Raw genomic sequence first — 72,089 nt, 5'->3', positions numbered from 1 at the left:
AAGTCAACAGTTGGAATAATCGGCGGCGTGTATGAGAAGACGTATGAATGTAGAGGAAGCAAAGTCTGTATGCAAAGACAGTGATGTGCTGTTCTATACTCTCTGCTTACTGTGTTTGTTTGCTGTGTTTGCTTGTCCATCAAAATTGTTCCAGTTTATATTTATCAAACTGTCAAAAACAGCATCTTAAAAAATTTAAGTGATTATCGACTCATTAGTCTTATGAGCTATGTGCTCAAAATACTCCTTACAATGATCCATGCTTGAATAAGAGGAAAATGTGAACAGGATTCGGACAATGTGCAGTTTGGAGTTAGAAAGGCTTTTTGGTACACTTGTGGTACTTTTTGGAATAACTGTGCTTTTACAAAAACGTCAAAATAAGCAAAAAACGTTTTTACTTGCCTTATTAATTACGAGATGGCATTCGACGGAGTAATGCTAAATTACTAAAAATGTGTAAGGAGAACCAGCTAAATGATAACAATATTCACTTTTACAAAAAATTATATTGGCAGCAGACAGGTGTAGTAAGATTAAGTCATAATGTAATGCGAGGTATTGTAATAAAACGTGGAGTGAGACAAGATTGCATATTGCTGTCCTTAAAGAATCCTCTCTCTGATGTCAGTAAGCAAATAAAAATTACCGGCGGTATTATCAATAACATCAAATATGCTGACGATATCGTTATCCTGGCTGACTATGCATATATCCTTCAGAAACTTCTTAATAAAATTTATGAAGTTGGCAGAGAAATGGGCTTCAACATCAATGTAGCTAAAACAAAGATAATGGTGTTCAGCCGAAACCCTTACAATAATGCTTTGAGACGATGTGACTAACATTATACATTGGCAATTAAATCACTTCTGATCTAGACCCAGATAGGTAAATTCGATGATACTTTGGCTTTGCTTGAATATCTTATGTGGACTTTTTTCAAATTTCATAAAATTTAAAGTTCTGAGAGATCTCGGGTCCAATTCCCAACATAGTTTATATGAAATATTAATTTAAAATTGTGTTTTTACTCTAAAAATATAGTCCTTAGACTGGAAACTGAAGCGTGAGACTAATCATCTTACCCCCATGTAACAAAAATGATCAAGGTACGCAGAAATTAGTGTGCCAATGCAGTGCTCCCTGTACCGTTCGGTGCGGAAAGGAAATGATGATTTTATAATTAAGTGAAATATCATCTTCTTCTGGAGAGTTGTTTTATACATTTATATCAAGAGGTGGGTGGTGATTATTAACTAGTAATAATGGATCGATATATTTTTTAACATTCAAGATAACAAAATTTGAAACTACTAAATCTAGTAAAACAATTGTTAATATTATAAATGAAGTTATGCTGATGAAAGTTAAAACAGTTAACCATGTCCATTATTTCTCGTGTTCAATCATTTTCATTTTCACTAAGACTAAAACAACTTTTACTATCTTTCCCCTGGAGATTTGGAAAGTTATAGTTACCAATTATGTTAAATTTATTGCTAGAGTATTTTATTAATAATGATTCTATATTTTTACAATGCGTATAACATTTACGCAATTCTGCGAGTGGTGGAAAATAAACACATCTAATTATGATATCCTCTGTTGGAGTACTTACTTGGACAATTTTTTCTTTAGAGATAGAGTTTGTAGTTTAAAGTTGTTTAGATAAATAATTATTATTTATAGCTACCAATACCCCACCACCTTTGGCTTAAGAACTTGTTGATGTTTGATTATATTAATAAATTTTATGAGTTTGGAAACCGAGTTCTTCTAATTTAATATTAGAGTCTAACCATGTTTCTGTGAATAGATGAATGTCATACTTGTCGTTAAGTAAAACCAGTCTCAAATCACTTATCTGAGTTCATAGACCTCGGACATTTGGTTTATTTGACATGTTTTTAGTATCAGTTTATTTGACGATCTTTTACAATTCTTGGAGTAAAGTTTATGAATTTTATTGAAAAATTATCTTCGCTCTTCTCTTTACGGGTGTCAAGTTCATCCTCTAAATCTCGATGTTGCTTCATTTGTAATGGACTTTGATCAGGATAAATTCTAATATTATTTTTAAGTAATGGACGCTTATTTAATAACATTCTTGGTGTGGCAGGATTTGTCGATTCTACTTTTATTGCTCTCAGTTCATCCTCCCTAGGCTTTCCAAGCCGATAATTTTTTTTGAATTTCCAACTATAGGTCATCTAGTTCTGTTAAAATATTTTTTAATAGTAAACTAATCTTCCATGAACCTGTTAGTTTGAGAAGTTGCATTACTCTCTATATAATGTTTCAAATTATCATGTTATTTGATCTAAAATTTATTTCAGTTATTTCTGCAATGGTTTTACAAATACAAGGACTATGAGTTTTTGCGGCGGAAGAAAGCAAAGATTTTCATGCCATCAATTCCTCTTCGAGACTTGCAGCTTTTGCCGCCATCGCTGACGACATTTTTCCTATGGCCCCTTGTTTCTCATTAGTTTTTGGAATAATTCTAGCTTGGTCCTTCGTAAATTTGTTACTAGGGTCCAAAAGTATCTTTGTTATTGCGCCAATAGCTTCCTCAGCTCTAGTTATAAAATCACTAGCATATTGGCCAAACACTGGTTCGGTTACTCGATATTGAATGTACTTGAAATTGCGGCCGGGAGGGGAGGCAATGCAGACAGCTGATGTAGGTAGGGTTAATAACTGGAGTACAATTGACAAACTGGATAAACACAGCAATTCCAAAGAAACTACTAAGAAAAAACACCGTTATTGCACTCACTGTAAAATTCCGTATTGGCGTGCAAAATTTAATTTCATAAGAAAAAAATGTGATTTGAGAATATTTGTGATTTTAAAGTGCGAAAAGCAAATACACGTCCAACTTTGACAGTATGAACAACAAGTTCAATAATAAACATATTTATTTATTTACTTTATTTATTCATATTTTTTGCTTACAAACTATAATTAATAATAAAAATAATGTGACCTCACTGGGGTTTCCCGTGCCGAGGACACTTAACAACATACTTTTTTTAAATTACACCTGAGAATAAGCAAAGAAGACTTACTTAAAAAAACGAAGATAATTAACAAATATTCAGACAGTTTTAAAAATAAAGTATTTTTGTAGATCTATATTATTTATATTACAAAACACACAATGAAAATAACAAAAACCTAAGATAAGCTATTCACTTGTGGAGCAGTTGATTCATTATTGGTATGGGCGAATGAGACAATCCATTTTACTTCTACCTAGCTCTACTATCCCTTTATATTGTATTTGAAGAACCTGAAAGTAAGACAGATCTACCGGTGTACATTATTACGATACTCTTGTGGCATAAGACTTATTATTGATTTGCAATATTAGAAAATGAATACCTCAAATCGGGTGGTATATGTACCATTTTGTTCTAGATGACCAATACGGGGTTAATATAAGTTGTATCAGGTATCCACTAAGACCCAATGCAAAGAGCACTGCGTTTTTGAACTAAATGGAGCGTTTTTTGGTCATCTTTTATAGGAAGGTAAGATAATCAGTCCCGCGCTTCAGACGCCCGTGCAGGAGCAACAACATATTTCATTTTAAACACCTTTCAGATCAATATGTCTCGTCCATTCCGCTAGGAATCAAACCCAGGACCCCAAAAATGGTAGGCAAACACACTTACGACTACACACCTCTATTTTTGTACAAAGAAATAACAAAACAAAAAATTAGTTAAAAACAAAACATGTTTATAACCCATTTTTAAAAACAAATACTAATGTCGCAACATTTAAAAAAACATAATTCCTTGGAATATGAGTTTAAATAGATTTTATAAGAAATAACGAAACAGGCGACTTTTAGAAAATTTATTTAATTGATTTGGCTTAAAAACAGCAATGAAAACACAACATTTTCTCAATATTTAAATGTAAAAAGGCACTTTTGACGTTTGCCCGCTCACGAAGCTCCGCAAATATTGACAGCTAAGTGTAGGAAATAAATGCTGTACGTTGTACGAGTAGGTGACGCAATGCTGACGTTTCTCCGGGGCTGTAATTTATCTATAACTTTTCCATCTTTTTATTTTTGAAAAATCGCACGTAAATCTGTCCAGTCTATTAAGGACACACATACAAACATTTCCTTTTATATATATTTTACATAGCTAATTGTAGATTGTTATTACTATTACTCTTTTTGAATTGCTATAATGTTTGTGGGAGGCATATAATAATTTATTGTTTATTTTGCTATTTTTTTGTTTCACCTCATATTTATGTATTTCTGTAAAACAAAAAATAAATAAATAAAGGAACTGCTTTTTTAAAAACACAGATATTCTAATTGTAGGTTAATTGAATGTGCGGGGTTAATACGAAACAATTTTTACTCGTAAACATGAAACCCCGTTTCTATTCACCCCATTGGACGAATTATTTAAAGTTAAAAATCGAATGAAAACAAAACTGTCATAACACTATTGTTATCTGTCAAAAGTCTCTTGTACGTTGCCGCTGGTATAGATACAATAGGAAGTACAATAGTTTCAAGCCAAACAACTTTTTTTTCAGTTTTTATGTATCGTACTATCACCGTAATGATTTCTTAAAGTTTTGACATTTTTTTAATGCTCTGCGGTGGGTTCCCGGAAACCGGAAATCTATTACAAAGGTCTTGTGACGTCATTAAAAGCAATTTTTTTTTTCATTGATTTTAAAGAAACTTCGCTGTCCAATTAAATGATTTACGGTGTGTTAGAACACATTTTTTAAATCAAATTTCCCGTAGCACTGAACTTCCCCGTTAACATTGTAAATCCGTCATTATTCAGGATGAAGTCGTATATTATAGTCAGATATGGGATTATTCTACCGACCTCCATCTGTTGCTACAGTTAAACAAGTAATATTCACGCAAATACCGTTATTGCATTACTATCTAACTAGTGTAATGCAATTTATGTTATTTAACCAGTGCCACTCGATGATTAATAGACAGCATAAAATCAATAATGTTTTGAGGATGTCCAAATGTTTGTATACATATTGGATTTCCTCTCTAGGGAGTTGTTAAGATTGTATGAACGGGTGCACGTGATTTGATTTGAGGTTAAATGAGAAAGCTGGATTACAATTATTGAAGTTATTTATTGAGTAGATACTAAGTTGGGCCGTTTTAATTTTTTCTGTCTTTTTTGAGAAGCACAATTCTTTAAAAGGTGACAAATTACAAAAAAATGTTAAGTTTTAAATATCACTGCATTCTAAAAAACCTAGTTACCTCCTGATATATATTTAAATTTAATTATGTAGTGGATCTTTAGTTGAAATGAAGTGATTATGACTTATCACAGTTTCGTTGCAGGGTTGAGTGAAGTTTGAATGAAAAATTTACTTACATTGTTTCGTGATTCAATAGATAATATAATGAATACAGTATATACAACTTTGTGATTAAATTAAATACAACACTGGATGAAATTAACCGTGACGTGAAATTTATATGATGTGGGTAATTGTAGGTTTTAGTAAGAGAGAGCAAAAGCGAAACTGAACCAAAACTGATCGAAGACACGCAGATTCTATCAAGCTTTAATCGCGCCGTCAAGCTTTCAGCCTGTTTCTGGTGTCTGTTCGCGATGTTGCCAGTGGTAGAAATGTAGCACAAAAGTGTGCCCATAGTTTTTTGTTAGTTTTGAGATATATTTAATTTTGGGTTTCAGCTCTAACTTTCAGTATGCATAAATGCACATGCGTTATGAGTTTTGGCAATACTGAGCATGTGAAGGGTGGGAGGGTTGAATTGGATGAAATAGAGAAACTTCTGAGTGATTGCGCTCGCACACCATCCTGGCTAATTATTGACAATCTACGAGCTTCCAGTGTAGCTCCGGCTAATTGCTAAGCGGCCTCCGCGGTGTAGTGGTCAAGATGCTTAGCTCACGCACGGAAGGTTTCGAGTTCGATTCCCGGTGAGAACACAAAAATGTAAAAAATGTGATTTTTCTCAAGCCTGGTTGTTCTGTAATGTAATTCACCACTGTAATTGGGCCTCCTGGCATGTTGTGGTGCAAAAAAATGAAATTAAATGAAATGAAATAATACGTTGGGAAGTTGTGTTGGGCTTGTAAGTTTTAATTTTCACCATGGATTGTACTCCTACTCGTACCATTGTTTGGTGATTCAAGTGATGTTAAATATAACATGTTACTGACATACAAAGGTGTCATTAAGTGTTATGAGTGGAACCAACACCAGATAAAATATTCCAACGAAACTAAGGAAGAACCTTTGTACAAGGAAAAATAGAACATTGTCGTTCCAAAAATTAAAGAAATATGATTGAATGCTTCCATTTTTTCTGTTCAACGTAAACAAGTAAAAGTTATGTTCAAAAAATATGATTGAACCCTACAATTCTAGAAAACAAATTAAAAGAGTTTCGCCGTACCGGTAAATTATTGTTAGATATTTCAGCCTGTAAGTGTAAGGACATCACTAAGTGCATTTGTTCTAAAGCTAAAAAAATACTTTTCAGAGAACAAGCAATCTTAATTGACCAAATACTATTAGGAAATTGGTTATTGAAACTAAAGATACTGTTACAATGAAAAAAATCACCATGATTTTAAATAGGAAAATGCTAAGAAAAAAACAACGGCACCACCTTATGAAAAAAACACAGGTAAACTGAATGTCTCCAATTTGACTGAATCTAATCAATCAGACACCGGCGATAGTGACAATCTATTCCAACTTCAGTCACAATCCTCAACGTCGGTGGCTTCTGTCCATAAGCCCACTACTCCAAACAGTGCAGTAGACTACGCCTTATTATCAAGAACATGTGATAGATACGGAATTTCTGACAGAACTGGGGCAGCTATTGCTTCGGCAGTTCTTCACGCTGCCACTTAGAAAATTATTGATAAGGATAAACTCCGCAGAAAACGCAAGGTATCACGTGCGTTGGTCACAAAAGACAAAACTCAACAAATAGATGCCTTGTACTTTGATGGCCGAAAAGATAAAACCTTAAAATCATCCATGAAAGGTGAGAAAATATATTAACAAACCATTCTTGCAGGGCACTTTTTGATAAAGGAACCAGACTCTATGTTTTTGGGTTACATTGCACCAACTGTCGGTACATCAAAATGTATAGAAAAGTCTTTATTTAATTGTATTTTATAAACATAAAAAGAATATCGAAAAATATTTAACTTGCTGTTTTATTATAATTGTTTATTTGGGATGAGATTTTAACTTCAAAAAGGGCAATATATCACTTTTAGTAAAATATTAATTGGCTATTTGTTCCAGAAACCCGATAAATACTAACTAGACAACGCCTTAAAATAATTTTCAATATTCTCTTAAATCACTCGTTTTATCGACGATATTTTGAGTGTCTCTGCATTATAACTCCCTAGGAGGTAAAATCAAATATTTGCCCATAAACATTTGGATAACCTCAAAATATTGTGATAAATTGTACTGTTTCTACCTCACAAAACGTAAGTTCACGATAAAGAACAACTCGTAACATCTGAATTCCAAACTGAAAAACAAAACCATTTTACTCACAGAGGAATTTTGATATTGAAAGGAGGGTGAGTGCCGGGAACAGGGTGAACGGTGCACTAAAATCTACTTTGGCAAACAAATGTTTATCGCAGGAAGCTAAACTAGCAGTTCACAACGGAGTTCTAGTTCGAACTCTAATGTATGGGAGCGAAGTATGGAATTGGAAAAATAATGATGAAAGTAGGTTGAATGCTGTCGAAATGCGATCCCTCAGGCGAATGTGTGGTAAAACGATGTATAGTAGGTGCACAAATGTCGAGATCCGTGAAGTGTGTAAGGCTGAGACATGCATTATTGACAGAATCAATAAAGGGGTGCTGCGTTGGTTTGGACATGTAGAGCGAATGGACAGCAAAAGAACGGCTAAAAGGATCTACGATGCAAATGTTTATGGATGCAGAAAACGAGGAAGACCGAGAAAGACATGGCACGATCAAGTCCATCAAATACTTGAAGATAGACATGTCAAAAGTAGGAAAAATCGGCGTGCGTGCATGAGAAGATGTATGAATGTAGAGGAAGCGAGGTCTGTATGCCAAGATATAGTATTATGGCGTTCTATCCTCTCTGCCTACCCCTACGGGGAAACGGCGTGATGGTTTGTTGTTGTTGTTGTTGGAATATTGATATTTAATAAAATGAACAAAGGAAATAAAAAGTGCAGTCAGGTATGCAACATATTTAAGAAAGAAGCAAAAAGTTATATTCATTATTCTCTTTTTTGTAGCACTGATTGAAAACACAGTATCCTTTTTCTATGTACTATTATTTATATGTTATATTGAAAATGTTTACTAATTAAAAATAAAATAAACAAAATATTTTAAGACGTCACTCCCCATTATGTAAAGAAGATTATTTTTTTACGTATATGTCTTAAATATGTGCAAAATGTGTATTTAGTTGTAAAATTATATATTTAAAAAAATAATGACAGCTTTGATTGGACCTCCTGGTTTACTGTGGAGCAAAATTAAAATAAATAAATAAAATGATTTCGATACAGGGCAATGACTTGATAAACTGCAGTTAGAGGTCGAACATGGTACAAGTTGGAGTTATCATCCAGCGCTACCGGATTATGTGACGGATATGAACGAACAATCAATGAGATTATTGCCATCAAGCAAACTGTGGCTAGATCTCTTGTCTCAGTTTGGTAAACATGTCCTCCCCTCATCTCCCGTCCAACAGTATATCGAATTTCTGGACCAGTGTTTTTCAACCATTTTGAATATCCGACCCTTCGACAAGTTAAAAAAATCTGGTAACACCCCGAAAACTAATTTAACTAAAGTACTCGTCATTTGTCAGCTCATTTCAACGATATCGTACTTTAAAAATATATTTCGCACAGCGGTCGGCAATCAGTGGCTTGCGCGGCGTCTTTGTGCGGCCCGTAAGATTCTCAGCCTTCACAGTATTTCTTCATAATGTACCAAGCAATTTGCAAATTGATAGATTTGCGAAGTGATACCACACTTGTAATGGCTTTTAAATAAAAAAAAACACTATGGATTTCTTTGGGAGTTTGCTTTCTAAAAAGCACCAGGAGTTAAAAAGGTTTAATTAGCGAATAATGACTATCTTTGGTAGTACACATTTACTCGCATATTTCCGAGAATCAAAAAAACAATTTTGAATGATCGAAAAAATAAGCGAAAAAATGTTCTCAGTTGTCAGATTCATATTAAAACGCAATACTACAGGTCTCGACTTCAAAAACGCAAGATAATATTTTAAAAAAACTTTGCATGTCAAATGCAGCTATTAAAATCTCATTAAATTTATAAACTACTTTTATTTTTCAAACTTAAATACTTGTACGCAAATATTGTTGGCGCTGTGATGACATATAGTCCGAGTGTGATCCGCACTAATCTCAAGTAAAATATTTGGACTTGCAACAAAAGCTTTCAGACCCAATATTAAAATTTAGACAATTTCATTATTAATTATCGAGAAATAAAGTGTAAGGAAGGAGGAAGAGGTAGCTGGCCATCAGCAGCATGATTAAAAAATCTTCTTTATCTTACTGTAAAAATGGATTTTGAATCGCATAAGGTTGACGTCTTTTAGAAAAAATAAAAATGTTTATCTTCAACAATATTTTGAGTTTGTCCAAATTTTTACAAAAAAGGACTGGATGAGCTGGGGAGCTGTTTACATTAGCATATTACAACACAGATGAATAACATTTTAGAGAAGGTAATGTAGAAGTCCAGGCATCTACAAGGCTTATGATCTGTCATTGGTTGGTTTGTTAATAAATCCACCTGGTACACGAAAATAGAAATTTAAAAAAAACTTAAAAATTTCAGGCGTTGCCTGGTATGTACGTGAAATAATTAAATGAGATGAATCTCACCCGCATAAATAAAGGTTTCAGCTCTTTAACTTCACAAACATCAACAGATGAAAGAATTGAAGGAATATAGATGTTCAAATATGGGCATAATGGTGAATGGTACACAGTGTGTACAGTGGCCTCTTAAACCAGCCAATGACAGGCCATAAGCCCTGTAGATGCCAAGACTTCTAAATTACCTTCTCTTAAATATTCTTTATCTCTGTTGTAATATGTTAAGTTTATCATCAATTTTATCTACAAAGTGAAATTAAGTTTTCTGTATTCAAAATAAAATATGAATAAATATTTTTTCTAAGCATGTTCAATTACTAGTTACCGACGAAGATACTTAATATGTTCATACAGACGTACACGTTTTCGTACATCAATATATATTTTTTTTTTAATATAAAATAAATATTTGCGTTGTTATGATTTACCCAAATATTTTATTTTGAGGGGCGTTTTCAACGAGTTGTAAATAACTCACTATTAGAAAAATGGGAATCAAGTAGGGGTAGAATGGGATTCGAACCACAGACCTTTGGTCTGTGAGTCCGAGACACTAGCCATAGGATCAAAATCCGATTTAAAATGGATTTTACATTATACCGTATCAATATGTACCTACCGATGAAGATAGCGTTTGTAATCGCAGCCCAGGTTGGTAAGAAACGCTTTGAAGTTATTAGTGCCGTTCGTCACAATGACACGCTACCTACGTCAATTAACGTTGGTTGTTTGCGTCTCAAACCAAGATTTGCATTGTTAAAAAACAACAGGCATAACCTTCTCACTGAAATAATTGTATTTTTATTGTTGTCTAGGACCCTAAGCCTATGTTTTTAAATTTACCTTGCTTGCGATCGCGACCCCCTTATCGAGGCTGTGGGGCCCATGGGGCCGCGACCCGTAGGTTGAAAAACACTGTTCTAGACTATAAAGTTACATAGCTTTTGAATCCGCACTGTTATCTTCGCCAAGTAAATTGCGACGAGTTGAACGATTCGAACATGGATGCTCGGAATTATTATTACGGATGCATCCGATACTAATGCCGATATATCGGCGATATTTTGGTGCTTCCGATTAATCGTTATCGGCGATATTAATTGTCGACACAGCGTACGTTTCTAATTTCGTCATTAAGAAAACCATTTTAATTTTATGAACTTAATTTTTATTTATTAACTTCTGAAAAATAATTTCATGTAAATTAAAAAAAATTTAGAGTTGGACTTTTCTCGGCTCGATTGTGTGTTTTCAGAATTTTTACCGGTTAGCAGATTAAATTCTTGTCCTACTAAACTAAAAATGTCTCTATAATAATATAATAAGTACACAAAATCGTTGTCGTTCAGGTAAAAGTCACCAACTTTAAAAATGACAATTTTATGTTATCTAGCTGACCCGACAGCTGTTTTCCTGCCCGAACGTTGGCTTGCCTTGGAAAAATACTTTTTATTGATAAGTAGGTACCTAGGTACTTGCTTTTGATAAAATTCAAAAACTGAAAATTGTTTTTATTCAAATACACAATTTAAGTAGGTACTTGTTTATGGTTGAATTCCAAAACATAAAATAAATATTTTAAAAATTGTTAAATTTCATATTATTTTAGTATAACCAATAATCCAGTTAAAAGAAATTAATGGGTAGAAATTATTAAAAAAAATGAATGAAGAATCTGATTGAGATCCACAAAAAACAAATGCTGTTTACATTTAAGTTATTAATTTAAATACTCGGTACACTTTCACTTATTTGTTTGACCAATTACATCTTCAGACTGGTAAATATTATACAATGTGAGGATAATTTATAGAAAACTAAATACTTTATTGAGTGTAGGTACAATTGAAAATACGATGAAAGAGATACAATACGCAATATGTCAATGAAACAGAGCGGGACAAATTATCGAAACATTTGTTGGCGGTGCACTGTAAGAGAGGATTTTATTTTATGAAAAACATTTATTGTTTAACTAAGGGAACTATCAAGGGTGAGTTTGGGATTCTATCTGCTTATTTATTAAAACTCTATCGCTATTATTTTTATCCTATTTATTTCTAAAATTTTTAATGTATCCAACTATGAACCCTTATAAAAATGTATGTCTTTTGATTCGTCAAAATTATGTTATAACTTGTTTAAATGTGATGCATAGTTTGGTATATCGTTATTTAATCTATGTGAAGCTAAATGTTCTCTCAGTCTACATTTAATTGCTCTCCCGCTTTGACCTATTCATGAATCGGGACAAGTACAAGTTTTTTAAATTTTATTTTATTTTTGCACCACAACCGGCCAGGAGGCCTAGTTACAGCGGTGAATTACATCACAAAACACCCAAGATTGAGAAAAATCACATTAATTTTTTGTGTTCTCACCGGGAATCAAACTCAGAACCTTCCGTGAGTGAGTCGAGTGTCTTGAGCACTACATCACGGAGGCCACCAAGTTAATCGTATACTCTGCTTTTTTCAAATTTCTCGACCTGATCTTTACTAATAATTAATGTTTGGCCCAAAGATTATTTATTATTAAACTATTATTTGTAACTATTTTGTAATTATTTTGTAATATTTGTTTTATTTTATTGCTAGTATTTCCAACATAAGAAAATGATGTTTTCTGGTTAAGTGACTTTAACCTAAACGGCTACGAAATTTGCGTGTATCAAATAAAAATGGGAAAGACTCAACGTTACTAGCGTTTGCGAACACCTTTTTTGTATCGCTATAATTTCAATAAAGTGTTTTCTGCTGCACGGCGGGTGCCTTTGTCAGCGTCAAAAATGTAATATAACTGCACTTTCTAAAAATCTACTGCGTCGTACTCGACGTATCGAAAAATGGTTGACAACTATTATCAAACAAAAATTAAAACACTTAACGTAGCTACTAAAGTTTTTTCGCCATTCTTTGTGTCGCTGTAATTTCAATATAATGTTTTCTGTTTCATGCACGGCGCGGTGCGGCGGGTGCCTTTGTCAGCCGTTAAAAATGTAATATAACTGCCCTTAGTAACAATCTACTGCATCATACTCGATCAAAAACCCGAAAGGAAATGAGATATAGTGTTAAATTTTATTACTAGTGTGATCCAAAAGCAGCGTACTGGGGTTCGGCTGTAGGTTTTTAGCATTTTCTATCTCGAGAAATAACTTTTAAAAATATGCTTAAAAATTGGTCATGGAAAGAGATGTACTTGATTTCTTTAGCTAAATTGAACGCAGTTATGCAGAAGCAGCCAATCCACAATTTCAAGAAAATGAAATATTAGAAATAGAGTGAACGCGGTTGAAATGCGATCTCTTAGACGAATGTGTGGGAAATATAGATTATACAAACATCACTCTGTCAGATTTAAAATTTACACTAAAAATGTATTATGTAACTTAGTAGACATTATAATAATAAATATGTACATCTCCCCCCCCCCTCCTTATCCTCTCTTCAAGCATTTTTGTCCTTATCCCGCCCAATTTACAGTAACTTAATGTTCTTAAAATTAATATTTAAAAAATCTTTGATTATTGAGTACTTGAAAATAACATTTTTATAAGTATAAATTATTTGATATGTAATATATATTTTCTTTACTAACTTTGTATACTATGTGGAAATCTGTTATTAGTTCTGAGTTTATACACTATATCTGTTTGTTTACTAAAAATATGTATGTAGAACTGTTGATTTCCCTAATAAAATAAAATAAATAAATCAATGTATGTCAGGGTTACAAATGATGAAATCAAGCGAGAGTGTAAATCTGAGTCAAGTGTAATTGATAAGATTAAGAAAGGGTCTCTGAGATGGTTTGGTCACGTAGAGCGAATGGACGACGAAAAAAATGGTAAAACAAGTACATACGGCGAAAATGAACGGCAAAGTGAGACGAGGACGACAAAGGAAGACGCGGCATGATCAGATAAACCAAAATCTTAAGTCTGGTCATGTCAAAAGCAGACTGAACCGAAGGGCATGTATGACAAGATGTATGAATGTGAAAGAAGCTAGGAATGTATGCCAGGATAGACGTGTGTGGCGGTCCATTCTCTCTGCCTCCCCCTACGGGGAAATGGCGTGATGGTAGTAGTAGCAGTAGTAGTAGTAGTGAAATACTAGTGTTATCAGGTCCAGTAAGTTCAAATTTATGTTCTGCGAAAAACAGCCAGACCGCTTTCATACCAAAAACTGTAATAATTACCTTCTAAAACAATTGTTTCAATCACAAAAACGGCGTTTTTCAATTTGCAGAAAACACTTACAGCATTAGAAAAATCTTACGGTACTTTAAAAATCATTAAAAATGGTCAAATGATTAGATGCTTGTTTGTGATACAAAAAAACTATTGTATTCATTGTTCATCATTTGCCAAAGTGAAAAATATTCCAACTGTCGTGTACATTTGCTGGTTCACTCTTTTCACAAAGGTGCTATAATCTCAGTTTTACTTTTCTATGGCTGGCTGCTTTCTGCATAACTACGCTCAATTGCTAGCAAAATATCTTACTTTTTGGTTTTTTGTATTAAAATATTTAAACTGTGTATTTTTTAAATCGGTGGTGTAATGGTTAGCGCGTTTGCCTACCATGCGAGAGGTCTCGAGTTCGATTCTCGACATGGTCGATATGAAATATTTATTTAAAACGGTGTTTTCACATCAGAATATTTCATAGTCCCTGGATTGGTACCTGAAGCGTTTGAATCTTACCTTTATGTAACAAAAATGATCAAGATACGCTGCGATTGATGTACCAATGAAGTGCCCTATGTACCATTAGGTGCGGGAAGGGAATGATGATGATTTATTTGTATCTGTGTAAGCGTATGATAGTATGTGAATGTTAGTATTACAAATAAATAAATTAATGTATTGGTATATAAATAGCTTTAAATCAATACTATTATTACTCAATGAGATATTTCTTCAGACGTGATTTAAACAGAAATACTGTTGAAACATTTTAGATATTAGATGAGAGATGATTCCACTGTCGAGCCGTATAGACGCTATTCCAGGATGCTGTCATTTTTCCTGAACTGTTCTTTTCACAGCCACATAATGAAAACAAAATATTAGCTAATCAAAACCCAATTTATTAAAAAAATGATAAAAACAAAATTTTATGAGTGAGTCCGGTTTGGTAAGTCAAATGAATTAAATGAGCAGTTTATTTCCACACTGTTCGGAAGTTTGTTAGTATTTTGCTAAATAATAAGATTATTTTGTGGTTGAACGCCATTAGGCTTCCAGCAGTCAATGTGGATGAATTTCCCGATGGGTCGTGCCTTCAACTAAAAGTTGTTAATTTGTTGTATGTTGAAAGCAAATATAATTATTACTAACAGATTGCACTTAAAATTTGTCAGGGAAAATGATGCATATAACTTGATTAAAAACGTTGCAGTATCACAATAATTGGTTTTGTCTACATTGACTGGTGATTTTAAGTAACTTACGTATATTGTGTACATCATTGTTTCTGTATCGAGCTGACTCTTAACATATAAAATACATTATGTTTTCACCTTACCTTTATGTAACAGATGACCGAACTAAGCTGCATTTGCTTTACCAATGCAATGCTCTATGCACTATTGTGTGCGGAGAGCGGAAAGCTGATAATTAATTAGTTACAGGTTGAAACTACAATTGAGTAGTTTATTTTTTAACTACAATGAAAGCGCCCGCCTCTTTCTCGAAACTGGTCATAAAGACTAATTAATAAACTAATTAAGTGAAGTTCTAAATTTAATCTCAATCAAACCGCGAAAACAACAAAACATATGAATTTTAAAAGCTTTCATTGTACCCATCACTGCAGTATTATCAATTTGTGATTAATCTGTAATGATTTTGATAAAATTATAAATAAAGTTATCAATAAGACGTCTTGGTTTAGTTTTACTTTTTTATTATTTTAACCAACGAGCGTTTTTGCCTAAGTAAGCATCTTCAAGACTAGTAAATTGTTTACAACGTTTACAGCTTTTATACAATTTCTAACATATTTTGGAAATAAGGAGATCAAATAAGTATTTTAACAAGGGACAGAAAATATGAATATTTACATCTAGTTTGCTATACAGTTCATTTTTGGGAGTTATTGGAACGACTTATTTGATCTTTTTATCTCCAAAATATGTTAAAAATAGTATAAAAGCTGTAAACGTTGTAAACAATTTACTAGTCTTAAAGATGCCTACTTAGCCAAAAGTGCTCGTTGGTCAAAATAATAAAAAAGTAAAATTAAACCATGAAGATTTATTGATAACCTTATTTACAATTTTATCATAATCATTAACTATGGAGTTTTATCAAGAAATATCAACAAAAAACATCAATATTATTTATGGTCTATACATTACCTTTCTTCTAGTTTATTTGTATGATAGTGATGGAATAAAGAGTTCCAAATTGGGACTACGGCAATAATAACTAGATCCCTCTCCGAAAGGAAGACAAACGTAGTGATACAAAATTAACAACTTCTTATTACATGAAATCTGGAAAACATTTACAAGATTAACTGCAAAATATAACGCATTAAACTAACGAAAGAAAAATAATTCGCATTCCAAATCACATACGTACATAAAAAAATTATCAAAAAAATACTAGCAAAAACTTTAACACAGATCCAAACATGACCCTATCGAACTAAGGTGAAACTTCATTTCGTCTTCACACCATATCTCTCACGGCCTCCATGGTGTAGTGGTTAAGAAACTTGACTCACGCACGGAAGGTTCCTAGTTTGATTCCTGGTGATAACATTCGCTGTGGTGTTGCAGAACCCCACTCTGCCCCAAGTTGTTTTCCATTTTCTAATAGTGAGTTATTTACAAATAGTTGAAGATGGCCACCAAAATTGAAAGATTTGGGTAAATTATAAAAACGCTCATACATACTACAAAAAAACAAACGTTTTTCTAAAGCCCGATCTGTGCTATAAATAACCACTGTATTTGGACTTCCTGGCCTGTTGTGGGAAAAACAAAACATACTCTAATTGTCCTTATACCACCAACAGGTTTTTTTAAAAACCTTTTTTGTTTGACCATGTAATTGAGGAATCACTAGGCAGGTATGTTTAAATGAATGAAATACTAACTCAGACGGAACGGAGTAGCGTGGTGAGAGCGGCTGGTTTGGCCATAGGCAAAACTTTTTTTTTGGTTTGTGGCTTTTTGTTTTAAGGGTACGATTTTCCTGATAGACACACTGATTAGGGTAAAGCGTCTTTTATTCATCCCGGCGAATAATATTATTTTAAAGTTGATATCCACTTTAATTTTTAAAGTTTCTAATATGTTTTTAAGCGATGATTTTACAAAATTTTTCAATAAAAATGCTGGTACTTTTTGCATTTTATTATGGATAAAAAAATAATTGATACAGTTTACATTTAAGAAAAATGCATTATTAATTAGGAAGTTCAGTGTTATGGGAAATTTGTTTTAAAAAGATTTTCTTTCTCGCAGTAAAAATTGCAGCAAAAGTTTCTCAAAAATGCATTAAAAAAGTTAGGAAACTGATTTTAACGAAAATGAACTATTTTACGTCACAAGATCTTACTAATCAACCAATCAACTACAGCGTTGAATAGATTTTCGGTATCCGGGAAGCCAAATCACCAGTCACGACAACTCACCGGAGAGAAGTAGTGACGTCACGGGCGGAGTAATGTCAAATTTACAAACCTTTAAAAAAGTCGTAGTGATGAGAAAATGATGCAGAAAAATATTTTTAAAAAGTTAGCTTAGTTTTAAGTCAAATGCAAAAAATGTCGGCCTAAACATTTATTTATTTCACATAAAACTTTTTATTTTTCTTATTTTATATGAACACCTCACGGGGCATGCCCCGTGTCGAGGCATTCGTTCATTCATTTCATTATTAAATTATATTGATATATAACACGGAAGGAAGCATAAAAAGTGTTTCTTAATTAACAGCGCTGCGTTAGAAACAAACTACAATTTTGAACTTATTCAGTTGAATTAAGAAATACTAGAAATGCATTTACAATTAAGCTATAGAAACTATTTAAAGATCTTGATTTGTTGCAACAGAGAAGTAAACACATTTTTGAGAAGGGAATAAAGAAGTCTAGGCATCTACATAGCTTATGATCTGTCGGTGGCTGGTTTGAGTGCCCATTTTATACACGTGTCACATTCACCGTTCTGCCTTTGTTTACACATCCCCATTTCCTGAACTCTTCCATCTGTTGTCTTTTGTGAAGTAAAAGGTCTGAAACCTTTATCATGAAAGTGAGATTCATCCGGCTGAACCAATGAAAATAATTTTGGAATTTTTATACTTCCAATAACAGTTAGTTAAATCAACTATGTTTTGAGTATGTCCAAATGCTTGTAGACAGGCTGGATTTCTTCCTTAGAGAGATCGTGTTATCCATTTGAGATGTTTTGCATATCTGGGGTGATATTCCAAACGCTCTGGCAGCCGTAGAAAACACGCAGATAAAAGTATTTTCTACGGCCACGAGAGCGGTTTCGAATAGCACCGCTGATGCATAGTAAAGGCACGTCTGGTTTCACAAATAAATTCCTTGCAATTCCAAAAACATGCAGAAAGAGTAATTTTCATTACTCTTTACATTACCTTTACATACAGATGCATTGTTATGTAGGATAAAATGAATTATAATTATCTTTATGCAAACTTTGCCAAAGAGCCTGGAGTCTATGGGGACGCCTGAAAAGCTCGAACAACATGCTTCTCCAAACAAATGTTGAGACCACTACAAGTACTTAATATAACTTACAATATTTGAGTTTGTCCAAATGTTCATAGACAAAAGACTGGATTTCACCCCCTTGGGGGTCATTAAGATTAACAAATTACAACAGGGATGGAGAATACCTTAAATAAGGGAATATGGAAGTCAAGGCATTTACAGGGTTGTAATTTGTTAATCTTAATGACCCCCGAGGGGGTGAAATCCAGTCTTTTGTGTATGAACATTTGGACAAACTCAAATATTGTAATGAAACCAACTGGTCCAAGAAGAAGTTAAAAAATTGAAAAATTGTTTTCAGGCGTTGCCTTGTATGTGAAATAACTCAGTCAGATGAATCTCGTCACAACAATAAAGGTTTCAGCTCTTTAACTTCACTAAAATCAACAGATGGAAGAATTGAAGAAATATGGATGTTCAAACATAGGCAAAATGGTGAATGTTACACAGTGTGTAAAGTGGCCACTCAAACCAGCCAATGACAGGTCATAATCCCTGTAAATGCCTTGACTTCCATATTCCCTTATTTAAGGTATTCTCCATCCCAGTTGTAATTTTTAATACTTACTTTAAGATAATTTTATTTCACTTAAGCAAAAAATAATTAAATTATTGTTTTTCCTTTCTCTCCTTACAAGTTGATTATTTTTTTTCATTTTTGTTTTATACTCTGGTTAAAGTTTTGATCTTTTGTATTTTTTATTAATATGTTATACATATTTTGTAAGTTAAATCTACATTGTTATATTGAAATTAAATATATTCTACTGCAAATCTAATCCTATTTCGTATTTTACCTATATTTTAAATAACAAACATTTATTTGCAAATATTGCCAAATAAATGAACTTTTATTGAAAACTTAAATTCAACAAAGATATACACATTATACACTCCTGACCTAACTATCGTACACTATCTCGTAACTGTATCCATTTACCCTCTGTACACTCCTCTTATTCGTATTGAGGTCATTCCTTTACATTGCTTCTACTCAATATAACCTTCTGCCTATTCCCTTTAAATCAATTTCTTGTCAGTCTACCGATAATAATCATATTACGTTAAAAAATCACTTCCTAAAACTATTTCTCGAAAACCCTCGACTTATGTTAAATTATAAACTATAATTTATTTTTTAAAAGTCTCCGAGATCTATCCATTTTTTTTTTCATTATTTTTTTATTTTTTATTTTATTTTATTTATTATTTGGAATTTTTACAGCTATTACATAAACAAAATAAGTAGAAAAATCTTAACAATGCTAAAGCCAATTAAAAAAAAACACTGTTAATATAATGACACATAATATATAAGAAAAGAAGTGTAGTAATTGTATTTGTGTGACGTTTGTATTCATGTGTATGTAAATGTGTGTATGCGTGAATGAATGAGGGAGAGGATACATGTGCTTGTGGGAATGAATGAGGGAGAGGGTGCGTGTATGTGGGTGCGTAAGTATAAAAAAATAATTAACATATTACAACAGAGATGAAGAACATTTAAGAGAAGGTAATATAGAAGTTCAGGCATCTACAGGGCTTATGACCTGTCAATGGCTGGTTTAAGTGGCCACTTTACACACTGTGTAACATTCATAAGCCCTGTAGATGCCTGGACTTCTATATTACCTTCTCTTAAATGTTCTTCATCTCTGTTGTAATATGTTAATATAAACAGCTCCCCAGGGAGTTGAATCCAGTCCTTGTCAACAAAAATTTGGACAAACTCAAAATATTGTTTATAAAAAAATAATTGTTTAAAACTTGTGAATTGTATTAAAAATGGGACAATAAAGAGCTTAGTTAAAAGTGAGAAACCTTTTTGTTAAAATTTAAATGACGAAATTATATAAATTGTATTTTTTTTTAAAGTATGTTAAATTTCAAAACCGTATTCTGAAAAAAAAAAGCATTTTATTTTAAAATTTAACTGATACACATCGAATAAATAATGTGCGACGAGTCCTATACAATACGGTAGGTAACCACAAAATGCAGTAAATACGAAATAATGACAACAATAAAATAAGGTTTGACAATACGCGAACGTTGATTCAAAACGAACACACAAATGCATATTATATGCACCTACATAATATATGATTAAGAATAACATATAAGTTTAATAGAAATGATTCGGATTATAAAAATCAGGTGTCACAAACAGTTGGCCCGCAGTACGGGGGATACATAATTATATTAAAAGATCTTCTCACTATAAAACTTATATTTGTTCAGGGATAGAGAGCAACGGAGAGGAGGATGCGGACAAAGACAATTTACTAGCCAATATAAGACAATTTATGTTTAACTATATTTCTTTATATCTGATAATCTTATTAATTGTAACTGTCCTAGAATGAGTTTGCTGACTCATCGGAAAACAATTATGTATTTTCTATTTATTTTATTTTGAAGTAAAAAAAATGTTTTGTTTTATATGAAAGAATTTGCTCTTCACTAAATTTATTAGTATTATTTTAAACTCACAGTAAATAATATAAGTGGCATTGTTAAAATCCAATTTGCCTGGTCTTTGCTCATTTAACTATATTATATCTTTAACTGCACATTGCATTTATACAGAAAACTTCTTCATGGAGTTAATTATTTGGGATGGTTGCTGAATGAGCATCTTGAGTAGATTATAGTATGGATATTTTCCGGATGTAATGTACATATGTGTTTGTGTATGTTTTATATATGCATGTAGATGTGCGTATGCTTGTGTGTATATGTAAACGTTCATATATGTGTGCATGGTTGACTCAGATTGTGCATTCGGTATTTTTATTTAATACCAATAAAAACCTCCGTGAAAAACGCAAACGTTATCGATTATCCTTTTGATATATTGAGTTTTTCTACTGACATTTCTTGATGGAACTGCATTTTATTAAAGTAATAAAAATACTTAATAGTTTTATTCCACTTTTATTTATAATTTTTTAAAAATTTTTTTTACCAGTGACTGGGTTTCGTCGTGACTGACATCGTCAGACTGGTGGGAGACTAAACAGATTTCTATGTTATATACAATGCAAGCAGGGGTTGTAAATCATGATTTTATATAATTATGTAAATTAAAGAATTTAAATAAAAAAAATTTAAGTCTAAGGTAATAACAATTATAAGAATATAAGTTTGGTTTGAATGTGTATAATAAAAACTGGTGTAAATGTATAATTTTTTAAATTTTTTATTGAAAATGTATTTAAATTACATGTATTTTAATTTAATTGAAACTATAACAGCTGGTTGGTAGTTCCATCGACAGCTATGTCTCCGGGCCCGGGGGGTAATTAAGTGATTCTCTGAAAGCTAAAATTCCCGGCAGTTAGTCCCGTTAGTCCCGTTAGTTATTCCCGGCAGTCCATTAAAATACAAACAATGAAACTAATCGATAAGAATTATGTATGACTGTGTGTTTTCCAAATAAAAAAAAGTTAAAAATAATGATGCAGTGAAATATTTAAAAGGTACAAAGTATAAAATAAAAGATAGATATCGATTTTTATAGGATTTAAAATAATAATGGCATCTGATGGCAGTTCACATGGTTTATTCTTATACTTAATCTTAGTAGTAGGGGGTCATTGCTATGCAAGCTTCTGACGTCACTGCGACCTGTGAAGATTTATTGTGACGGGTCCCTGTGGATAGTTCTCGCCCTTTGAGCCCAGGTATATAAAGAGCCTGGCTACTGTGTGGAAGGCGAGAGTTTACACTTTGCTAAACCTCCTCCTCCAAGCCTAGATCCGTAAAGTATCGGTCTATTAGGTAAGGGGCAAGCTCTTTAACATCCTCGGGCTTAACCAGTGGATAATCCCCCGAAGATGAGGTTTATTTTATGATGTAAAGCATCACGTTTACATACAATGTATAAATGTGTTTTTTTTTTATTTGCACCGCAGAAATCTAGAAATTCCGGGAAGGTTCATTCTAGCATTCAATACGCAGTGCCCTTACCAGATTTACATTTATACTAAAAAAAATTGATGAAAAAAATGCGTTCTCGGAATAAAGGGTGGAAGTCACTTAAATATTGGCAATAAAGCGAAAATATCATATTAATTAAAAAAATATATATGTATATTATTAATAAAACATATAATACAAAAAGTACATATTAGACTCCGGGAGTTATTTAAGAATCTCATTTGGGACCGTTTACGAAAAAAAAAACATTTTTGTGACAGTAAATTAATAATACCATACATAGTTAATAAATCCGAAATAGTAAGAAAAAAATATTGTTTAAGAAACATAAATCACAGTACTATACACCATCTATATAAATTACATTGATTACTCTCACCATCAAAAAGATTTAAGTAATTGTTTTTTAATTGCCACACTTCTGGATTTTTTATTCAATTTTTCGTGTTTTAGCTCATCGGGCAGTTTCTTATATTCGGAATGGCCAATATTTTCCAAAGACCTACTGCCGAACTTTGTTGATCGAAACTTAGACACATGAAGATTCCCTGAGTACCGCGTATTGTAATTGTGAATATCATGATCATTTTTGGATTATACTCGTATAAAACAGTATAAGCCATTTACATTAAATGGGTATTTCTATTTATTCATTTATTTATATTTACAGCAAATTATGCATTTTTTGAGACATTAGTCCCTTTTCCATGCTAGCAAAGTCCTGTGTTGAGTTGTTCTTTTTATAAGTTTTTGAATATTTAAAAATATTATCTCCCAAAACTTTTTTTATCATTCATCTTTTACATTCCGATATTTCAGTATAATAAATCTCATCTTTATACGAGTACATAAAGGTTAAAGTTCTTTTACCTAAGAAACGTCAACAGATGGAAGAGTTGAGAAAATATGAATGTTTAAACTTAGGAAGAATTACGAATGTTACACAGTATGTAAAGTGGCCACTTAAACCACAAGATAAATGCCAAGACTTCCATAATCCTATTTAAAAATGTTTTCTTTATTTGTTCTAAGAAATTTTAAAATAATTATCTTCAACAATGTTTTGAGTATGTTCAAATGCTTGTAGACAGGCTGGATTTCCTATCTAGGGAGTTATATATACCTAAATTTATTGCAATAGAAAGGGAAAACATTTTTGAAAAGGGAATATGGAAGTCTAGGTATTTTTAAGGATTTTAATCTGTCGTTGGCTGGTTAGTGTGATTCTCAATGAAAATATAAAACCAATTATTATATATACTACATTCATAGATGGCGCTGTTACCCTTTTTATTGGTAATGCCATTTTTACGTTTACTTTCAATGGAAATTTTACAAAACTTGGTTTACGGAAACTTTTTACTATATTGACCGTAACAAATATCATCACAATATAATTTCGGTTCTTTTTACAAAATAGTTATATGATTTGCTTTTTTTAATTTAAATTTTTTAGGTTTTTTACAATAAACATAAGAGGTAAAACAGAGTATTCAAAAAATAAAGGATAATTACATAGCAATGCAAAACATATTAGTAGTAAACAAAAATCCCACAAAGGCATGGCCTGTTCTTGGGTATGCAAGAAAATGTTAATGAATTTTTGCTCCTATAATAAATAGACAGTTATAATATTTTTGTGTAACATCACAAGAGAATAAAATATCTTGTAAAAGATTATATGGTATTTTTTTTTGTGGTAAGTAAAAAAGGAAATAAAAAATATTAAAAAAAACATGAAAATATTCCTTATTATTAAAGGGCAACAAATATATCATAAAAAAAAGTTTATATCCTTAGTTTGAATCCAGGATAGTGCGTGTTTTTTAAAAGAAGGAAAATTTTGGAAGTTTGGAATCAATAAAATATCAATTATTTATTTATTTAATTATTTATTAAAAATACAACCTAAGCTAATTACAACAGTTACATGAAGAATCATAAATGCAAGAAACTGAAAAAAAATAACATAAAACTAATAAGATAAATAAAACAACTTTGTTTTTAACCACTAATTTTTATTTTTCACCGACCGGTTTCAAAGCTAACAAGCTTCTTTGTCAAAGTTGACGTTAAAACCGGTCGGTGAAAAATAAAAGTTAGTGGTTAAAAACAAAGTTGTTTGATTTATTTTATTATAATGAATAACCACAAAGTTAGTGCTTCAAATATAAACTTTATAGAACATAAAACTATTTAGTAAAGACAAACAAGGGCAAAACAATAATTGTATACAATATATTCATAAGAACGAAAGACCTTCGAGCTAAACCATGTCAATCCAAATTTATCCTACACTGTTAGTCGCGAAGAGATCTACGAAAAGCCGGAAGATCTATCCCAAAGAATTCCAAGTAGTGTGATGAATTGACTAATCTACACATTCTGGACATGGGGGCATAAAAACCAAAGTTGCTCTTAGAAGATTTTATAAATATCAGATTTTGACTTCTGGTGACATGGTTGGGAACATGAAAATAAATTGATTGCAACAGAGATGGGACATCACTTATAGCATTAAATTTTTTGAAAATGTATGTAAGGTCCATCTCAGTTCTACGTCTCTCCAATAAAGACAGACGAAGAGATTGCTCTATTTCAAAATAGGAATATTTACCCCTTTGTGATCCGAGCAACCATGCCACTTTTCTTAGAAAACGGTGTTGAACAGACTTAATATGGTCAATATGAGTCCTGTAGAATGGAGACCAAATAGGAGAAGCGTATTCTAGATGGGGTCGAACTAGTGAGCAATAAAGAGTTTTGATGGTATTATTATTATTAAAGTCCGTCGTCACTCTATTGATAAAACCGAGAATTTTGAGAGATTTGTGTACAATATTATCAATGTGTTCACGATAGGAGAGTTTACTATCTAAAGTAATGCCAAGATCCTTTATTGGCGAAACAATTGAAAGGGAAGTATTTTTTAGTTTGCAGTTAAATTGTATAGGTTTTTTTCGTAGCGAGAAAAAAAGAATTAAACATTTTTGGGCCTATACAATATGCATGTCTCTGTGCGTGCCTCGTTTTACAATGCGTTATATTTAACACACGGCGCAAAGTGGATACTAAAACCAGCCAATGACAGGTCATAAGCCCTGTAAATCCCTATACTTCTACATTCCCTTCTCAAAAATGTTTTTTCTCCCTGTTGCAACATCTTCAGTTTTGTAATAGTCGTTTTGTGGATAGCTCAAGGCACCAAAAAGACACAGTGACCCCTCTGACTGAGAATTGTGTAACTTGTGAAGTTGAAAACTTTGAAAAAAGGATTTATTTACGTCTCCCATTCGGGATGTTTCAGAACATTTTCTTCATTTGTTCATGAACATTTATGTTTTTATTAATTAGTATCATTTTTAAGGTCGATGGTTACGTATTCATTGGTAACAAAAAATAATGCGTAAATGACCTATCAGAAAACTTCGACTATCAAAAAATCATATACCATGTTGTGCTCTGTGTTCGCGTTCGGAAAAACACGTTGAAATTTACGAAAAACGATAGAGGAAATATGAATATCGACGGTAAAAAGGCTAATTGACTGATGCGCCAATTTGAGCGATATTGAGTTATATACTCCATTTTACTCGGAATTTACAGCTGCATCGAATGAATTCTCATGAAGATCGGACGTAAATTCTGGCATTTATGTCAAAAACCCTTTTGTATGACGTTCATGAAATTAACGGATTTACATCAAACGAAACTTGCCTTTTTAGTGGGTATTATCACTCGAGAGGAATATCTGATTTATCATACTGTACATATAAAGGATTTTCATAGACTCTTTTAGTGTTTATAAAAGTCTTGATAATCAATAATTTCATTAATAAATTTCGTTTACAATATTCGATGTCTCAAGAAAGCTATTTTATTCGGTTGCTAATGAATTTAATCATACCAATCCACCTAACAGTACACCACGAACTATGCATTTATTTTAATGTTGGTAATGCCATTTATAAAAATTAAAACAGCCCGTATTTTTGTCTATGCTTTTTTCCCCTCTCTCGCCAACCTTGAAGCCAGTATCAATAGTAAAATGGGGCGACATTTGAATCGAAAGGTGACTTTGATCAGCAAATATACTGTCCATATTTTTCTCAATAACTTTTGACAAATTTTAACTTTTTTTTCTATATGGTAAAACCAAATACGCTTTAAATGCTAATATTATCTTTTAAGTAAGATTCCAAGAAATTATTAGTGGAACCGTGAAGCATTTTTAAAAAAATTCTGTGATAGACTAAAGTATTAGTTTTTAAAATAATTATTAAATGTTAAAAGTAATTTTGTCTATCACAGAGTGTTTATTATTATGATATATTTATTGCATTTTTTTAACGAATAATAAAAAATTTCCTAAAATGAGCTGAAATTTATGATTTTTTTTACTTACATGTTTTGCGAGCGACGTAATTTGAAGTTATCAGTAAAAGTTTTGAGACAGGGCCTACAAAAAATATTTTACTCAAATATTAGAAAAAGTTCTATCGAAAATTAGGGCTGCTTCCAACATAATGAATAAAATAAAGTAAACATCCTTAAAAGCATTTTAAACAGTATTTCCAGAACAGAAGAAAAATTTTGTTTACTAAGCAATAGTAAAATGTGATTTACCCTCAACATACGGGATTTAAAAATATAAATAAAAAATATTATGACCCAAATGAACGAGTTTTAATAAATTTGTAAATTATTTTCACTTAAAATATTTTCTTTTAAAAATGAGCGAAATACATGTGAGGCTTCGTCCTCGAACGGTAACGGTGAAGCGACTCATCCAGTAAATCAGATAGTTGTGACGAAATGCTTATAGAAGAACCTCATACACTTCAATTGCACTTCTTGTGAAATCTTGTTGAATATGGCCAGTATTAATTTCCCAGGTATGTTTTACGTCTTCATAAGAAATATATTAACTGATACAAGAATTGCTTTACTGTAATAAAAATAATGGATTCTAAGTCGTTTGGTAAAATAATTTTTATCAAGGCTGTGAAAGATAAGTTTCCACAATTCATAAAAGGACTCAATAACTTTGAATTTTTTTTCGATAATAATGTCAGCTAATTTACAAAGTATTTTAAACAATACTTTCATTAGCTGATAATTTCATTTGATCAGAAAACAAGGTAATTATGTCATCTGTGTCAATTATTTAAATTAAATTTTCCATATTTGATTTATTAGTCGAAATACTAATTTTACACATTTTAACTATTAGTTTAAACAATAATTTTGTTACTGTCCATAAATATATAGACTCTATACTTTATGAAAACTTCAGTTTCTTACCTTTTTGAGAAAATGCCGTGAGAACTGCGTAGTAGTGCTGTCATAGGCGCTCACAGACGTATGTGAGCACCGCGGTGAATGAGCTAAGAAATATTTAATAAAAACGTTTTTTTTAAATCACCATACTATTTTAAACATTTAAACGTGATTTATATTTAAATTATATTTTTAGTAATTAATAATTTATGATTGGAAAATCTTTAAAACAAACACATAAAATCATGATGTATCAGAGCAACCCCACTACGAAGGGTTGACATTGATCACCAAGTTTTTATTATATTCTCGCTCACACAAAATAATATTTTCTCATTTAAATTTACCTTTTTTGAAGTTCGAAACCGATCGAAGTCATTTTACTTACACCACTTAAAATCGTAAATTTTTACGTAAAAACTGTCTCCGCATCAGATGACGTCATATTTTGTGACGTCAAAATTAGTTTGTTTTTATCTTTACAAAGTCGCCCTATTCTACTTGCTCTACTAGAATCATAGATTTTTCGTAAATACTATCTTCGAATTCGATGAAGTCAGAATTAGTGACATCACGAATTGTTTGTTTTTATCTTATTCTTAACAGATTTTAATAAGAAGAGTACCGATTATCTGTGTTTTTCTAAATTATTTTTGTAGCTAATAAAAAAATTCGTGATAATTGCCCATTGTCGTTTAGGTGCACATAAAAAAGTATTTTTAGACTGTTTAGCAAATTTTGCTTAATTTTAAACAAATACCGTTACCACATTAAACATTTAAATTCATATAGAAATGAAACTTGTATGTCGTTAGAACTAATAAACTCCAAAACGTATGAAATACGAAGGATATATCGAAGCTTTACTGTCATAATGCATAAAGTCACTAAAACATCATTATTCCCTTTCCGCACATAATGGTGCATAGAGCACTGCATTGGTTCACCAATCGCAGCGTATTTTGATCATGTTAGTTACATAAAGGTAAGATGATCAGTCTCACGCTTCGAGTACCATTCCAGGGCCCCGATTACAAAGGAAAGTAAGCATTCATCTTCAATTGTATCTACAAAGTAAAATATGGTTTTCTGTATGAAAAGCAGAAAAAACATACATTTTTTTCTTCTAAACATGTTCAATTGTAAGTTACCGACGAAGATTTTTTATATGTTCATGCATATATACTTATTTTCGTACACAAATATCGGTTTTTCTTTATAGACAGTCGAAGATAACTCTGTTAACTTCCTATTGTAATCGGGGCCCAGGGACTATGAAATATTCTGCTGTGAAAACACCATTTTAAATAAACACTAAAACAAGTTCAGAGATAATGGCGCTTAAAGCTTTTTTATTCTTTCAACGCATTATTTTTCCTACATTTTTTTTTAAAAGCTTTGAAATAGTAACCTTTATTCTAAGCATAGCACAAAATCTGAAATCAACATCTTGCACCTGTTGACTTATACCCGTATGCAGAGACAAAACTTAAGGTGAGGAAAGTACGTTCTAATCTCAAATGCGGAGAATAACCCGAAGGTGAAGACAATAGAATGTACTTTCCTCACCTTAAGTTTTGTCTCTGCATACGGGTATTAATGTATGTACTTTGTCAGTAGCCTCGATATTATGTACGTATAGGCATATTTACGATGGGACCTACTCCAAAAAACGCCAAAAAAATTACATGTTCTCGTATGTACATTTTTTTATGGTTTATTGCAATACAATGCAACGTTAACACATAGTAGATATTGATCTAGAACAGTGATCGCCACACAGTAGCTCGTGAGCTACCGGTTGCTCGCCGGGGCTTTTTTGGTGGCTCGCGTAAGATATTGAATTTGCCTATTAAATTTTATTATTGAACTCTGAAAATAAATAAAAAAAATTGATAAATTTCAACAAAATGCTTAAAAGGTTGCTGTCAACGTTTTCCACCATGAAGGTTGTTAGGAGTAAATATAGAAACAGACTCACAGATTTACATCTTGATAATTACATTCGGATGGGAGTGACAAGGTACTCACCGAGAATTGAGAAAATTCTGGAGGAAAGTGAATGCCATTTTTTTCACTAATTATTTTTACTTTTTATTTTTACTTTTATTTTTAAGTTAATTTTTAATCACACTTATTTTTAATTATTATTTTGTGTTTTATTGTTAATTTGTTAAGAGGAAATTTGTAAAGTTAGCTCACCAGACAAGTTCAGTTAATAAAAGTAGCTCACATCCTTTTTAAGTTTGGAGACCACTGATCTAGCATTTACACGGCTTTGGCATGTAGTTAGCTGGTTAAGGCGGCCGATTTACTCACTATGTATCAATCACCGTTCTGTCCATGTTCGTAATACCTCCATGTCTATATTTTCTTTATCTAAAATGTTCTCCGTCTCTGATGTTAGATGTAAACCTTTAAAATTTCCTAGAGGGATGAAATTCAGTCTTTGTTTACATAAATTTGTACAAAGTCAAAACATAGTTAATAATACAAATAGAAAATAATATAAAATAAACATATAACAATTTTGTTTAATCAGTGATTTTTATTTTTTCTACGGACTGGTTTCAAAAGCTAAATAAGTATCTTTATCGAGGTATACTTAACTGATGGACTCTATCAGAAAAATATACTTCAATGTTTATTGAGACAAAAATATTTGTTTTGAGTTGGTCCAAATTTTTGTAAGCAATGACTGGATTCAACCCCGTTATAATTTAGCATTATATTACATATGTTTATATTAACAGATCCCTAAGGGTTTTAATACAGTCCTTGCCACAAAATTTGGGCAAACTCAGAACATTGTTGATAAATCCACCCGACCCAAGAAAAAGCATGATAATTTTTTTTTTTAATCAAGCGTTTTCTAATATATGTAGGTGAAATAATCCAATCAGATGAATATCACCCGCATCAATAAAGGTTTCATGTCTTTAACTTCACAAACATCAACAGACAGATAAATTTAAAAAAAAATGATTTTCAAGTAAAGGCAGAGTGGTGAATGTTACACAGTGTGTAAAGTGGCCAAACCAGACAACGACAAAAATAAGCCCTATCGATTCCTAGACTTCTATATTATCTTCTCTAAAGTGTTCTTCATCTCGGTTGTAACATGTTCATATTTATTCTAAAAGAGGTTATTATATATTTGGATATAACCATTTGCCGACTTTTCTATGTCAACCCGTAGGAATACTTTTTTAATTCGTTGCAGTTTTTTTCACCGATAAATTTTCAATGTAGCGCTAAACGTTATAAATATGTCAGGTCTCACTTCAAATATGCTACGACCTATATACCGTGGCTTTGCTCAATTGATGGATTGGCCTACCCGGCGCGAGGTTGAACAAGTTCAATATTTGTATAAGGCTGGAAGGGATTATTATCACATGAAATAAAATAAACACAAGGTTTAATACTTACCTACTGCATACTTACAAGAAATAAGACACTATTTAGGATACTAAAAATATGAAAATATTTAGAAAGAATTTGAAATCGCCTTACTTTTTCCTATGCATCTAAGGGATTAAAAAAAAATGCTTAAACGGTTAAACCTGCACAATACATCTTCATTATCTAATAAATTGATGATCGCGTTATAAAATGTCTATTTTGTTCGGACTCTCACAGTAAGAATTTTAATTAAATTTATATGATATTTTATGAATATAAACATCTTAGTTGTCTTTTTTACAATAGCTCAACATGATATTTTAGACACACGGTAAACTAAATATATTATTATTTATTAGAACTGCTGAATTACGGACCAGAGGTCCGAGGTTCAAACCTCACTCTACTCCAACTTTATTTCCATTTTATAATAGAGAGTTATTTACAACTCGTTGAAAATGGCCTCAAAAATTTATTTCTGTTTTATTTCTATCCGTCGAAATATAAAGCAGATATTTATAGGACTTAGACTTTTGCGGCCAATTTTGTGCTATTTTACGTTTCCGGCGAAGCTTATTTCCATCAATAATTGCTTAAAAGCGGCTGAAGCAATAGCTGACCTAGCTTTGTCCGATGCTTCGCGTCTATTACATACATATTATATTCGTAGTTTACAGTACTGTTTGTAGCGGTCGGTTTACTGATAGGAGCTGCCTACGTTGAGCCTGCTCCGATTTTTCTGTGGAACATGCATTTATTAATGTTCTCTCTTACAAGACAAAATATCGAGAAAAAAATCAATTTTTTCCTTAAATCAATTAGCGCTTAAAACCTTTTTGAGTTATCTCCGCTCACTGGACTACGCAGTTTTTTATTTATTTATTTTATTTTATAAATTTATTGCATAAAATAAAATATGTATACTAAATACATATTTAATAGCCGGGAATCTATCTTAAACTTATTAATATTAAATGAAAACAGAGTGTTCTCTGTTTATGATAGTCTGCATCTAACATGGCTCAGCCTGTTCTAAGATGGAGATTTTTTAAATTTTAGAGCAAAAGTAGTCCTATACTAATAAAACAAAAACATAAAAAAAACTAAAACTACCTAATTATAAATGCCTACCTTATCAAATGTAAGAAATTAAAAATCGTTATTATACAAATATAAAGTATATATATGGGCCAAGATTACATGTTACTTAAAAATAAATCATTTAGTTTAATAAATAATAAAAAATAAAAAAAAACAATGAAATACATAAAAATATAAATAATATGTGTACTAATTACATAAGTACTACGTTTTTTGATTTACATATATTTTTCGAAAAAAATCTCTCGCTACACTATTTATATGTGCAGTTATTTTTATTTTAAAAGTTGTTTTACATTTTGAGTCATTTATATTTGGCAATAAAGCATAAAATATTTTTGGAGCAATTACATTATATTGCTTTTTACCAAAAGCGGTTGATGCAAATGGGACAATACAGTTAATTTGTGTTGCTGAACGAGTGTTTATATTTTTTCAGGTCACGCTCCATCGTGCTGCTGCGGATATCCAATCAATCTTCTGAACAAATTCTGTGGTCTTGTCCCTTTTCCTCTCTCTATGATTACCAAACGGAGCTTCTTGCTACTATCCATGGCCCTGTTATAGGTCCTGTCGAAAAAACAAATTCAGTTGCTTCCAAAAATAATTTCAAGGCTTTTAAAAAGTTTTGTGATCATTTCCGCGAATCGATCATGTTTAATCAATTTTATCCCCGTCAGCAAAAAATTCACTACCCTCTTTTCTCAATCCAATGAACTAAATATGATGTACTTCTAGATTATCTTCTTTCTGCAAAAGGATACTAAGGCTACCAGATTTCAGAGAGCGCCTTCGGGCAGCTTTTCTCGTTTGGCAACGAGCAATTTTTCCGTGTATGTGGGCACCGCCAAGGAGACTGATGTCCTTGGATGCGTTGTGCGGTATATGGTGGACAAGCTGTGTGTGTCGAAAACACTTTATTTTATTTTGGTTTAAACCCAAAGAGAAACCTCAAAAATAAAATAATATTTAGACTATCGAGCCATATTTTACACATGGGTTTTTGAAATCATTTGGCACCCTTTTATCGCCCCTTGTGAAAGCAGAAAAAAATTAAACGACCTAGCCTAGTATGCATTATAAAAGAAGAAATATTTTGTTAAATGAACGTAATAATCCGTAAGGATTTATAGTTAACTAAAAAAATACATTATACCCATTATCATATCATGCAACATGCTACCAAACAATTTTAAGAGTGGCGTGTTAAATACAGAAGTGTGACACATGCTCAAATGAGTGTTTCTTCAATGTTTTTTTTTTTTTTTTGATAATAGACTATTAAACTTAGTAATTTTTTTTATATGTCGTATTTTAATCGCCATGGTTTTTTAACGTTTTTTATTTCTGAAATAACTCCGTGTATGACGTCAGAGGTTCTTCTCTGTAAGTTCTCCCGATGGTTCGTTTACAGTAAGTGAACTGGATATCCTTCATCGCTTTAATATAAACCAGTGACGTCGTTCAAAGTAGTGCGTTTTTAAAAATATATTTTTTATTATTTTTTTCTAACATTTTCAAGTAACTTTGCCGTACAATTTAATGCTCTAATTTATACCGCGCGCAAGTAAACATTTTTTAATCCAATTTCCAGTAGGGCTGAAGTTCCTCATTGTGGTTTATTTATTTATTTTTTATTTATAATTATAATTTTTTTTTTTTTTTACAATATGAATAAAAGGTAAAAGAGAGTATTAAAAAAATTGAGAATAATTAAATAGCAATAAAATACATATTAACAGTAAGAATAGTAGAAAAAAAATTCCCACAAAAGCATGGCCTGTTTGTGGGTATACAAAAAATGTTTATGAATTTTTTGCTTCTATAATAAATAGACAGGTTTAATATTTTTGTATAATATTGATTGATTGAAAGAAAGGGCCTATATTAATGACTTAAGGGCCTATATTAATGATAAAGTAATATTAAATACTGTCGGCTTCGTGGTGTAGTAGCCAGCGCGTTTACCTTCTATGCAACAATACTATGGTTGACATGAAAGATTTATAAATGTGTTTTTGCACATTCATCAATTACATGTAACCTCTAATTAAATACGCAATGATTAAAAAAATAAACAAAATATAATACAAGTGCTGAAAAAAATAACAATTCAAGTTATTGAAATCTAAATTATTTTATATATGGGTGTATGTACAACTGAATACACAGTATACCTGTACCCAACCAGCGCACTAAGTTCGGTTAGTGCGCATTTGCTGTTGCAGGCTTTATGGCATGTAATGCTCTCCCAGCAGAAGTGAGAGACTGATAGAGTGAAGTTTTGGAAGTAAAAATTTAAAAACAAATCAATGGCATATGATGGCGAAATAAATTGTTTTACTAAAAAGTAAGACCTAAGTTATGTATTTTAAGTAGAATAAAATTAATATTCATAAAATCACCCTACAGGGTGAAAGCGCCAAAAGCGCCAAAGCGCCCTTGAAGAAATTGGTGTAAGATAAGTTATCCATATTATTAATAATAATGAACCTGAGAAAAAAAAATATAATAAAAAAAAAGTACTTTTATATTACATACTCAAAGAAGAACACATATTTTAAAAAATCTGCCGAATAAAAAAAATATTCATTTTTTACTCATTTTTTAAAAACATATTATTTTGTTTTCGTTTTTGATTATTATAGCATTGAAATTGAAATATTTACTTCGTGCACGTCGTATTGAAAAATATTCGAGTTAAAATGGACAAATTCCTATTTAGCATGTAACCTCATGTTTTATTCAGATAACAATTTAAGGATATGAGTTTAAAAACACAGAGAACTCATGATACTCGTATTGATATTTCTTGCATGTTCTTATACTACGTTCTTGTTTTAACAAAGTTTGACATAACAAATGTATGATTTACTTTCGTTTGAAATACCGATTGATATTATAGTGATTTTAATATTGTAGGTTCGATTTGTCCGTGTCCGGGCGAATTATGAGTACAGTTTTGAGTGTAAAATGGAATCAGTCGTGGATAAGTGCTATTGACTCAATTGAGGTTAAAATTCCAATTAAGGAAATCGAGTGAAAACAAGTAAGCCTCGTAGTGTAATGGTTGGGGCGTCGGTCTATCATGCCGAGGTCCCGGGTTCGATTTATGGCACGGTCAACGTGAAGTCTGTGTTTTAAAGGCTTTACATTGCAATATTTTAATTTCGTCCTATGCACGACCGGGTACGAATAGTAGGATGATACAAAAAGTTTTTTTAATGTGTGATATATGTGCTACTTTAATAATCAATTGAAAAAGGAATGAGGAGATAACACTCCATCAAAGGTGACCGATATAACAGAAAGAGTTAAAAACAAAAATGACAGTAGGCGGGTCATATGGCGAGGCAAGAAGATGATCGACATATTCCCAGAATACTAAGTTGAAGACCCTATGAAAATAAAAGGAAAGAAGAGAGACTATAAAGGAGATGAACTGATGACATAGTCGAACTCATGGGACAAGGGTGGAAACATAGTGTCCAGGACAAAAAATATGGGAAAATCCGGCAGCGGAGAGAAACGGGTTGACAAGAAGAAGTAATTTAAAGCGAAAAAAAATTTAAATACGTTAAGTTCAAGAAAAAAAAAGAAGATACGATATGCATATTGGAAAAACTTCTGCAGCAGTTGACTTTGACTTGGTTAATACCTAGTAGACAATTTTATGAGACACGTCTCGCCGGTCAAAAAAAAAAAACGTTTTTGTCGAATACCTGTGAATATAACAGTAACTTTTTAGAAACATTTGGATAAAGACAACTTCTTGGCCGCTGTGAAGTCTTTCAATAAAAAAGCGAAGTAAAAATTCAGAAAAGTTTAATACCATTCACCTACGTAATTGGATGAAAAAAAAACGATAAACGTCTTTGAACATTTAAGCCCAAAAAAAAGTAATTTTTATTTGCTTGAATAGTCGCTGAAGAAAAAAGCATACAATTTGTACGGTCTAGAAAGGGAAAAAAAATATGCTTAAAAACATCACCTCTCCTAATTATGCAAAATTATCTTGGAAGAAAAACTGCAGTACACTAAGGAGACTATAGAAGATAATTCAATTTCAAAACTTTTTTTAAAACTTTTCTTTACCTAGTATTAATTTTCATTTCTTCCTAAAATGTCATTAACTGTCATTTTGTGTTTGTTGCTAACTCTATTGGTAATTTTTTTGTGTCTTTTGTACAAGGCACTTGTGGGCATATGTCTGTTTGCCCGATCATGTAAAAAAAAATGTTACTTACTCGTATATTACTTTTGACGAGAAATATATATTAAAGTGTTTTTGAAGGTCAATAACAATATCTACGTAAAAAAATTGTACAAGAATCATAGTTTTTTAAGTTTATGTATTGTTTATATGGATTGTAAAAACAACAGGTACATACAAGCGAGTGAATAACAAAGTTTGTTCATAAATCATCCAATAACAGATCATAACCCCTGTAAATACCTGGCTTCCATATTTGCTTCTCAAAGAGGTCCCATGTCTCTGTTGATGTATATATCAGTAAAAATATATATTTTAGAAAACAAAATACACATGAGTATGCTTGATAAATCAATACATAAGTTCTTTGATCAGTTGAATGGTGTTTAATAACGGGTGTTTTTTTAATCGTGATACAACTTTAATATAAAATAAAAAGAGCGTTTGTTGGAATGAGTTTGTTTTTATTATGTTCGAAAAGATGAAAACACAAACTTTTATATCGGAATCGGGTTGTGGTCCTATGGCAAGTATCTCGGACTCACGGACCAAAGGTCCGTGGTTCGAATCCCACTCTACCCCAATTTGATTAAATAGTGAGTTATTTACATCTCGTTGGAAATGGCCGTTAAAATTAAATATTTAGATAAATCAGAAGAACGCAAATAATTTATTTTAAATAAAAAAAAATATGTATCTAATGTAGTGCATTCCGTCGGTCTGAATTTTATCAATCTTTTTCGACAAATTCAGAAAATTTTGCAATGACGTCAATCACAGAAACATTTCTAGATTGTCGCCAAAATTCAGAAATATCCATCAGTAACCACAATAAATATAAATGTAAAATCTGTTATTGGTCTTAAAATTATTATCTTAAACCTCGTATTTTGTTAACGACTATGTTCTAACGGAGAACTGTTGGGCGAACTGACCACTGAGTTTTAAAGTAAGTTTCTACAATTTGCGAGCGTTGTTCGAGCGTAAGACATTCCATTTTTAGTTTAGAATATTGTTACAAGCTTAGTTTGTGAGTAAAAACAATCATCATTAGTTTAACAATACAGTTTTATTTATCAAACGTTTTATCGCGACAAAGAATCACCCGTTACATCATACATCATAAGAAACTGTTTTCGATTGGAGCGTGGAAATGGTAACATAAAAGAAAAAACAATGTAATAATTTCTATCTCGTAAAATACGCTTGAAAATTCCGGATGACGGGAAAATGAATCAACGTATTTCATGTTTTAGTATTCGGGATATAAATAAATTCATATGTGTTCCAGGAATAAAATTTTCGTTACCATTTCCCATATCCTAAACAATGAGTTACCTTTTAATGATAAGAAACAGCTTACGGTACATTTCCCCAGAAATGTATTCTACCTTCAAAAGAGAATAGGCCAGGTATTGCGTCGCTCGCTGTTGATATAAAACTCTTATTCCTTTGATATTAAAATTGCTTTTAAGCACAATAAAGCAAAGTGTACGTCGGCGTCGCAGACGGCAAAACAGTACTTTCTGTGTTTCAAACAAAATATTTATTTATATTACTTTAGCCCGAGCTTTCTGTGAGGTTGTTTTGGAAGCTTTTCTCATAGACTAGCTTTATTTATCTCAATATTAATTACGCACCATCGAACCCTGTTTATTAACCCTCGCCTCTGTATTACTCAATATGTGCAATCACCAAAACCTCGGACCATCCCATTCGCATCCCTGTGATAATATTCTTGTGCGTTAGAAACAAAGCTATTGTGACATGTATTATAATCCAGGTGGCGATATTGTGTTTCGATTGTAAGGCTTGCGAGAATCGTTAATTAAATTGGCTTTTGGATAGACTTGAGCACACCTATGCGTTACATGAACTACCGTGTAGGTAATTTTCTATGTGATCAATTTTGATTAATATTGGTGCAAATAGGCGAGTGTAAAATACTGCATTTAGGTACCTAGTTTATATCTTTGAAAGCTTCAAAATGTATTTTACATATGGGGTCTGTAAACTTTTGTGTCTGTGTACCTTCTAATCTATGTTATGTTTTTAATAATGGTTTTGTAATCAAAAGCAGCATAAAACTTAATAATATAATTAATTTACTTTTTTAATCATCACCAAAACGTTAAAAAAAACAACATTTTTTCAAAAAATAACTAACTAATAAATCATCGCCGAAAAGTTCGAAGGAACATACAACAATTAAAAAAAATAAACTTGAAATAAATTTAAATATGAACAACTCCTTAGGGAGGAAATCCAGCCAGTCTGCAAGCATTTGGACATAATCAAACATTGTTGGATTACTACCTGGTAAAAGAAGAAGTATAAAAATTGAAAAATTGTTTTCAGGCGTTGCCTAGTAGGTGATTTGGTTCAGCCGGATGAATCTCACCCACGTGATAAAGGTTTCAGCTCTTTTACTTCACAAAAGTCAACAGATGGAAGAGTTGAGGAAATGTGGATGTTCAAACTTGGGCAGAATGGTGAATGTTACACAGTGTGTAAAGTGGCCACTTAAACCAGCCAATGACAGGTCATAAGCCCTGTAAATGCCTAGACTTCCATATTCCCTTCTCAAAATTTTTTCCCTCTCTTTTGAAATAAAATTAAAATTAATATTATTTATGTATGAGGTGAAAACTTTCAAAGGGTGTTTTTTACAAATTTAAAAGAAAGTTTTGTATCAAATTTTCAAGTTAATGTCTAAATATATTAGGGAAAACCACAATATTAATTAAAAACGCATTTTATTTAAAATAAAATATAACTTTATGTTCATTTAAATCAGTATTCCCTTTCCGCACCTAGTGATCCATAGGACTCTGCATTGCATGAAATTTTAATTAACAGTCTTACACTGAGTCCAGGAATTATGAAATATTCTAAAACTCCTTTTTGAATAAATATTTCATGTCAACCATGTCGGGAACCAAACCGGAGACCTCTTGCGTGGTAGGAAAACGCGCTGATCACTACACCACGAGACAGACGTTCATACATAAAAAAGAAAAAGAAATAAAAATATTTGCGTTCTTATGATTTACCCAAATATTTAATTTCAATGTAAATAACTCACTATTAGAAAATGGAAATCAAGTTGAGGTAGAGTGGGATTCGAACCACGAACCTTTGATCCGTGATCCTGACTTAAATTAATTGTGCTGTATAAAGTTTTCCTTTATTTTTCAAACTATATGTTTCTGTGAGAAACCACTTTTTTTAAATATATATATAGCCACTCCTCTGACCAACATGCTGATTTTTTTTCAACAACTCAAATGAATGCCATGTTGGTTTCTGTTGTACCTTTACTTTGTAAGGCAGCTCTTAGAATAAAAATCTCGGTTATTGATTTATTATTCATGATGTTACAATATTATTAATAACAAAAAAAAAATATCTTTTCATGGCAAAAAAATCACATTTTCAAAGCACTAGATAATATCATATTACAACAGAGATGAAGAACATTTAAGAAAAGGTAATATAGAAGTCTAGGCATCTACAGGGCTTATGACCTGTCAATGGCTGGTTTAAGTGGCCACTTTACACACTGTGTAACATTCACCATTCTGCCTATATTTGAACATCTATATTCCTTCAATTCTTTCGTCTGTTGATGTTTGTGAAGTTAAGTTGGACAAACTCAAAATATTGTTACTAGATAATATAATACACAATGTATACATTAGAATAAATATTTATTTATTGTCCTTAATTGTACATCTATCGATTTAGGTAAACCCTTACTAAGATATATGCAAGTTGTATGTGCATGGTGTGGTATCGGTCGGGTATGGCACTCGTAGGCAGCATAGCAAGAAGCGACAGCAAGGCGATCCGCGACCAGTAGCTCAATTATTGTTATATTCGCCGGAATGACAGCGGACACCCTGCTATCACCCTATCATGAAACATACAATTATACAATTATTCCTCGAATTCATTCATTAGACTCAGTATTGATTTAGACAATTTTAACTGCACGTTGCATTTACACAGACAATTTCTTCATAGGGTCGATTATTTGGGATAGTTGCTGAATGTGCATCTTGAGTGGTTTATGCTATGTATTTGTGCCGCATCTAATGTATATGTTTGTGTATGTTTTATATGTGCGTTCGTGTGTGTGCGTGGATGGCTCGGAGTGTACATTGTGTATTTTTATTTATTTAAATTTATTACCTCCATGGAAAACGCAAATGTAAATGATTATTCTTTTCTCACTTGAATTTTTTTTTGTCACATTTAATGTTTATATTTTTCGCATAATTTACGAAAATTTAATTGGTCTTTTTATGTTAAAAAATTGTTGTTTTAATACTTATTATGTATGATTGTATGTTTTCTGAATAAAATAAATAAAATAAAATAAAGTAAAATAAAATGAAATGAAATAAATAAAATAAAATAAAATTAAAAAATTAAAAAAATAAAAAAAAAAAATAAAAAAAATAAAAAATAAATAAAATAAAATAAAATAAAATAAAATAAAATAAAATAAAATAAAATAAAATAAAATAAAATAAAATAAAATAAAATAAAATAAAATAAAATAAAATAAAATAAAATAAAATAAAATAAAATAAAATAAAATAAAATAAAATAAAATAAAATAAAATAAAATAAAATAAAATAAAATAAAATAAATACCTATATACATTTATAAACGAGTAAAGATAGAGATGCATAAAAAATCTAAGAGAGACTAATGTAGAATAGTCGGCTCGCCAGATATGCAAGCAGGCAGAGCCTGTGTGGATTGTTTTTTATTACAACTTCGAGTAAAAACGGATCAACATGTTTCCTATTTATACTTTTTAAATACGTGGTTGCACGTAGAAGAATATCATTTTAACTAACGGTCTAACGTAATTAACTAAAACATGTATTTTTCCACTAGATTTACTGAATTTATTTAAGATTGTTAACTTTACATGGAACTGCCCAAATCTATTAGCACTCATTAACTTAAAGGTACCTGGACGAAGGACTCGTCAAGTACCTCCGTTTAATTGCAACAATTCGCGAACAGTATACTCATATAATGCTATTCTGAATCGACTCCATGTACTCGGCAATAACATAAAGTATAGTTTATATAAATCAACTATATTTATTTATTTCAAAGATGGTGAACAGTAATTGTCATTTTTTAGATTATAGTGCTTTCTATGTTTAATTTTGGATGAGTACTTTCGTACCATATTTACTTGTATACTTATATTTTAAATTACTTTAATTGTTATTATTAAAAGTGTTTTTTTTTTTTTTAATTTTCGAAAAAAAAAAATATTTTTGTATTTGATAAACGCACTTTTATTTTGTACCTCTTAAAGAAAAAAACTAAAAAAAATATTTTCCTGTTAAAATTTTATCTGCACACATAGTTTATTTTTTTAATTTTTTTAAATATGTTCTTTATACGAACTGCTGTGCTATAGTATTTATGTAACATATGACTTCACAATTTGATTTTTAGGTTTTTAAAATTATATTGAGTTTATATTCTTTTAAATATGTATCTTTGCTATGTAAAAGATACTGCGTGCCGTGTATAATAAATATAATATTTCATATCTCCTGGATTGGCACCTGAAGAGAAAGACTGACCAACTTACCTTCATGCAATAAAGGCGACCAGGATACGCTGCAATTGGTGTACTAATAAAGTGCCATATGCAACATTAGGTACGGAAAGGGAATGATAGATTTTATTTCAAAATTCAATTAAAACAAGTATCTAAGTAAATGGAGCTCATAGTTCATTGATCGATGACACACAAATGCAATAATTTCACCTGAAATATGAATGACCGATGAAGCAAATCATCATTTTATAATGAATACAATACACCATAGTGTGCAAGACTAACAGTAGTGGATATATAACGTACGTCCGTTTACATAAGAGCAACGTCGTGCAATACGTTCACGCCATGGAGACGTGAAAAATAAAAGAACGTGGTCTATAAAAAGACCACAGGGCGTTGTTACGCCCAGTCAGCCTCAGCAAGTCAGCCCGATGAGTCAGCTAGACCAAGTCAACTCAGTTTCGTAGTAAATCAGTTCCATCATGTAGTTTAAGTTCAGCCAGTTCAACTTCTCATCACCGTTACTCTCGCGCTACACAACAGAGTTTCGTACCTTATTCAAGATGCAATAAATACGCATTATACCTCAAACGTCATTTCTCCTGCCAACGTCTAACTAGGAGTAAAAGCTTCACATTCAGCAACAATCTAAATCCTACAGGTATAAATTAACAAACTACAGCAGAGACAGATAACATTTTATGGTAGAGAGTATGGAAGTCTAGGCATTTACACGGCTTATGACCTCATTGGCTGGTTTACATATGTGGCCACGTTACATACTGCCTAACATTTACCATTCTGTCCATGTTTTAAAATCATTATTTGTTTAAAACACTTCAGTTTGTAAGTGAAAATTCTTGATGGAAGTTCATTGTAATTTATTATGTAAATAAAAGACGAGTGATACTTTAATCCACAAATTTGGAATATCCAGTTTACCAATTTACTTTCATATAACTTTGAATTATCTATCCTTACCTCTGTTTTGTATAAATACATTGAACTCCTTAATAATATATATTAAAATATATAATGATATTTAAAGTATTATCGTTCCCCACATTGATTATTGCTCCAGTATTTTATATTTAAGTAATGAAGGAGATCTAAAGAGACTCCAAATAATACAAAACAAAGCGATGAGGATAATATTAAGATGTGGGAGACGAACAAATGTTCAACAAATTATTCAACTTCTAGATATTATGACAATTGATCAAAGAATCAAATTCAATGTTGCCAATGAAATAAACAAAATTATTGAAGGAATAGTTCCGAGATATTTTCAAAATAAACTAAAAAATAATGAGTTCTTTCATAACTATGCAACAAGAGGATCTAAAAATATAGGACTGGAAAAGAAATCAAAAGCAATGTCCCAGAACTGCCTTTTGTACAAGGGAATAAAACTATTTGAAGAAATGCCAGAAAGCATGAAAAATGAAATTAATGTAAATATATTTAAAATTAAATGTAAAAAGTATACATGTGAAAAATATTGGGTAGTATATAGTTGTAATGTAAATAGTGAATTTAATTAATGAAAATGTACATATGAAACAGTTAATATTATTAATTAGGATACTAAGTGTATATTAGTGATAAATAATGTTAGAATAAGTATAGATGTAAATATTGTGTTGTAAATATATATTAGACTATGTTACATAGAACAAAATAAATAAATAACTAAATAAATAAATAAATAAATAAATAAATAAATAAATAAATAAATAAATAAACAAATAAATAAATAAATAAATAAATAAATAAATAAATAAATAAATAAATAAATAAATAAATAAATAAATAAATAAATAAATAAATAAATAAATAAATAAATAAATAAATAAATAAATAAATAAATAAATAAATAAATAAATAAATAAATAAATAAATAAATAAATAAATAAATAAATAAATAAATAAATAAATAAATAAATAAATAAATAAATAAATAAATAAATAAATAAATAAATAAATAAATAAATAAATAAATAAATAAATAAATAAATAAATAAATAAATAAATAAATAAATAAATAAATAAATAAATAAATAAATAAATAAATAAATAAATAAATAAATAAATAAATAAATAAATAAATAAATAAATAAATAAATAAATAAATAAATAAATAAATAAATAAATAAATAAATAAATAAATAAATAAATAAATAAATAAATAAATAAATAAATAAATAAATAAATAAATAAATAAATAAATAAATAAATAAATAAATAAATAAATAAATAAATAAATAAATAAATAAATAATAAAAAATAAATAAATAAATAAATAAATAAATAAATAAATAAATAAATAAATAATAAAAAATAAAGATACCACTCTCGAAGGTGTCGCGAAAGCGATGAAACCGGTCACTGGATATGCCAAATTTGTGGATTAAAGTATCACTCGTCTTTTATTTATATAATACATTATTTGTTTAATTTTTCCTCATGTCATTATCATTTATCTCTGTTGTAATATGTTTATCTTAATAACACCCCAGGGACTTAAATCCAGTCCTTACCTACAAACATTTAGATGAACTAAAAATATAGTTTCATGGTATATTTATAAATATATAATAAATGTAAATATAGTCTAATTTGTTTTTTAGTAAAAATATAAGCGATTATTAGGTAAATAGTTTTACGTATACAAATAAATACCCTTGTGTATTAATCCCCAACACAACGTTTCTGCCGTGAATCGTGTTATAGTAGTAATAAATTGGACGGCAAACCGTTTCAGGATATCCTGACTCTGCCACTGTTGTGCTCTTGGGGTGACTCTGTTTTCAAATTTGGAAGAATTATTGCCCTTCCCGCCATTTTCCCATAGTATCTAACTTGATAATCTTCCCGGAGACCCTGAAGTAGAGACGTAAAAATACAGTAATCGATTATTTATATTAAATTATGCCAAATTATTTACATGCTAACATTTCTAATACTGATTTTAAATGAAAGTTTTACTAGTGCCTCAGACTGAATTATGTAACTGACACTTAAAGGGACTAAAATACTTAATTCTATTTTACTGTTTTTTACAATACGGGCATTCCATGTAAAGTGACAAAATGACGTAAATTTTGAATTTCTATTTATCACCTGAAACGAGACCAACCTACCTTTTATATACACGTCAACATCTTTTGGTGGGGACAGCTCTTTTGGTTATCCTGGAATACAATACACTATAGAAACTGAAGGATATGGACTATGTACGCAAGAATAGTTTTTTTTCTATTACGTAACAAGAAACGTTAATGTAAATATATTTTTTAATTTTTTGTAAAAAAATGTATTTAGAAGTAATATTGTATACTAATATTCTCTTATCTGAATTAAATAAACTAACTATTTGAAGTTCTTTATTCATCCCTACCTTCGCATTCATATAAGAGGTTATAATTCGACCAAGTTCAGTTCGAAAAGCAGGATCCTTTAGTCCCAGATTGGTGAAGGAGATCACTAGCTCTGATGACCTCGTCAAATTAGGTTAAAAAATATTGATGGTAAATTAAATAAAAATATTTTTTCAGAACATCAAATGAAACACAAGTCTTTAATTACCAGAATTTATTGTTACACAAGTATACTTGAACAAGCCGTTAATATCCAATAAATGAGTGATGCATTGCCCTATGAACTATTACGTGCGGAAAGAGGAATAATGATGATGATACAACGCAATAAATATCTCATTAATGTTGAATTGTTTGGCATAAACATAAACACAGATAATTTTGGAAAAAAAAAATATCAAAGCCAACATGAACATAATCACAATCTCTCATTTAGAAAAAAGGCAAAGTCACAAAATTCTATTTTATACAAGGCTGTTAAAAAAATGATGAAATGGGAAAAAACATTTATAAAGAAAAAAAATCAAAATTCAAGCAGAAGGTTTAAAAATATCTGTTCAATAACTCGTAAATGAAATATATGCACATTGTTATTTTTAGATCACACATAAGAATATGTTTATGAGTGCCCAATTTCAAGATTTAAAAATAAAAAAATTCTTCTTTAAATACACAATGGTTGAAGAAGGAATTTTCAAGTGTCTTATCAGTCCTATTCATTATAAAAACAATTTTAAAAAACAAATTGACCATAAATTATATATTTGAACCACTAATTTTGTGGTTATTCATTAGTACACTCCTGTCTAGGTTCAAAAATATGCATCTCAATTTACCACCCTTTAAGGAAAAAAAGACTTGATTTATTAGCTCTACGTGTAGTATTTAGTAAATATGGATAAAATAAATTAGGAAAAAATTCACTTATTACGTAAACATTGACGAAAAAGCTTGTTTGCTTTGAAACCGGTCGGTGGAAAAAAAAATAATGATTAAAAAAAAAGTTGTTTTATTTATCAAATTGACTCTTTAGATTTTTTTGAAAATAGGAAGATAAAATGGTTCGTCATCATGTTTTCAAAAATAATCTATTGTTTGAATTTTGATGACCATTATGTGTACTAATGTAGTGTCCTATGTACCATCGGGTGTGGAAAGAGATATTACTATTATTTATATTGGTAATTATTTTTATTTTAGCTTGCACTAAAAAAAATTTAAAAACTACCACTCTCAGCGTCTAGAATTGCATTAAATCATAGATAGCCCTTGTAATTACCGTATTTCTTATTATATTGTGCCAGAAGTACCCTTATTTGTAATAAAAATAATAAAATATGATATTAAAGTTTCCCACTGCGCGGCGCGCATATTTTTTCCCAGCTCGAGACTGCATATTGATTCGAGATATATTAAATTATTTGTTCGGAAGTACAAGAGCAGTCTAATTAAGCTTCTGTAACAGTTGGCTGCCTGAGAAACTTAGTGTGCCTAAATAAACATATGCGAATGGATGGCAAAGTTCACATATACAAGACATGCGTTAGGCCAATAATGACTCTCAGTGTGGAAACAAGAGCAGATACAACAAAAACAAAATCGTTTTGATAACAGCGTAGGTGGAATCCTCAGATCCATTGTAGGTAGAACCCCCGGGACAGAATAAGAAACTCTGTCATAAAACAAACATGCAAAACTGAGATTATCGCGCGATGGAGCAGGAAGAAGGGCGGTTCTAGCAGGACAGTGTATACAGAATGGAAGATGAAAGACTTGGATACATAGGTCAACGTCCATCTGGAAGACCACCAAAAAAGTGAAGATATAACTGGTCATCAGTTTCCCAGAACGAGTAACGGAAAACCCCATACTGGATCTAAAACGAAAGGAATAAAAAGACAAAGAAGAGATTATATAAATTCTTAAATATTTATCCAGGAAACCACGTCCACTCATGGAGACCACGTGGTCACTTATTTGAAAAAAATTAAAAAATATTTCAATATAAAATTCTGGGCGTCGAGGTCGACTATTGAATAAGTTTCAGTAGCATAATATTTTATGTTCTGTAGCACATATTTTAGTTTCGGATAATTTAGGTATATTATGCTTCAGAAACTGACCATGGCCTCCATAACGCGAACAAAATAAGTGAATTTTGTGATTACATTTTGGTAGAAATTTATTTTAATTCATATTACATATTTATAAATAAATGACAGGGTGACACATTAATTAATGTAATTTGATTGATAAATACTAGTTTCATCGCTATCGCGACATGTCGCGTCATAATTTTTTTTTTTTTTTTTATGATGCATTTATGCACAGCACTAGTTTTCTATACAAGTCATTCAAACGAGTCGATTCCACTAAACGAAAAAAATCTAAATCTAAACGCTTTTAATATGTTATATCGTCGCGTTCAGGCAAAAGTCACTAACCCTAAAAATGACAGTTTTGATTTAAATACTCGATTTGAAGCGAAAAATGCAAACTTCCCCAACATAATTAAATTAGAAAAAAAATGCTTAAATCTGAATTATTTGTATTTATCTGTGGCTTTATATTATCATATATTAAAACATTAAAAAACAGATGTTAAATATAAAATATTTCTTCAATTGTGTATTTTTTTGACTATAACATTATAAAAAAATATTAATCATATTTTACTCCCCTCACTAGCTATAAACAAGAAAAAGTCACTTAACTAAATTTAAGCCACCATGCCTCATTAAAAACCTTCCAAATATTTTAAATGTATCAGAAGGAAAAGGTAAGCAATGAAATTAATTAAAAACACACGAATGAATTATGTTGTGTATATAAAACCACAAAACCACTAAGATTAGATTTTTCCTTAGTTTCCAAAATTTCAAAACTACGAATTTTCAAAATGATGTTCTTGAATCTAAAGACTTATCTAAGACTTGTGTCCAAATGGCGACGATAAAGTATTAAGAATTTCCAAATGAAAAAAGAAAATTTGGAATTTGAGCTGGTGGGAATCAAATATAATATACCCGAGTCAACGATTTCCTAAATGGGCCACGGCGCTGCCCGGTACTTGTTAGTTCTATCCGAGAGTCCGAAAATAAAATATCGGAGAAAATGAATCCTGTTTTGACAGTTTCTGGCACAAATCAAAGGAATAATGTTTCCAGTGCAGTTACTTTGACATTTTAACTGACCCAAAAATTTGAATCTAAAAATGCTATTTTTGGTTCGAGAGAGAATATTTTATCGTACTCGATTTTAATTTTCGAAGTGTCATAAAATAAAATTCTTTAATTGAATTATTTTTGCGGGTTCATTTTATTATGCTGTTTTTAACTTTAGTTTGAAATCAATTTTGAGTTTTTAAAAACACCGAGTATTTCGTTTTTTTACTGTTTAACAAAATACGGTTGCTAATATTTTTTTGATTAAGCTTGTACTTCATATATTTTTAAGCTTTTTTTGATGTTACTATAACGTATTGTATTAACTTGTAGAAATATATTTTAAAAAAAACTTGAATTCAAAATTTAACACAGACATGTAAATATTATATTTGTTATGATAAAGTTATGACTCTCAATGTTCGTTCAATTGCCCGCATAAGGTGAACAAATTTAAAAAATAAAATAAAACAAGTTTAAAAGACTTATTTTCTTCATCAGTTAAATAAGATTTGTACGGACGTTAGATTTAAATTAAGTTTTTCTGGGTTATTATGGCATGTGCTTGTGTCCTTCATTGGTTGACGTGATTAAGGTTACTGTATGTACTATTGATTTGAACCGATTCAAAAAGTCGGCAAAAAGCAACCGACACACGGCATACTCAGAAAACCCCAATTTCCTAGTTCATTGAGGAATTTTACATTTTTTTGTGTATGTGCTCCACTTTTTGTACCTAAGGCGTTAATCTGCTAACGAAGAATACTCTCGATCTTGGCATTATTTAAACTCGTCTTTAGCAAGAAATCTTGAAAACCGCCAATGCAAGAGAAGTTTTTTCTTAACAGTACCCGGACCAAAACAACTTTTAGTTTGAGAAAAGTTTCTTACACTTTTCCACCCGATTTCAGCTGGTTAACAACATTTTCCTTTTCTTTTCTATTTTTTGCTTTTAAAATCCTATTAGAATTTAGTTTTGAAAAAACTTAATTAAATTCTGCGTTTAAATGAATATTCGTTTTTTTACCGTATTCAGTGACAAAGCTCAATTTGGGGAATATACGAGTACATTATTATTTCATACACAGAGAATACCTTGAAAGTATTGACAATGGAATGTACTTTTCTTAACCTGAGTTTTGTCTTTGAATACGGGCATCAGACGTTTTATTTTATTTTATTTTTCAATTGTAATGTTTGTGTTTCCCCCTTTTCACTAAATTAATTCACATTTCGTAAGTCTTTGCTATAAAATCATTTCCTATCCACTTTGGAAGTTCACTTATTTTCGAATACAGTCTTAAAAAAATGTTGCTTTTCAATATGTTGAGTTCATTTACTGTCATTTTTTGGTAGAATATATTTTTAATTACAGTAGAAAAAGTATCGTATTGACATAATCATTTTTTAAGTCTCCCACCAGTCTGACGGTTTTGACCACGATGAAACCCTGCCAGTGGTGAAAGTTTATTTCCTCACCTTTTTTATTTTCTACATTAATGAGTGTAAAGTAATAGAATTATTAACAAACATTTAAAGCTTTTTTATTATTAAACCTCATGTTTTTGGTTCTCAATAAACGAAAATGTTTGTAACTAAATTACCGTCGCTTACATTATAAAACATCTTAAAAAAAGAGTTTATTTAAAAAATATATTCATTTCAGTTAAAACCAGGAGCATTATTACGTTAGTAATATTAAAAATTTAGTTTCTCAAGATTACCGGTAAAAAAGATAAAAATAAATATTTGTTTACACGGTATTTTAGGGCCAGACCACGAAACTTTAGAAGAACATTCCTTTTGGTAAACTATAAAAAAAATCTACAAATTGTTAAAAAAAAAAAAAATAATAAAAAAAAAAAATTATTATTTGAAAATTGAGACAATTCTTAATATCACATATTGGTATTCTTTTCATAAACCAAACTTTCCTCCCCTACCCAGCCTCTTCCCTAGTCCGTATCTGGTAGTATCGCTTCTTTGGTAAAATACATTTCAATCTAATAAAAAAAAAAAAATAACATTGGGAAAAAAAAATCCTTAGGATATTTTTTTTAAGTAAATCATAAAAAATGTTCCTCCGAAGTTTCGCGGTATGACCATGCAAATCCGTGCATAACCACTAACCGACTTTTCTATATCTACCGGTTTTAAGTAATCAGTGTCTGGAAGAGGTGACATTTATTGTGCATTAATAATATCGTACTATTTAAAAATCTGTCTAAATTAAGATGTTCTGTGTTACAAATTATGAATGTTACGTTTGAAGTTAGACAGTCTAAAATTGTCACATGCAATTAAAATGCTAATGTTCTATAGGTATGTTTGAATAATCAACATCATCACTCCTCTTTCCGCACCCAGTGATGTAAAGGGCATATAATTTGTAAACTCAATGGAGTGTATTTTGATTAACCTTTACATGAAGGTAGGGTGATCAGTCCTACGCTTCAGGTTCCAGTCCAGAAAGAATGAATTATTGCAGTTTAAACAACCTTTAAAGTAATTCATAATTTTTAAAATAAACTGTGATTAAAATATAGAAAAAAAAGAGGTTTTGATATATGATACAATCACCTACGCATTTAAAAATAAAATGGCCGGCTTAGAACTGGATCGTTGGCTTGGAATGAATATAATTATCATTTTTTAATTTTAGGTCAAGTTTTCTGGTTAGGCAAAGTGGCGATCGATGGCTCTGTACTTTGTGAAATAGCATCGGACTAAGTTGTAGCCTGGCAGACCGAAGAGTGGAATTGAGTACTGAAGTGCTCGAACGTTTAATGGTTTAGGTATGCCTGAAACTTTGCTTCGCCAACAGTTGCTTCCGCAACAAGTAACGCCGGCCAACTTCTCCCGTGATGTGGACAGAATTACCTATACTCGTATATGAATACACATAGGTACACTCGCCGTCTGTGACTGCTAATGGAAGGAATATGCTAATTTAATTATAACAATTACTCATCGCCCAATGTTGACATGCTCAAAGCTGCTGAAATACAAATAAACCAGCAATTATTCCTCATAAACCTTATTTCATAAAAACATGAACCTACATTAAAAATAAACATTTCAGAACATAAATTTCAAAGCATTTTTTTATTTATTCAATTCAAATTACATTTTTATATACATTCACTAATTTATAGCTCGCTTCTAAAGTTGTGCCGATGTTAAGCCAAAATAATTGACAAGAAAAAAAACACTTCTTTAAAATAAATAATAGTGGCATACTATGATACACTTAAAACTAACAACCCAAAAAAAAACATTGAATACTACGAAAAACATTAATGATGCATTTATAACTCTACAATAATATACTAAGAAATATAATCCGATATACAAAAAAAATAGAATGACTATAATGAATTACTGAAAATAAGCCACGTACCGAATTGTAATAATTATGAAATGGCCCGTGAAAATGAAAAGTAAAATTACTTATAATGTAATGAAATAGTCATATACTTAAATAACACATAATTTTTACAAGCCCTTAAAAAAAACGTAATTTTATCTTCATCCAATAAGCTGCTTTTATGGGGTAATTTAGTATTATTTATTTATTAATATTAACCAAAAAAATAATGCTTAAACTAAATTAAAAAGCTTATTGATACTAAACTAAATAATAATAATTGGTTGCCGTCCAACTTATGATTAATTTTTCATCATGTATAATTACTCCAAATGTAAGAAAATTTGTGTTTGTAAATTATAAATGTTCAATTACAATTATCTGTTTAGGGACGATAGACAAATTAACATTAAATTATTTGAAAAATGAGAGAACCCTGTATTGAAAAACTCCCTCAGAGATGTAAATGTCTAAACAAACATATTCCGTAAAATCAAAATGAAAATCGTACTTAAACATTTAAACAGATATTGAAATGACTACGGTGTTTGAAACATTCAATTAAAAAAACATATTATTATTTTTATTCCTCTATAACAGTACAACTTTATAAAAATACTTTTATGTGTATTTGTAGACGGCATGAATTATAGAAGACAACCCTCCTTAGGGAGTAAGCTACCTTGATCAAATGAAAGAAAAAAATAACTCACACATTCTAAATTTGTAGTCCTGTATTAGTGTCGTAAACTCATAAATCATAAGTCCCCTGTTCAAACTCTGCTCTTCTATAACTTAATTCCTATTTTTCAATTTCTGTTATTTCAGACTATTTCAAAATGGTTAAAAAATGGAAGTATTATGAGTATAGACCAGTATTAGACGGCAAATATTTCTTCAATATTATAAAAACACATAGCTAGTAGAAAAGAGCTACTGACGACAGAAAATAAAGAAAATACTAATGTTTACTGCTAACTAATCCCGGGCATAATAATCACTAGGAGATGACCATGTTTTAACTTTTAGGGATTTTTAACGTCTATTGGGTTGGGTCATAAACCTTGATAAAATAAATACCATATAACTCACCCAGCAAAATATTCATAACTTATTTGTGATACGTAATATTTAATAATAAACGACTGAGCTCAATAAAGTTCAATATCCCAACTAGAAACCTCAGACATAACCTACTCTTTTATACCGATAACCATATAACTAACTATGGTTTTCATTCCCTTATGCCCCAAATGTTTAGGTCTACCGACAAACATACTAGTCTTGATTTTTTTGAAAACAAGTTGTCTTCTTTAACATGATCACTGAATCTAATTCAATTACACACACCTCTGTCCCGCTTCCACTCCCACCAAGTCTACCAAATACCATTGTGTCTCTCTACTTTCCTTTATAATAATTTTCCATGTATAAATATGTCCTTAAAAATGCTCATTAGGCGTATATATAAATAAATAATAAATAAAACAACAAATTTATGCGTGAATCATGGGAAAATACACGGCACACGTCCAAAACGGTCGTTTTTGAGTTAAGTATGAAGGAATGTTTGATCGCAGACTCTGGATCAGGAGGTGTAAGGTTCAAAACCCGCTCTATCACTGCTTGGTTCCCATTTTTAAACACATTTTTTTACGATTACAGGATAGTGATCCGATAATTGAATTATACGGGTAAACTACGGAAACGCGAATATTTTGTTTTATTTTTAGAAAATTAAAAAATTTATGTGGTTAAAAAATAAAAACACTTTTTTACTAAAATTTGAGAAATAATTGTGACACAATGATCACTAGGCAATTTTTATTTCTGAAAGCATTTTAAACTGGATAGCACAAGTAGGTGAACTTTAAGTTGTGGATTTGTTTTTGCATAAATGTTCCGGGGTGCGACATACATAATATAAAACGGACACTTATTTCATTAATAAAACTCTTTCGAATCTATCCACTCCTAGAAAATCTTCGTCACTTATATAAAGGTATATGTTCTGTTTGTATTTGAACGTTATCAAACGAACTTAACTCTTAAAAGACTGCGGTAAATAATCCCTTGGCGCGCGGTGATGTAACATCGTGTTACCACAAGCAAAAGACGGAATATTCTAAAGCTCATATTAAAAAAACATGGAGACATACAGTTTATTTATTTATTTGTTTACACCTTTTATCAAAAATACAATTTTACGTTCACTTTGCCCAGCTAACAAGGGTACATACCCCGTTCCAAGCTAGGAAATTACATTCTTCTTCTTCTTCTAGTACCTTGCCGGGTCCCTCCGACGTTGGCGATCACTACAGCGAAAGCATATGTATCTGTCCTGCGCTAATTTTACATTTAGCCGCCAGGACGACTGCTTATTGATGTACTCGCCGTAGTGATTTCTGGGAAAAAATGACCAGAGTGGTTTTCCGTTACCTTCTCTGGTGGATTTTTTGTCGGGGTTACCTTCCCTTAGATGGTTGGTTTTGGTTTTGAGGCGCCAAAAACTCGCCTTTCATCTTCTCGTTATCTGCTGTGATCACACCATTATGAGTGTGATCCCATTGCCCTGGGTTCGCGACGTAAACGCTAACGAGTTGGACTAGTCAATAGCGTTGCCGGCGGAATGCAACTGGGCGTCCGCAGCATTTTATAGAATCACATCCATGTACATACACACACACGTACATACACCCATGCGCACACACATACAAACATTCATAAAACATAGACAATTTTTTTTAATGCGAAACTTCATGATTGCCACCTGTATATGTATTTTTTTAAATTTTTCTTTATTTTCATATTTTATTTTCGACATCAAGTAAGAATCTCCGATTCGCGGCATACATCAACCTTTCTGACTGAGTTTAGTAATTCATTTTCTATAATTTATAAAAATAAACATATAATTTAGCTGTGTTATAGCAAAACAAATATTAATCAAAAATTCACTGCTCGTAATTCAAGCGTGCGCCCCCCATCACTGTCAACAACCGACTGAATTTGTTTCACACAAAACTTGCAACTGCGGCTACAGAACAGCGTCTCTGTCTTCCTTGTTAAGTATTAAATCTTCGTGCTCTCTCTAATACAGATGTATTGCTGTATTTGCGGACATCATTCTTCGGAGAGCAAGGTAAAATATTTTTTGTATTGAAATCCAGCGTAGTAACACAAACTTTACTTTCCAAATTCGATATGAAAATGTCTAATCGAAGATTGTAAAAAATAAAACCCCATAATTTAAAAAAATAAGAGAGATGGGTATATCAAGTCTTATATCGTATGTCAACTAGTGTGACATCACAGCCACACAAGAGTTAAGCATCAATTATTATCACAATAAACAAAGATTAATTAAATCTTTATGAGACGAACCGAAAACAATAAAGATTTCTAATGGGTTATTTAAACCCATTGCGTATTCGTTTTGAAGAAAACTTATCAATTTCTTGTATCAAACCATCTACGCAATAAAAAAAATAGCTTAGACAAGGTTTTTAGCGTTTGTGGAAAATCTCCTGCCAAAATTCCCACCATCCTCCGACATTGTCAGGCCAAGTCATCGAAAGTGCCGAGAGTTTTAAATACCTGGGAGTGTACGTAACGGAAAATGGCAGCTTTCAGAAAAAGCTTGAAGTGCGACTCGGATTAGCAGGTCCTGCACTTAACAGTGTGAAAGCTGTCTGGAGATCAGACGTTTACTTGGTGAAAATGAAATGTCACCTATACAAGGGGTAGCAACTAAATCATACCCCTACTTTTCACTTCCGGAGACCGTGCAATCTACCAATCATTAAATTCGAGTTTTTTACTAAACTTTAGCGTAAATTTATTTGAAAAATTTTCGTTTTATAATGGATAAGATAAGTAAAACCAAATACGTATTTTTTAAAATTCGTTTACCGTATGGAAAAACACAGAACCAAATTGAAAATAATTACGAGTAACAACTCAGTATGAGCATCTTTTGCTAGGCTAGCAAAGTTAAATTTTTAGTAGGACATTGCTAACCCTAAACCTAATTCAACGTATGAGCGTGTGTCATGCGAGAACGATGCTTACTTTTCGTTTGTTTTAAAAATGAAAATGCCGATTCACATAAATATTGTTAATTTAAAATCAGGATATCTCTCGTGGGAAACCAATGTCCAGAAATTTAGACCTGAACCTAACTTCGCTTTACACTTTGCAACCTAGAGTAAAAGTGTAAGTTTCCAGTGAAATATATCCATTTGAAACATTTTGCAATTGTGGAACATTTCGTAGTGAACTTAATTCAACGGATACTTATTTGAAAGTTCAACAAGGATACACAAAATACATACAATATCTGAGTAAGCATTCGTATCATTTTTTATATATATCGTCAATTAAAGAACTCCACCATCTTTTATACATTAGATAAAATAAGTGTGTGGCTTATTTAATAAATTTGATTAACAATAAATATTGAGTCAACGATAAGACTAATGATTTTTAAAGAAAAGAAAAGAGAAAATTAGAAGATGAAAGAAGATAAAAAAATGACAAAATAATTTACAAACACAAAAATAAATAATAAAATAAGACATTTGATTTCAGAAAAACCGCAATTTTTTTTTTCTATCATTTACTCTTATCATGATGAAGTCAATATATTTTTTATCTGTTTTGTTATAGTCTTAATATTCTTGCAAATGAATTGAAATTTCCCGTATTGTTTGTATACATGGAACTAACTGATGAATTCGACACACAGCTCAATTACTTAGCCTTGTCGCGATCAACTGGCTTAATAGCCGTGATTTATCGGTTGTCCGCCGCTGGCCTATACAATGCCTGCATAGCACCTATTCTATTCTATGGATGCGATCATAGCACCTCACTAGGGCCCAAAACAGTGTACTATTGAGTTTTGAGAACAGGTGCCTCAAAAAAAAACTGTGAGATGACTTCGTTAGGAATATAAAAATAAGACAAGGGACGCAAAAAACTCCGGTGACAATCATCACTGAGCGAAAGCGATATGACTGGCTGGGACGTATATTACAGATGCCTCTCCGCAGCCTAAACCACGTTTCTCTACTTGACAAGGCGTGAGGTTCTTACGGTCTTGGAAGTCCACGGCTGCCAGTTTGTCGGCAGTTTACGTCTGAACTACGCGACGAAGATCTGACTTGGGAAGACACACGGGAGTTGACCGCAGACAGAGAGGCCTGGATAAACTTCGTAAACACTAAAATATGATCCACGTAGGGAGCGGACATAGATTAATTTAACGAAAATATTTTAGCATTGCTATCTCGTAATTTGCCTTTTATTCCACTTCTCTAATTTTACCACCCACGTAAAATTTAAAAATACTTAATGTTACGTGCGTCTCATTAACAATGCCAATGCAACCCTCGATTTCTTACCCACTCGGTCAGCGGCAAGTAAAATATCAAAATATTAAATAAGCTTAACCAAAATTAACGTCACAAAACATTAAATGAACGTAATGTTATGTACTCAACTCGACGAATATAAGATTTTGAGTGAGTTTCCACGATAAAATGAAATGGTTCTTAACACGCAACATAAATAAGTTATTCAAGTGTAACAGAAAAACCATATTTAAGGGTGAACTTTTATTACAATATGTGTAAAATAATAATAACAGCATCAAAATAATAACTTGACACCAACAATATTGAATTCAATTTATAAATGAATAATTCGTAATGCATTCAAGTTTACTAGCGCAAATTCTTTTTTCGATCAAGATTTTCAGCCGAAATTAAAAATCACTTCAAAACGTTTTAAATTAGGCGTTTTTATTGTTAAACCTTATGAGTTCATTGCAATAAGTATTAGATAAAATTAACAATGAAATAAAAGGAATAAATTCAAAGGTTCGTTTTTACGTTATACGTTTAACTTATATGTATTAGTTTTTTAATGTACGCAATAGAAACTTTAACATCATCATCATCATCATCCCCTTTTCGCACCCAATGGTGCATAGGCACTGCATTGGTACACAAACCACACCGTACCTTGATCATTTTTGATACATGAAGGTAAGATGATCAGTCTTCCGTTTCAGATGTCAGTCTAGGGACAATGAAATATTCTAGTGTAAAAACACGTTTTTAAATAAATATTTCATGTCAACTATGTCAGAATCAACCCACTGCACCTCGAGGCCGTACTTGAGGAGGTGCGTGAAATGTGAAATTTAGTTTTAGGTTCTTATTTTTCATCGGATATTTCTTTCTTACAAAATGTAAATATTTAATATGAATTTTTATTATGAATTGTTTTAATTACTTTCTATTATATACTTGCTTCCTATCTTATTTTAGTTAAATGTACATATTATTACTTGTTACTTTATTATTATTATAACCAAACCTTTATGTAAATATTATTCTGTCCCAAAATGAGTTGTTGTAACTCCTGGAAGTACAACAAAAAAATGGATGATTAAAAAAAAAAGAAAATAATAAAAGATGCACCAGAGTACTGCCGAACGTAATCCAACAAATCCTGACAGTTGGATTCGTCTGAGCCGAAGTTTCATCCAATTTTCGGTCGAAATCAAAACTGTGGCCGAAACAGTTTTTATTGACTAAAACTGGCCGAACACGAGAAATAAATTTCTTATCAATTATTAATTAACAACCGCATAATCCATTTCTCTGTCTGGTCCGTTAAACGATAATATCATTGAACTTTCTAAAGTTTTTATAGAGAACATGGCATTACCACATTCAACCGATAATTGAAAATGGGCATATCAAAAGTAAGAGTAATCGACGTGCGTGTGTGAGACGATGTATGGATGAAAAAAAAGCGAGGTCTAAATGCAAACAGACCAAAGTGGAATTCTATCTTTTCTGCCTACCTCCACGGAGAAACGTGATGGTTTGTATTTTTGATATGAATGCGGATGAATATCTTATGGTTCGCCTTCGGTATCCTGTAAGGGTTTTTCTCGACTAGTATTTGTGTACTTTTGAAAGCTTTGTGTGTATAAACTATTTATAGTTTTTGATCCTTAGATTACATAATAAACTCGTTTAACGAGACAATCGATTTAAGCGATTGAGGTGTCAGCAGAGAGCTAAGAATGTGAATAAGACGTTAATAACACAAAAAATATAACATTAACATTGGAAAGCAGAAACCATCGAGATATTGTGAAAATGATGCGTCTTTAGAAGAGAAAGAAGGCTTGAAAATCTGGAACTCCGAACAAAATGTGTGCACCATAGAATTAAGAATAGTTCAGAAGGAGGGTAGAATTATATTTGAATACATTGGACTGAATCTAAAAAGCCTCCCCACGCAGTCACAGCGCAATTTTGCCAGATCGCAAAAAATATAATCATAACAAAAATATAAGATTATTAAAAAAGCTATTTGTTAATTTCTCTAAAATTTCATAGTAAACGCGGAAACATTGATTTACACAACAGAGTAGATAAGTAAAGGGTCATTTAATAAAAGTAATTAAATTAATGAACTTTGAACGTAAAAAATAAAACAAATGTTATTTTACTTAAAATTTATATTTTTATGTCATTGTAAATAATATGATGTTTTAAAGATAATGTCGGTCAAATGTCCGCCACAACGTTGTTTAAACCGGGAGGGTCAATTTTCACTAGTTCTCTCATTAGATGAGCAAAGTAGGGTAAGAAAAATTACTACCCTGGCTGGCAACATTAAAAATGTCATTTTCTTTTCTTCAACAATCTGACAGATGAAAAAATAATTCATTTTTTAAGTAATGCATTTGATACTTACACATGCATTTGCTACTTACACATGAAATGTGATCTCACTCTGTTTCTTTAGACCCCAGCAGTATTTCTACACTTTGAAACGATACGACAAGGCATAGTTGAATTCAAATCGGTAGTTGCGTACTGAGCGACGTTTACAAAGAAACTAATGGGTCAAAATGTAAAACTACTCGTTTAAAAGTAGTTTAGTCGTTTTATTTTTATTATTAATTATTCTTAACTCTATGGTGTGCACTATGACTTAAAAATATAAAACATTGTTGACTACGTCGATTGCAATAAAAGGAATAGGAAAAAAGTCAGAATTTAAATTTGAATGGTAGACGTGGAGCGCCCAGTACAAGTAGCGACTGCGTATAACGTTTGGAGCAATGATTGGCAACATATTATATGAATTCTATACTTAGAACAGGAATATGATCTACAACTTTTACTTTTAAATATCAACTAAATTCATCAGGAGGATCCGAAAGGAGCCTTTATGAGTGGACGTGGATGCACGGATCAAAAAAAAAAGTCAAAAACTATTCTGCGCATTTGTCTATTTGCAAAAAGCGTATAATAAAGTAGATAGAATGAAATTGTGGGGCGTGTTGGAAAAATATGTAGTAAACAATAAACTTACACGTACAGTATCGTCTCTCTATGAGGAGAATAAGAGTATAAGAGTTAATGAGGGATTTACATCTTGGTTTGCGATCTCAAAAGGCGTGAAACAGGGATGTGTAATGTTACCATGGTTGTTTAATCTATACATGGACAACTGTATGAAAGAGATAGAATGCATGGGTATTGGAGCAAAAATGGTTAATTTTTCAGTTAGCTGATGATGCAGTTCTGTTAGCAAGCAGCAGGGCTGATATGCAGCGAATAGTCTCTAGAATGTATGATGTATGCCTGGAGAGCGAATTGGCGATGAACGAAAGTAAGTCAAAAGTGATGGTATTTGAAAGGAATAGTGAGGTTACTGGCTGCATAATAAATGTAAACAACGAATGTCTCGAGCAAGTAGAAAAATTTGTGTATCTAGAAAACATGTTTTCAAAAGATGTAAGAGTAGAAAAAGATGTTGAAGGAAGAGTTAATGCGGGTAACAAAATGAACGGAGCACCAAGCACCAAGCACAGTAATTTCTAATAAAAATATTTCAATCGAAGCTAAACTGGCAGTGCACAACGGAGTTTTAGTCCCAACACTTATGTATGGAAGTGAAACATGGAACTGGCAGAGAAAGGATGAAAGCCGAGTGAACGCGGTTGAAATGCGATCTCTTAGACGAATGTGTGGGAAATCAATGTATGATAGGGTTACGAATGATGAAATCAGGCGAGAGTGTAAATCTCAGACAAGTATAATTGATAAGATTAAGAAAGGGTCTCTGAGATGGTTTGGTCACGTAGAACGAATGGACGACGAGAGAATGGTAAAACAAGTATATATGGCGCAATTACACAATATGTACACAGTTTCGCATTCATGGAATAAAAATGCGACGGGAGTATCAAGAATACTCCTGTTATTTTGTTTTGACATTAAACATACTATTGACAATGCAACAACAAAACAAAATTGAACAGTAATGTTTAACTGATTTGAAACTCCGAGCAATTAATAGCATTTGCCATCAATTCTGCATCAGTAGCTACATACGTTGACCACATACCTGTCTACGAACTTCGTTGCACCGGCGTTCGTGTATAAGTGCAATATGTGCATACGTACACACAGCCTTTAGTAGTTTGCCCAGGATAGCAGTACTGCCAGATACAGACACCTCCATCGCTTGTTGCTCATGGAGGATCGTCCCGCTAACCGGTTTAGGAGGGAGGGTCCAAGCTTTCCATAAAACAGGGGTAAACTATGCACCTTTAGTCGTCCGTCGTTCGCCAACTAACTCAATTACTTCAAAGCTCAAACTGAAACCAATACTGAACACGCTTATGCACCAAGAGACAATTTATAACGTAAAGACATCAATTTAGAAACTACGTTAAAATTTAAAAATAGGAAAATAAGATGTCATTTTATAAAGGTTTGTCATTTTTCTCACTTACATACTAAACATAATGAAATTTCAAAATAGGAAAACAAGATGGCACTTTTAAGAGGTTTTTCATTCTTCTCACATACATACTAAAACATACTTTTTTAAAAATCAGAAAAAAAAGTGTCATTTTAAAGAGGTTTGACAATTTTCTTATAACATTTCAAAACTTATAATCAAAGAAATCAAACACTAATTTGAGTCTTCTGAACACACTATTTTATTTTTACAAATGAAAAAACAAAAATTTCCTGAAAATTGTTTCACGTTGTTGACGAGGCGAAACAATTGTCACGAATTTTTGTTTTTATAGTTGTGAAAATAAAATAAAGTGTTCATTAGACTCAAAGCAGTGTTTGATTTTTTGTATTATAAGTTGAAATAAGGAGTTCTACAAAATAAAGACCAAATCAATCAATCTTTATTAATATAATTCTTCTGTACGTGTGATGTCACCATACTCCTCCTAAACGGCTTAACCGATTTACGTGTGGTTTTCAGAGAAATATAGATATTGGCGCTGTGCGTGTTTGTAGATATTAAAATCTGCAATCGAATATGTAAAAAAAGTAAGAAGCATAAATGTTTTATTCATCGATCCACCAGGGTTTTTTTGTATGTAAAAAAGTTTGTTTTTGAATGTTTACAAACAACGTTAGTTTTTGGTGTATCTCAATCAGATTATTTCCTCAAATTCTTTATAATTTCTATTCATTTGTTTATTTTTATTGGATTTTTGGTAACATTAAAATTATATTAAATTCAAAACATTTAAAAAAATCGTATTCCTACATAAGTACACACTTTTGTGGGTGAGACGACCGGAGAGTGACGTTTGCAAAAAGAGTGCTTTATTTGAAAAAACTTTTATTTTATGTTTTGGAATTCAACCATAAACAAGTACCTGAATTATTATTTTTTTAATATCAACAATTTTTAGTTTTGTTATTTAATCACAAACAAGTACATAGATGAAAAGTATTTTTCCAAGATAATAGCATGCAAGCCAACGTTCGGGCAGGACAACGTCTGTCGGGTCAGCTAGTAACATAATACAATTTTAAAATTGGAAAATAAAATGTCATTTTTTAGAGGTTTATAATTTTTCACAAAATATTTCGTAAAACAACAAATTTCAACAGGGATGGAGGATATTTTAAAGAAGGGAATATGGAAGTCTAGGCATTTACAGGGCTTATGACATGTCATTGGCTGGTTTATGTGGCCTTTTTACACACTGTGTAACATGTTTGAACATCCATATTTATTCAATTCTTCCATTTGTTGATTTTAGTGAAGTTAATATCTGAATGACTCCCGATGGGGTGAAATCTAGTCTTTTGTCTGTTTACTCACTGCTAAAATAAATCAATAGAAAGGTTTATTGAATTTTTGTTCTTGTATTTATCATGGTATACACATACATATAATGTGCTTACACATGAAATTGCCGTTTTATGGTCAAACCGCACTAAAGCGGCACAGCGCGAAATCTTCGCAGCACATCAAGGCAAAAATAAAAATTATATTTTCTGTTTTCGATTAAGGATACCGTTTTACTATTGCGCGGAACTCCATACACAATTTTGACGCACAGAGCCGCTGAAGTGCGGCGACGCTATAGTAATGTTTGAAATTTAATAAATTTGCCAATTTGAAAGTGGAGAACATTCGTTTGCTTAGGAATTTCAAATAAAAATACCTAACCTATAAATTCTATCCTTTTTTATTCTATCAATGTTTACATATATCACATACTTGCTTTAAATAAAAGTTTTAAAATATAAAAGGATTTAATTATGTCTTCACTTCAGGATCGTCAATTTAGATTAGATCTCACATTTTGTTTAAAAAGTAATCCAGAAACATGAAACAATGAATTTTTTTCACGTTAGAATCAGTTAAACCGATTAGATTTGCTTTTCTAAAGCTAGAAAAAGAGATTATATAGAACAAGCTTCTAGATTTTTCAGGTTCGCAAATAACAATCTAAAATTGATCATTTTATCACACTCAGCCTAACAGCACTATAGACAAAATCAAGATAGCGTGCTGTGTTGGTTTGAACGTGTAGAGCAAATGAACAGCGTAAGAAAGTTAAAAGGATTTACATTGCAAATGTTGATGAATGTAGAAAATGAGAAAGACCGAGAAAGACATGGCATTACCAAACTCAAATACTTTAAGATAATGTATCAAAGACAGACTTAAGTGGCGTTCTATCGTTTTTGCCTGACCCCACAAGAAAACGGCGAAATGGATTTTGTAATAATTTCATCAATTGAACTTTAAGCACTAACTAAAAATAAATAAATGAATTTTATATTATGTTAATGAATAAAATAATGTACGTGCATAGAACTGTATAGTCAAATCATCGAATCCATGAATTATTTAGTGAGCGCTATTTGCAAACCAATAGTGATCTACAAATAATATTCATAAAAGCAGACTTGTTTTTATCTCAATTGAATATATTCGAATAAAACTCTATCGTGCCGCAGCACGGAAATCCACCTTGCGGGAAATGTATAAAATGCATATTCAAAGGAGGTATTACAATTTAAATTCACCGATGAACGCTTGCTATGCTCATTGAACTGAAGAGCTTACAATATCATTCGTTTTCTCCCAGAGCTGCAAAAATAAATAAAACTTTAGATAAACAAGTACCATGTACAAATACAAGAACACCGTTATTTTTATTGAAAGTGTAGGGGACCAAAAAATGTTTACACTTAATGATAAATAATTAAAATTGTACATAAAAAACTAAACAAGTCGGTTTCCCGATAATTCTATGTTTTGTGACATAAAAGTAAGTATGATAAGAATATCAAACTGGGTAAATCTATCGTCGAATTGTTCGTATTTTGTAGGTATTGTGGAATGTTTTACACATAAAATTAAGAATAGTCCAAAAGGAGCGTAGAATCATATTTGAATACACCGGACTGTGTCCAAAAATTTCCCCACTATGCCCCACTTTTGCCACGCGCATTCGGGATGTCGCTGCGTAATGTTGCACGATGGGAAAAATATAGTCATAACACACATGTAAGGTAAAGAAAACAATCTGTTAATTTATCTAAAATTTTATTGTGCACTTGGAAATATTGATTGACACAACGTAGCAGTTTAGTAAAGGGTCATTTAATAAGAGTAATTGAAATAATGGACTTTAAACTTAAAATACAAAACAAATTTTATTTACATAAAGCGGATGTTTTTATATAGTGTTAAATAATATTTGATGTTTTAAAGATAATGTCAGTCAAATGTCCACCACATAGTTGTTTAATCCGAGGTCCAATTAGATCTCTCATCAGATGAGCAAAGTAGGGTAAAAAATTGACTACCCTGGCTGGCAACATTAACGGAATGTCCATTTTCTGTTCTTCGACAATCTGACAGATGAAAAGATAATTTAATTCTTAAGTAATGCATTCGATACTTACACATGCATTTGTTACTTACACATGAAATGTGATCTCATCCTGTTTCTTTAAGATCCCAGCAGTATTTTTACACTTTGAAACGATACAACACGGCATAGTTGAATTCAAATCAGGAGTTGCGTATTATTATTATTTTACAATATGTCTTGTATTGTTTAGTAATAATAAGCATATCAACAAACCCTCGATCCTAGACATCCCCTACACCACCACCAAGCAACGGCCTCGCGTCTGTGATCTACAAACAGTTTTATCAAAGCCACCTCCCCTCTTAAATCCTCACTATAAGAAGAACTATGGCAACAGGATCTTAGAGCGAGACCATGGATGGATCCAAATGAGGGTATCCAAGGAGGTGAACACCTACCATACTCCCTATGGATTGCTCTCAATAGACTTCGGGCGGGTGTAACTCGATGTAAAAAAAAATCCAAAAGTGAGGGTACCTGAGGGTGATGATATATTGTGTGACTCAGGACGACAGCCACCTACTGACATTCTCGCTCATGGGGGAAGGCTGCACTCCTGGGGACCTAATTGTGGCAAACGACGAGGCGATATCTGTCCCCGCGCATATTGGAGTGGCAGGATATAATCCAACCGCACCCGCTAAGTAAGTAAGCATAATTTAAACTTGCTGAGAGATTTACAATGTTATTTGTTGTTGTATGTTAATATTATAAAATTTATTTAGACAGTTGCTTTGACTGTCTTTTTTGTCTTCAACAGCACTACAACCCATATCGAGCCTTGACCCCCATTAACTTCTGCAACCAACTCTTTCTGTCATCTGCAACCTTCCAGTTAGAGTAGTTGGGATGTATCCTTTTTTATGTCGTCTTCCCGTCGCAGCTCCAATCTACCGACCTTTCTTTTATTTTCTGGAGGTCCATCTTAGACTTATTTTGGTGGTGATGATGACATTCTTTGAACATGTCTAGCCCATTTCAGCGTATTTAGTCTGGAGTACAGATAGCTTGGAAGCTTTATAGACGTTGTGTGGCTCATGTTTATTTATAATTTTCTTAGTGTCTTCATCATTCACGGGACCCAGGATTTTACGCAGTCTAACTAGTTTTAATAACCTCTACGGTAGTAAAAAAATATCATTTAACTATCGAAATAAATAATGATTTAAAAAAAAACATTATTTTAAGAAAAAGGTGGTTACAAAGTAAAAATAATAAAAATCTCCAAAACTTTATAAGTAAAATAAAAAATCGTCTGAACAAGAACATGTTGATTATTCAGTTCCATAAAGCGATAACTTAAAAAAATATGATTTGAGTAAATATTATTCATTATACTATTTTAAAAAATACCTTTTTTGATACTTCAAAAAAATATTGGATTTTGCTTGTTAGACATATGTTTACATACGGAAATAAATAAACTTAATAATCTCTTAGCTTCTTGATTAATTAAAACCTTGTAAAAATTTGGAAAATTTGTATTTCACATAAATATCCAATACTAGCTAGCGGACCCTACAGCAGGGGCGAATGATCCTTATAATCGATTACATGCAGCTTACCATATTTTTTTGACATCGAAAGTAATGTTTTATGTTACAGTATTATTAGAAAAAAACACATCACCAAAAAAATACATTACTTTTCTTGGGTAATTAAATTTATATCATTTTCCTTTATTCCATACAGCGACCAGTTGCGCCTCTATTGGCCAAAATTATTACTACTGGATTACACGAGATTACTCGGCTGACTTGAAAACACTAATTCAAATATGTCTTTAAACCTAAAATTTTCGAATCTTGTTCTAAAAATTGCACTTGCAATTACAGTAAAATCTTGCAGCTTTTATTAATGCAATTTAGTCTATATATACTTTTTCATAAGGGCTAGTATTCTTTAAAATACATCAATTTGACTTACGACAGTCTAAGAGAGGTGACTATATACGCACTCGTTATGTGTGAGAAAGAGATAACGAATATATTTTGTATGTCTTAACACGGAAGTTACAATAATATGTAAATAATTGATCACACTTATGTTTCGGTGGTTTGAAAGTAAAATTGCTTTAACATAAATGAATATTTTGATATTTTAATCGAAAGGAATTAATATTTTAATCCATAATATAGTATAAATCCTCTAGTGGGTTTTAAAAAACATAGATTCGCCAATTGTTTTTTAACTGTAATTCGTTTTTGTGCACACGATGACAGTTGAATATTGTAGGTTATTCTTCAGTATCCATTTAATCTGTAAAAATTTAGTTAGAGTTATGATAAAAACTTTACTATTGTATAGTGTTAAGAATAAATATATATGAAGAATTATAAAAAGTATAACTTATGTCGTTTTGTGAATAATAATGTCATATAAAAGTCGATGAAACAATGATTCTTAAAACGTAATTTACGTTTTGTTTGGTGAACTATCGTACTCGGTAAGGAATACTTTTAAATTATTTAGTTTGTATCTAATTTATTAAGAAAAAGTGTTTTATTTCAAGACAAGTTATAATAGTCAGACTCAAACAAGATGCACCGGTACGATAATGAATTATCCAGTTTTAGTTATGACTTTTTCGGCGCTTCACCCAAAACACGTAATAGCTGTGCGGATGGGTCGCTGCTTTCTAATGACGAAGACGGGGGTTCTAATCCTTAAGGGGTTCAATTTTTTTTTGCAATTATGTTTTTTAAAATTGTATTCTTTAAATAAAATGTTTGTGCTACATAAGAAAATATTTTTAAACTTATAATGTTAGAAATCAATCAGTGTTTGATTTCTAATATTTTAAGTTTAAATATGGAGTTCTACAAAATAAACACCAAATCAATAAATAAATCAAGAAAATATTTTTACTAATATATTTTTATTTATTATTTATCATTTATCAAATATATAATAATTATTTATCAAATATAAAATAGATTTGTTTTTTATATGCCATACTATCGCCTTGGACATTTTATCGAATTTTCGTAGCTTACCAATTTAAAAACTCACCACTCGCCTCTGCCCTACAGACGTTGTTCTGCCAAAAGTTGGCTTGGCTGCAATTAGCTGGTTTTGCAAATATTTTTCGTATTAAAGGGTTAGTTTTTCGTTTTATCTCCTCATGTGGTTAGCTAAAAGTCCTTGTCGTGCTTAAGTCAAAATTGTGCAAAAATACTTATCTAGTGCCATTAACAAGGGAGAAAATACGAAAGTACGTATTAATGAAGAGAAATCAGACCGTGTTTTACCCTGAGCCCTCTAAAATAATGAAACTGGACTTATGCCCAAGACAAATTTAGTCATTCTCTAACCGCCAGCCGGGTTTTGCGTGAGCTTGACATTTAATTCGATACCAAAAGATATAAAAATATAAACGACTGTGTCGTGAAAGCGTGCAAAAACTGTTCGGATAAAGAAAAATACATTTTTATTGATAAGTGGGTACCTAGGTACTTGATTATGATTTAAATTCAAAACTATAAACTATTAATATCTAAATTTTAAATTTAACTAGATACCTAGGTACTTGTTCATTGTTGGATTCCAAAACATAATAAAATTAATTTTCAAATATACAACTATTTTTGCAAATGTAAAACTTGGCTTTTCTCACCAACAGGGGAGCACTCGATTCATGAATGCGATTTTCGAAAATGTATTTAATGTCTGTTAATATTATTTTAGTTCTACCAAAAATCCACTAAAATGAAATAAAAAAATATAAGAAATGTAAGGAAAACACGAAAAACAAAAAAACGAATGAATCTGATTGAGATCCATCAAAAGCGAATGTTGTTTGTAAACATTAAAAACAAACTTTTTAAACACAAAAATACAACACCCTTATTTTTTTAAGTATATGCATTCTCGTCCCCGGTAGGTCAATGTAAAAGAGATTTATGGTTCTAACTTTTTTTTCAATGATTCGATTGAATTGGTCTACGAATACGCAAAGCGCAAATATCTACATTTTGCTGAAAACCGCACGTAAATCGGTTTAGCCTTTTAGGAGAAATTCAGTGACATCACACGCACAGAAAAATTATATATATAACGATAACCACATACTTAACTTAAGGTGATATAAATAATAAAAAATATTTGTTCCAAATCAATACGTAAGAATTTTGGCCAGTTATTTTTAGAACCAGAATTTTAATTTATTACTGTATGAAACCGAGTCATTGATGTATGAGCAAAGTGTAAGCCAAGGTTCTTAAAATACAGGAAATGGTATTTGAGAACATTAACAAATATAAAAAATTAGCCTATTGAAAAAACTCAAACACTTTTAAAAATAATTTGACAATGAAACAATATGCAAATATGCTTTTATAATATAAATACTAAAATAACCCATTATTTAAAATTATTTTAATCATAACATATTTTCGTCAACCATGGCTACTTTTGTGATGTCTACAATAAATTATTCAATCCAAAATATTTGAAGTACGATTGACGAAAACAAAACAATAATTTGCCTTTAAACTTTACTTTATTTGTTGCAACTGGCCCTTAATAAGCTTTAAGCATTCTGTTAATATTGTCGAAACATTGAAATTGATTTCCTTTGCCGACCGCTACTCTGCGGTCGAACTTTAAGTTTCAGATCTGTTCGACATTGCGATGGCCACAGAACCTCAAGTCTCCACCCCTCACTTTGGTTAACACCATCAATCTTCCACGATTCGTCTATAGTTTGGTTTATTTCCACTTAATTCTTCCAACTCAGTATCTTTATACCAATAATATAAAAAAACAACCATTCAAAGTCAACACCTTTATATCAATTTCTGCAAAGTTCCACTCGTTTGGTAGTGATTTTGCATTTAATACAAAATATACATCAAGTATAAATACATTTTTAACAGTGAACCTTATTTTTTTTGACATAAACGTTACGTTAAATATACGGCATTGAATGTGTATAAATTGTTGTTATTTTTTGGAAAAATAAAATAAGTTTGGTGACGTTTATTTGTCAAAGTATCAAATTATACCATATATTTTTTGTGATGGTAAACTCTTGTCTTTGTGTCAACTTATTGCTCGTCCCAATTGTGTAATAAACTGCCGTTAAGGAAACAAATAAATAAAATAAATATTATTAATGGTTTTCTGTGGATTTCAATGAGTATATTTACAATAAAATTAAATAATAAATGGTAACAGTACAAAAAAAACTGATTTGAAAAATAATTAAAAATTCTTTTTTTTTGTTCCACACATATATTTACATAGAATTTTAATTAAAAAATGCACTTTTAAAAAAAACATCCTAAAATTAGGTTATAACGTAAATTGGAAAAAATGCCCACAAAGACTTTAGTGTCTGAGCGTGGGCCATTCCTTTTTTAATTATTAATATGTTTATAGCATATAAATATGGTATGACATGACCATAAAAACAAAACAAAAAAAACGTTTGCTTATATTACGTGAACAGAATTTATTTGCAGTATGAATTTTATTTTTAAATTTAATATTTAAAAAAAAAAGTGTCTATCTGTTCCTTCTATGGTTTCAGCTCTTTAACTTCACTTAAAGCAACAGATGGAAGAATTGAAGGAATATAGATGTTCAAACATTGGCAAAGAGGTGAATGTTACAGTGTGTAAAGTCACCACTTCTTATATTACACAAAAAATATTATACTTGTCTTATTATTATGGGAGCAAAACTTCATAAAAATTTCTTGTATACCCACAAACAGACCATGCCTTTGTGGGATTTTTTGTTAACTATTTTTACTCTTAATTTGTATTTCATAGCTATGTTATTATACTTTGTATTTAAAAACTCTGTTTTACCTCTTATAAAAAAACAAAAATAATTAAGTCATAAGCACTGTCAATGACTCAACTTCCATATTTCATTCTCTCAAATGTTCTCCACCCCTGTTGTAATTTGTAAATCATACTTTTTATTGCGACCACTGATATTTTCAAATCAATTTTTACAAAACAAACATTAAATGAAAATGATAACAGCCTGTGTTTAACTAAAATAATTTTCTAGAAATATATAACAAAACAGTTACAACGTCAAATACATTATCAGGTATTAAATTAAACCAAATTATTAATTAAGACGATGCTGATGTTAGACAGATGAAATTCTTACTACTATTAAATAATTTACCTCCTCGTGCGTGCGCGTAGGCGTAGGTAAGAGAGTATAATACCTTCGTCTATTCTATCCTTATTCGATAAAGCATTCAATTTTCTCTATGGTAATGAATACAATATCTTTGTGTCCAGCTGGATGAAGAATACAGTTTTGTGTGTGAGACAGAACCAAAATCCCTAGACGAGTGCTTTCGACTAGATAGCGACTATCAAGGAAAAATTCTGAATAAAGGAATCCAGTGGAGATAAGTCCGCCTTGTGGTGTAGTGGCTGGGGCTTTCATTGGCTCGATAAAGTAGCCACTTTATAAGCATAAGCCCTGTAAATGCTTAGACTTACATATTCCTTTTTCAAATATGTTTTTTCCTCTCTGTTACAATAAATTTCCTTTAAATAGCTGCTCAATTGAGAGTGAAATCCAGCTCAGTCTATAAACTCTTAGACATACTCAAAATATTTTTGTTAAATTTATAATCATGTGCCCACAAACATGTACGACAATAACAAAGTCTAATGATATAAAATACTTAG

The sequence above is a fragment of the Micrasema longulum genome, unplaced genomic scaffold (assembly GCF_059751315.1).
Source record: "Micrasema longulum isolate JH-2025_06_02 unplaced genomic scaffold, ASM5975131v1 h1tg000730l, whole genome shotgun sequence".
Lineage (NCBI taxonomy): Eukaryota > Metazoa > Arthropoda > Insecta > Trichoptera > Brachycentridae > Micrasema > Micrasema longulum.
Note: the sequence above shows the minus strand (reverse complement) of the source record.